The 72089-nt window shown below is 47.9% G+C and overlaps 2 protein-coding genes across 2 annotated transcripts; both read right to left on the bottom strand.

The window, feature by feature from the left end:
* Positions 1–7178: 7178 nt before the first annotated feature.
* On the bottom strand, positions 7179–22886 carry LOC147119817 (putative G protein-coupled receptor 139). Its single transcript, XM_085984152.1, has 2 exons — positions 22745–22886; positions 7179–8080 (listed from the first exon to the last, which is right to left on the bottom strand). Exons 1-2 carry the CDS (start codon positions 22848–22850, stop codon positions 7179–7181), a joined length of 1008 nt encoding a protein of 335 aa, XP_085840278.1. The 5' UTR covers positions 22851–22886.
* Positions 22887–41218: 18332 nt separating this feature from the next.
* Positions 41219–49609, bottom strand: LOC147119818 (putative G protein-coupled receptor 139). Its single transcript, XM_085984153.1, has 3 exons — positions 49540–49609; positions 44071–44955; positions 41219–41511 (listed from the first exon to the last, which is right to left on the bottom strand). Exons 1-3 carry the CDS (start codon positions 49607–49609, stop codon positions 41219–41221), a joined length of 1248 nt encoding a protein of 415 aa, XP_085840279.1.
* Between the last annotated feature and the right edge of the window lie 22480 nt (positions 49610–72089).

Raw genomic sequence — 72089 nt, forward strand, 5'->3', positions numbered from 1 at the left:
ACGCATTGTGAGAGGGGCAGCCCTGGCTAGAAGCAGAGGGGGCTACAGGCGTCGGCCACGTAGGCCTTACCCAGTCAGGCTATACCGCCAGCAGCGCTCCTACCTAAACATGAGTGCCGCGCGATGTGTTAAAAGGCTCCGATTCCGAAAGGGGGTGATTGCAGAGATCTGCCACCTGCTTCGCTGAGATCTGCGGCCAAAGCTCAGGTGCAGGACGTCTCTGTCGGTGGAAGTGAAGGTGACGGTGGCATTGAACTTCTATGCCACCGGCTCCTTCCAATACGCTGCTGGGGACATAGCAAACATCTCCCAGTACGGCGCGCATCGCTGCATCCGCCAGGTGACCGAAGCACTGTTCAGAAGGAGAAGCCAATTCATCTCCTTCCCCATGGCCCTGGAGAGCCAGCATCAGCGCGCATTGGGATTTTCCAGACTCGGGGAATTCCCCTTGGTGCAGGGCGCCATTGACTGTACGCATGTGGCTTTGCGGGCCCCTCTGGAGCATGGCGAGCAGTATCACAACAGGAAGGGCTACCATTCTCTGAATGTGCAGCTGGTCTGTGACCACAAGCAGCGCATCATGGCAGTCAATGCCAGCTTCCCAGGCAGCAGCCACGATGCCTTTATCCTGCGGCAGAGTACTGTGCATGACATGTTCCAGGCACAGCCTCCCCCAAGAGGATGGCTACTCGGGGACAAAGGCTATCCTTTGTGCACCTGGCTCATGACCCCGCTCTGCGCGCCCAGGACCGCTGCTGAAGAGGCCTACAACGAGAGCCATCAAACCACCCGCAACATCATCGAGCTAACTATTGGGGTCCTCAAGCAGCGGTTCCGCTGCCTTGATCGCTCCGGAGGAGCTCTCCAGTATTCGCCGGACCGGGTCCCCAATTTGTGGTGGTTTGCTGCATGCTACACAACCTGGCTATCCGCAGGACTCAGGCACTGCCACCTGACGTTGGACCAGCACCTCAGGAGGAGGAGCAGGAGGAGCATGAGGAGGAGGAGGAGGAGGAGGAGGAGGAGCAGGAGTACGTTCCCAGGAGGGAGCGACCAGGGCCAAGGGCCGCACGACGCCACCTTATTACACGGTACTTCTAAGCCCCCTGTCAGGGAATGGCCAGGGGCCATGAGGGAAGATGAATGCAGCCGCTCCGCAAGCCCTCAGCCGGCGAAGCCAACAAACACTAAGAAGAACAACCATGGAGACTGCATGAATAAAGATAATTTTTTATTAAACAAAAATGAAAAGCCCTTCCCACATGAATCCCCAAAAACAATAAACGGGCCCCACAAAAAGCCCAACAAACGACTCACTCCCACAAACTGGGGAGGAGCCACTCCACCTTTATTGAAACCGGGCCTCAACGTCGGCCTAACGCAAAAAAAAAGCCCTCCAAAAGCACAACCATGGGCAAAATAAAGATGGCCACCGCCATATTAAAGGAAAGCTGGCCACACCCTCTACTGAGTGGCCCGCGAGGGCGAGACCTTGGCCAGCATTTTGCCTCCCCTGCCCTGCCTGCTGCTCCTTCGCAAGCTCTGCCCAGTGGCTGCTGCGAGGCTGGGGGAAGGCGCCTGAGGCTCAGATGCCCTTCCGCCAGATGCCGCTGGGGGGCGGCCTACACGGCGTTTGGGCCTCGAGGGGCCGTCTCCTGAGTGGCGCACCTGAGCCTGGCCACCATCAGCTGCAGCCGCTTGCCCTTGACGGCCCAGAGGGGGAATGGCGGCGACGGATGGCGCAATGTGGGCCAGCTGGCGTCTGGGATGCGCTGGCTGGTGCTGTGGCGCGGTGGCACTCGGCCGGGCCCGCACTGCAGGATCCGCAGCAATCAGCCGACGGCCGGCTTGCTGGGATGGTCCAGCGCGGCGCCTGCCCTGGCGATGCCTGCCTGAGACAGCGCGTGTGGCAGCAGTGAGTGGCCCTGTGGTCCTGGTGTGCGCGCGCATCACATCCGCCAGGGTCTTGACGGCATCAGTTAGCATGCGGCCAGTCGCGGCAGTTGCTGCCCCGAACTCGCGCACACTGGTCGCCAGCGACTCGATGGCCTCAGGCATGCGCCCCACCACGCTCATGAGCTCCGTGTGGCGCCGGTCCGAGTCGTCGGCCATCTGATCGAGCTTCCGCACCTCCTCCGAAGTGAAGGTGTCCGGACTGGAGTCGCGACTCTCCCGCTGGGGAGGAGGGGGCCGAACTAGGGGACCCTTGCCGCGTTGGTGACGGTGAGTGTGCCGAGCAGCAGCACTCCCCTCTGATCCTTCCCCCCTTTGGGGGGAAGGCCGCGGGCCACGCGCACGGCTGCTGGGTGGCTGGACGCCACTGGTCCCAGAAGCTGCATTGCCCTGCGACAGTTCCTCCAGGCACTCGTCCAGTGAGGAGGTGTCGAGCATTTCCTCCTCTCCTGCGGGACGTGACTGTTCCCCCGAAGGTCCGGCTTGCTCCTCCTCCTCCTCCTGGTTGGAGGTGCTGTCACTGGCAGCCTCAGGGTCCTGGTCGTCACCAGCTGAAAGCAGGAATGCACAAGAGTAGCTTCAGAGTGAGGAGACGGCATCAGCGAGGGAGTTAGGACTGGTGGGATTCAGCGCATTGGTGGGACAGTGGCAAAGGAGGTAGCTCGGATGGGCCAGTGCGACGCGAGAGGGCCAAAAGGCGAGGTCCTTACCATTGCCGGGCAGTGGAGGGTCGGATACACCGCACGCTGTGGGGACAATCACACGTGCTCCCATGAGCACACACACGCGCTCCTCCAGCCGAGTGAGCTTCTGCAGCTTGGCGCGGCCACCCCTGGCACGGGCCTGGCGATTAAACGCTACTTTAGCCTGCAAGAGAAAGGACGGGCTGTAAGTGCGCAGTGAAGCCCTGATGTAGTGTGCACTGCCTCCCATGGTGGAATAGCTTGGACAGAGTGAAGCCCTGATGTAGTGTGCACTGCCTCCCATGGTGGAATAGATTGGACAGAGTGAAGCCCTGATGTAGTGTGCACTGCCTCCCATGGTGGAATAGCTTGGACAGAGTGAAGCCCTGATGTAGTGTGCACTGCCTCCCATGGTGGAATAGCTTGGACAGAGTGAAGCCCTGATGTACTGCCCACTGCCTCCCATGGTGGAATAGCTTGGCCAAAGTGTAGAGTGCCGAATGGCCATTTGATGCTCATGACTGTCCCAATGCTGCTGGCTGAGGGCTGGCCAAAAGGACTTTCAGGTCCCTTTGCCCATCATGTCAGGTGTACATGCAAGAATGAGGAGGAGACTGGAAAGGCTACTCACCCTCACAATCCTGGTCAGATCGTTGTATTTCTTACGGCATTGTGTGTGGGTCCTGGGGGCCTCGCAGGTGAACGTCACCCTCTGGGCGATCTGCTTCCAGGCTTTGGTGTAGTCGTGGTGGGTTGGATTCCTCCCACTGTCTGGAAACAAGATCTTGCGTCTCACCTCCAGAGCTGTGACCATGATGTCCAGATCACCCTCTGAGAAGCGCAGGGCACGCTGACGGGCCTTCTCTGGCGTTGCCATGACTCCCTGGGGCTGAGCAGTAGTGTTGAGGCCTCTTTGCAAGGCTGCAGTGTGCAGGGCGTGGCAGCAGACCAATTCGTCCCTTCCCCCTTTAAGAGCTGGTCGGCACCACGGGGTCTGCTGTCAGTGCAAAAATGACCGCACCCGTGCTGCGCCCCGCCTGGGCGCTATCCCTCTGGACCGCCGGCTTAGCGCCTAAAGAGAGTAGTGGAACGCCTCTTTTAGCGCTCCACCAACCTCTTAGGGCGAAGCCACTGAATTCCCGGCAACGGGGCGCTACTTTGGGGCGGGCGCTAACTTCGGGCGGGCGCTAAGGTTAGCACCCCAAAACTGCCTATACTGAAAATCTAGCCCCTAATGCCTGCTTTTACCAGCATAAGAATATTTAAAAATACAAAAATAAAATGTGATCAATCATTTATACATTAAAAACCCTGTGCAATAAGGTAAGTTTATTTTTAGCACCGTTAAAATATATAATATATTTTTCAAAATGTAAAATTTTCGTTTAAAATATTTCATTAAATGGCCTTTGAATTAGTTTTAAATATGTAGGCCTAGAAATTGAGTTTGCGCTGCGCCAGGGCTTTAGCGCCGGAAGTTAGCGCTGGCGCTAAGTCCCTTTGCGCGTGCCAAAAATTCAGTAGCGCCGCGCCCAAACGGCTGCCGGCGCTACTGAAGGGTCTTAGCGCCTGAAAACTGGTGCAACGCGCCGCATTGCGGCGCTATTCCGGCGCTGCGGCGCCCGCTGCGCTGCGGCAGGCTCGGGAAGTGCAGGCCTCCTCCTTCCGTTAAGGAGGAGCTGCCTGCACCCGGCCGCGGCCCGCGCAAATCTCGTCAAAAATGAGCCCGGCACCTCGGACAAGTGCCGGGCTTGCATCTGTTCCGGGGGGGGGAGAAGTCCGGGGAGGGAGCTGCGGGCAGGCGGCCGGCGGGAAAGCGGCCGGCCGCCGCGCCTCCTTAAAGCGCCGGCGCAGACTCCGGCAACACTCGTTTGCCGGAGTCTTAGTTGCGGCTGCCACTGGCGAGGCGGCCGCAACTGAATTTCGGCTTGGGGCCGGGTTTCCATGGCAACCGGGACGCTGCGCACACCGATGACGTCATCGGTGCCGGCGCAGCGCTACCGGTCTACCGCCGTGGAAGGGCCCCAGGCAATTTAGGAACCAGCGCCAATTGCAGCGCTAGGCCCTCTAGCGTCGCAAAATCGGTGCTAAGGGCACTGAATTTCTAGGCCGTAGGCCTAGAAATTGAGTTTTGGCGCAGCCAGGGCTTTAGCGCTGGAAGTTAGTGCCGGAGGTAAGTCGCGCTGGTCGGGCCCAAAATTCACCAATTCTGCGCCCAAACGGCTGCCGGCGCTGCTGAGAGCTGTTTGCGCCTGAAAACAGCCGCTACGCGCTGAATATCGGCGCTATTCCAGCGCTGCGGCGCCCGCTGCGGTGCGGCAGGTTCGGGAAGTGCAGGCCTCCTCCTTCCCTTAAGGAGGAGCTGACTGCACCCGGCCGCGGCCCGCGAAAATCTTTTTAAAAATGAGCCCGGCACCTCGGACAAGTGCCAGGCTTGCTTCTGTTCCGGGGGCGGGGGGGGGGATGTCCGGGGAGGGAGCTGCGGCCAGGCGGCCGGCGGGAAAGCGTCCGGCCGCCGCGGTGCCTTTAATGCGCCGGCGCAAAGTCATGTAAGACTCTATTGCCAGAGTCTTAGTTGCGGCTGCCACGGGCGAGGCGGCCGCAACTGAATTTCGGCGCTGGGGCCCGTCGGCATGGCAACCGGGACGCTGCGCACACCGATGACGTCATCGGTGCCGGCGCAGCGCTACCGGTCTACCGCGGCGGAAGGGCCCCAGGCAATTTCGGCGCCGGCGCCAATTGCAGCGCTCGGCCCTCTCGCGCCGCAAAATCGGCGCTAAGGGCACTGAATTTCTAGGCCGTAATGTTTTAACAGTTTATTGCACCGTTTCGTATATTATTTAATGGATCCGTATTCCCTTCTTTTATTGGTTGAGCCAGCTCATGTGATCCCAGGGGCCGTGTGCTACCCTTCGCCCCTACTCTCTGCTCTCTGTCTTGAAGACAACTAGCTGTCCATTTTGCTACTGGTCCCCTAACTCCACATGCTCTGACATTACGAATCTATTACGAGGCAACTTACCAAAGGACTTTTGTAAATCTAGATAAATTACATCTACTACATTACCCTACTCTACACGCTCTGCTACCACCTCAAAAAAATCAATGAGTTTGATCAATGAAATGTTTTCTTTTGAAATCCATGTTGACGATTCCTTATTATATTTTTGGTTTCGAATTTTTTTTAATTTTATCCTTTAGTAGGGATTCCATTATTGTTCCTACCACCAATGTTAAGCTGACTGTTCTATAGTTGCCTAGTTGAGGCGAATATCACCGACACATTTAAGGGAAAGCTAGATAAGAGCATAGAGGGAAAAGGAAGAGAAGGATAAGTTGATACAGTGAACGCTGCTATTACCTGGTGCACCGAAAGGGGGCACGGTGGAGAAGGTCGCTCTATCAGTTTACAGTCCAGGGCCAGAGAGAGAGCTGAGTCCCAGCATCCCCAGGGAAACCTCGGCGAAACGGTCTCGGACCAACCTGCAGCCGCAGAGCACCGAATGGTCTGTTTCGCTGCTGCAGAATCTCTATAACTCTATGTAAGTTGATGTGCACAGGAGAAGGGCTGTTTGAAAGGCTGATTCTCAGTCAACCACAGACCAGGGCGTGCTCTGCAGGGCAGGTCTGTGATGTCACAATACACAGACACAGCGCCATGGACGTGTCACCACTTTATGACATCACTGATACTGCAATACCTTGCAACCAACCTCGTGACCAGCCTCCCTGGAAACTGCTTATTTTGGGCTGTGTTTAGCTCGGGGATTTTCCAGAAAGTGAAGAGTAGCTGGTTTCAATGTGTGTGGAGGGTGTGCGGGGATGACTTTACCCTGGACATCACTGCATTGTTCAGACAGTATATCATCAAGACATGATAAATGACTATGACAACTTGATTCTCCGCTCCACACACTATATGTTCAGGGTGATCTGGGCATAGGTCATGATTCCTCCTCCACAAACGCAGTATTCAAAGGACATTTTATTTGGAGAATTTCCCGTTTACACAAGAACCGTTAATCCCAACGGCAGATAAACGGATTCAGGGACATTTCCCTGTCACCTAGCCCGGGGGCTGCACAGCTTGGAAGCCCATCGGACAACTACACCGAGTGGTTTATAAAAGGCTGACCTTTGAGACTTCTAAAGCCTTCCTCCCCGGCTGCAGGTTTGTCCCAGGCCAGTTGCCCTGAGTTTCCCTGGGGGTGCTGGGGACTGAGCGGCCCGTCCACCTGTGGACTGTAAACTGACAGAGCGACCTTCCCCGCGCCGCCCCCTTTAGGTAAATACATGAAACTCGAGGCGGGCGGTCCGGAGCTTCATAAACCCGCTCCAGGCCGCTCCAGAGGACTTTGCGTGGCTAAAAACCAGCAGGAATCCAGCGGGACTGATCTCCACGGCCTTCGCCACCTCTACCGTTCCTGTCAGTCGCTGAATCCAAGCGGTGAAAGATGAAAACAGGCCTCACTGTGTGTATCACCAAGATGAGGGGATTGGGCAGAACACTAGACCAACACGTTGTGATGGTGCAAACTCTTCTCAATATTTAATGAATTTAGCAATTACAGTAAAGGGATATTTCACCACATTCTTCAACTCCTCTCTGAATTTAGTCTGGGTCACGGCATAAATAAATGTGTTGGTGCAGGAACCCAGCAGCTGAAGCATAAATCCCAGTTCCTGTACATATTGAGGTAGATGCACAGGCATCAAGTCTAACTTATACAATCGGCTACACACAGAATACAACAGAAACACTGCCCATAACAGAATAAAATTCCCAGATATAACAAACAGTAATATGATGGATTTTCTTCGCTTCACCATCTCTGGGTCACTGGGACTCTGCCCACTGCTGTGGGCCCGGAGTCTCCTGCGGACTCTGCTCGACACTAATACGTGTCTGACGGTTAAAGCATTGACCAGCATAATCAGAACAAATGGAACAAATGGGGTTAAAATATAATGAAGTAATTCAATTACACCCCATACTGGTGAATGAATAACTTCCAATCCTACATCACAAAACCAGGGATTATTATCAAACGTATGTCCACCTCCATACATAAAGTACCAGAAAGTGTTCTTTACACAGAACAGCACACTCACTGTTCCAAGAACCACAGCCGCCGTTTTCTCAGTGCAATATTTTATTTTCATCTTCTGACAACAAATGGCCACAAATCGATCAAAGGTGAAAGTGACTGTGAACCAGACAGAACAGTCTGTGACTGAGTAAAGCAGGATGGCATGGATATTACACACTTTAATCTTCCAAATGAACTGAAACTGAGCCCAATAACGAATAGGAATCTGCCTGAATATGAGATCAGTGATGACGACCAGTAGGTCCGCCGCTGCCATGGACACCAGGTAACAGGTGACACATTTGGAGAGACCGCACCTTCCCCGAGACAGAATCACAATCGTCACTAAGTTCACTGTAAGGAAGAGAAAAACAGGGAAATTATTCTTCAGACTGAGAGCAACAGCAGCAATGATCGAATTCAGGGTGAAATGTGCAGCGTTATTATTGAATCCAGCGACACACTCTAATGACTTTACCAGTGTCAGTACATTCTGCTGGAGAAAGGGTTTATAGTAAAACACCGCCCTGGTGTAGCAGGAAACGAGCTCCAATTCCCCGCCTGGATGGTGCTGGCAGTTGGAATCTACAATGGCCTCAATGACCTTGTGTTAGGAACGACAATAACCCAGGGTTTCTAGTCCTCATTACTCTCCAGTGACCCTGCTGGAAACTGCGCATGTGTGCACCTTGGAGAAGAATGTTTAGGCTGGGCTGTGATTCGCTCCAAAGGGAACTGGTTCACTTTTTTTAAAGTTCACTTCGGTGGAAAATCAGAGGCCAGTTTTCGAAAAAAACAACGAAAGTCTTGTTTCTCAAAGCGTTTTACATCTAATGAATGATTTTTGAAGTGTGGCACTTACTGTATCCTAGTAACAGATGGCATCCCTATTAGATGCTAGGGAAATTCAATAATGAATTTAAAAAACATGTAAACAAACAGTGAATCCGAGCGGGACACGGGGCGATAGCCAGGAGCACTAGAGAGTGCGCAGTGCCCCCAGTGGCAGTCTGGCAAGCAGCGGGACAATGAATCAGTGGATGGGACGTGTGGGTGTTGGGTCAGGACTGAATGATCCAGAGGATGGGACGTGTGGGTGTTGGGTCAGGACTGAATGAACCAGTTGATGGGACGTGTTGGTATTGGGTCAGGACTGAATGAACCAGTTGATGGGACATGTTGGTATTGAGTCAGGACTGAATGAACCAATAGCTGGGACGTGTGTTTGTTGGGTCATGGACTGAATGAACCAGTGGATGGGACTTGTGTGTGTTGGGTCAGGATTGAATGAACCAGTCGATGGGATGTGTGGGTGTTGGATGAAGACTGAGTTAACCACTGGGAGGGATGTGTCGGTGTTAGGTGAAGATTGAATGAACCAGTGGTGGCAATATTTTAAGTAAACCAAGACTGAAAATAATTGTTAACAAAAAATGATTCAGTCCGTAATTAATTTCACAGCAATTTGCAATAGAAAAGTAAAAGCCCTTTGGATCCAATGGAAAATGGCAAGTGGGATACAAAATTGGCTCAGTGGCATGAAGCAAAGGGCAATGGTCGACGGATATTTTTGTGAGTGGAAGGCTGTTTCGAGTGGGTTTCCAGTACTCGGTCCCTTCCTATTTGTGGTAAATATCAATGATTTAGACTTCAATGTGGGGGGCATGATAAAGAAGTTTGCAGACGAGACATAAATTGGCCGTGTGATTGATAGCAAGGAATCTATCTGTTGACTGCAGGAAGGTAGGAATGGAGTGGTCAGGTAGGGAGAAGAGTGACAAATGGAATTCAGTCCAGAGAAGTATCAGGTAATGCATTTGGGGAGGGCTAACAAGGCAAGGGAATTCACAATAAATGGTAGGTTACTGAGAAGTGTAGAGGAACAGCGGGACATTGGAGTGCATGTCCACAGATCGCTGAAGGTAGCAGGACAGTTGGGTAAGGTGGTTAAGAAGGCTTACGGGATACTTTCCTTTATTAGCCGAGGTATTTTAGCCGAGGTATAGAATCTAAGAACAGGGAGGTTGTGCTGGAACTGTATAAAACACTAGTTATGTCACAGCTAGAGTACTGCGTACAGTTCTGGTCACCACATTACAGGAAGGATGTGATAACACCAGAGAAGGTGCAGGGGAGGTTTACGAGGATGTTGCCAGGACTGGAGAATTTTGCCTATGAGGAAAGATTGGATAGGCTGGGGTTGTTTTCTATGGAAGAGAGGAGATTGAGGGGAGACTTCATTGAGGTGTATAATATAATGCACGGCCTAGATTCAGTGGATAGGAAGCACCTATTTACCATAGCAGTGAGGTCAATAAGCATGGAGCAAAGATTTAAAGTAATTTGTAGGAGGATTCGAGGCGAGCTGAGCTGAACTTTTTTCACCCAGAGGGTGGCAGGGGCTTGGAACTCGCTGCATGAAAGGGTGTTAGAGGTAAAAACGCTCATCTCATTTAAAAATTACAACAGCAAAATGCTGCAGACGCTGGAAATCTGAAATAAAAACAGAAATTGCTGGCAATACTCAGCAGGTCAGGCAGCATCTGTTGAGAGAGAAACAGAGTTAACATTTCAGGTCGATGGCCCTTCGTCAGAACTGGTTGGTTCTGACGAAGGGTCATCGACCTGAAAAGTTAACTCTGTTTCTCTCTCAACAGATGCTGCCTCACGTTTAAAATGTACTTGGATATGCACTTGAAGTAACGTAACCTAAATGGATTAAGAGCTGGAAAGTGCAATTCGGCTGGATAGCTCATTTTCGGTTTGCACAATCATGATGGGCCATATGGCCTCCTTCAGTCCCATAATTTCTATGGTTCTATACTTCTATGCTTATAGAGCGGCTTTAATAAGGGGAAAACACATAAACGAGAATTGAATGCTAAGCCGAAGATAGAGAGATTAGGTCGAGTGACCAAAAACCTAGGTTTTATGAAGGGCCTTAACAGAAGAGAGGCAGGAGGAGGGAAAGAAGGATTTAGGCAGCAAATGACTGAACATGAGCTCTGGGCGGCTGAATTCTTGGCCGCTGCTAGTGGAGCGAAGAGAGAGGAGGGTGGGCAAGAGGTCTGGGGTCAGGGGCAGACCATTGGAGTGGGAGGAGAGTTTGAATGGAGTTACAGGAATGCAGAGTTCGTGGTGGGCAGGGCAGCTGTATGGCTGGATGAAGTTACAGAGAGAAGGATCGGCAAGACCATTAAAGCATTTAAACAGAAGGATGAGGAGATTTAATATGAGGATTTGGGGCACCAGGTGCCAATGATCCGCGTTGGCGGTGAGGGGGGTGCGGGACTTGGTGTGGTGATGGGGCAGTTATATACTGCCGGGTGGGAATCCCTTGGGAATCCAAAGCATCGGCTCTGGAGCTCATGACATCTCAAGGTTTCAGGTCAAAGAAACCTGCTACCGATGAACTGATAAAATTCACTTGGAAGACTCTCTCAGGGAAGCAAGTTCCCAGAATGCACCCTGGGTGCGGGTTTCCAAGCCCAACCCTAAGAGTGACCTGGAGTACCACCGCTGGCTGAGCTGGGGGAGTCCTGAAGGTAACAGCTTCCAGACTGGGCCTGTGTTAGTTGGTGAGGGAACCACCACAAGGGAGTAACCTACTTGACCTGATCTTCTACAAACTACAAGTCACAGAATGACTGTCCACGATAAAATTAGTAGAAGAAATGGCTGCACAGTCCTTGTGAAAACAGCATCCCATCTCCATCGTGTGGAGCTCCTCCATCAAGTAGTGAGGTGGAACATCCAATGTCAGAGGGATGGATCAGTTACCCCCACAATGGGCCTGCACCAGGGTCAGTGGGACGGATCAGTGACCCCAGAATGGGTCTCCACTGGGCGCTGTGGATCACAAGCAGCAGATTAGTAAACCACCACAATCTGCAACCTAATGGCCTGACACATCCCTCACTCCATTATGACATTCATGCCATGAAATCAAAAATAAAAACAAAAAATGCTGGAAACGCTCAGCAGGTCAGGCAGCATCTGTGGAGAGAGAATGATAAAGTTAACAATGCAGGTCGATGACCTTTCCTCAGAACTGAGCCATGAGACCAATCGTAATTCAGTGTACAGGGAGGTGCCGGGAGCAGAACCAGGCACACCTTAGATTGAGATACAAAGCTAATGAAGGTATCACACAGTGCTATCTGCAAACTAAAGACCAAAGGGATCAGGCTACCTGCAGAGTTATGTGGTCCCACAAGAGGGGATCAGAGCAAAACTCTACAGTTCAATCATACCCAGTGAAGATTGGCGGTGGACAATTATGTAACTGACAGAAGGAGAAAGCTGCATAAACATCACCACCCTCAAACATAGGGAAAACCTGCACTGATAGCACGAATGGAGTTCGATGTGATTGAATGTCTTTTCTGTCAAATATGCTGAATGGATGGGCCAGGTTACTCCTCCTGAGATCTCCCCATCACAGAGAACAGCACCCAGCTAATGCTTTTCAGTCCACGTGATGTTCAGAAGCAGCTGAATGAACTGGACACAGTGAAGGTTGTTGACCCTGACAACATCCCGGGTGTAGTGCTGAAGACCTGCACAACAGAGTTCGCCGCTCTCTTCGCCAGCTGTTCCGGTGATGTCACTGACAACAACAACAAAAGCAACAAAGCACCTTTAACGTAATTAAACGTCCCAAGGTGCTTCACAGGAGTGTTAACAAATAAAAATTGTCACCGAGCTAAGTAAGGAGGTAATATGACAGATGACCAAAGGCTTGGCCAAAGAGATAGGTTTTTAGGAGCGTCTTAAAGGAGGAGAGACTTTAGATGGGGATTTCTAGAGCTATGGCCTGGGCAGCTGAAGCCACGGCCATCAAGTGTGGAGTGATTAAAATCGGGGACTGCAAGAGGACAGAATTGGAGGAGCGCAGGGATCGTGAAGTCTTGGAGAGCTGGAGCAGGTTACGGAGATAGGGAAGGGCAAGGCCACGGTGGGATTTGAAAACAAGGAAAATAATTTTTCAATGGAGGCATTGCCTGGCCGGGAGCCAATGTAGGTCAGTGAGCACAGGGGTGATGAGTTAACAGAACTTGTTGTGAGTTTGTTTATGGGCAGCAGAGTTTTGGATGAGCTCAAGGATATGTAGGGTGCAAGATGAGGGGCCAGCCAGGAGAGCATTGCAATAGTCAAGTCTAGAGGTACCAAAGGCATTCATGAGAGTTTCAGCAGCAGATGAGCTGAGGCAGTGGCAGTGTCGGGTCGTAGAGGTGGAAGTAAGCTGTCTTAGTGATGGTGCAGATATGTGGTCAGAAGCACAACTCGGGGTTAAATATGAAACCAAGTTTGCGAATAATCTGATTCATTCTCAGACAGTTGCCATGGACAGGGACAGAATTGGTGGCTCGGGAATGGAGTTTTTGGCGGGTACCGAAGACAATGGCTTTGGTCTTCTACGTATTTATTTGGAGGAAGTTTCTGATCATCCAGTACTGAATGTCAGAGAAGCAGTGAGACCAATCAGAGATAAGTCATTGAGGGACTCCAGAGTTAACGGTGAGGGAGCGGGAAGAGAAGCCATTACTGGAGATTCTTTGGCTATGACTGGATAGATAAGAATTGAACCAGGCGAGTGCAGTCCCACCCAGCTGGCCGACGGTAGAGAGGCGTTGGAGGAGGATGGCGGGGTCAACAGTGCCAAAGGCTGCAGACAGGTTGAGAAGGATCAGGAGGGTTGGTTACCACAGCCGCAGTCACATTGGGGTTCCATTTGTGACTTTTATAAGTGCCCCTTCAGTACAGTGACAGGGGTGAAAAACTCATTGGAGGAATTCAAATATGGATTTGCAGGAAAGATGGACATGGATTTGGGAGGCAACAACATGTTCTATGGTTTTGGATTGGAAAATTTGAGATGGGGCAGTAGTTTATAGGGACAGAGGAGATAAGGGTTGGTATTTTGATGCGGGGGTGTGATGACGGCAGATGCGTGGGGTAGGGGACAGTACTCGAGGACTGGAAATGGTTAACAATACTGGATAACATGGGGGCCAGGTAGGGAAGTTGGGCAGTCAGTGGTTAGGTGGAAATAGGATCGAGGGAGCAGGAGGTGGGTCTCACGGACAAGATGAGTTCGGCAGGCGCTGAGGCGAATGAGGGGAGAAACTGGAACAATATGCGTGTTCAGGGCTATGGCGGGTGTACTTTCAGGGAGGTTTGGCCCAGTGGGCTAGGGAAAGGGAGGGAAGTGTCAGAGGCAGCTGAACGGATGGTCTCAATCTTTGTGACAAAGAAGTTCATGAGGTCCTCACACTTGTTGTTGGAGGTGAAGCTGAGGACCCGATAGTGCTTTATGTGATCCAACCAGATCAGGCGATGAATGGTTAAGCTACTTGACTGCCATAGTCATTCATGTATGTGTCGCTTGGGCTTAAGGAAGTGGAGGTGAGGACCATACCAGGGGGAATGATCAGAGAGAGTCAAGGTTTAATGGGGACAGGGACATCAAAGGTGGAGGTGAGTGCGTGATGGAGCAGTTGCTAGCTGCAGAGAAGTCGTGGTAAATGGAGCGCCAAAGACTGTAAAATTGGAATTTGAAATTCAGCGTGAGGCATGTCCCTCACCTAGTTTTCCGGTTATGATACTGATATCTGCCAGACAAAGTGAAAGATTGCCGAGGTGTATCCTATAAACAAAGTTGTGGCAAATATGAAGAGATCAATTACTGCCCTTCATTTTTCTATGAATTATCAGTAAAGTGATTGAGGAGTCATAAGTAGTGCCATGAACTCACATCGACCCAGTAATACCCGGCTCACTGATACTCAGTTTGGGTCCTGACAGAGGCACCCGAATGCAAACCTCATCACAGCCTTTATACAGACATTGTTTCAATGGGGGTCTAAGGGGGGAATTCTCCAATGGCTGAGGTCATATCTGCTGCAAGGAAAGTGGTCGTTGTTGTCATACCTCAGGGAAGTGTCCTCAGAGCAACTACCTCCAGCTCCCTCATCAATGACGTTCTGCCATCATAAGGTCAGGGGTGGGTCCACTCACTGATGATTCTGCCGTTTTTCAGCGCCATTTACAAAAGCTCCAACAGCAGGATCGGCATAACATCCAGGCTTGGGCTGATATGCGGCATGTAACAAGCCAGAGGCATAAGTATTAGTTATATTGATCAACACAAAGATCACCCACCTCCCCTTGAAAGTCACCGAGTCCCAAATCATAAACACTTGGTGATCACTATTGACCAGAAGCTGAACAGGACAAACCATATCAACACTGTGACTGCAAGAGCTGGGCAGGGGCTGGGCAGGGGCTGGCCAGTGGATGGGCAGGGGATGGGCAGGGGATGGGTAGATCATGGGCACTCTGCGACGAAATGCAGGTTAATAGATTGGAGAAATGCTGATTTTGAGGGGCTGAGAATAGAAATTGGGATAAAATGGGCAATAATATTGGCAAATAACGATATAGAAGAGAAATGGGAACCATTTAAAACGGTGTTCAACAGAGTGCAGGAAAAATATATTCCGCTAAAAGGAAAGAACAAACTAAACAATCTTGAGACTCCGTGGATGATTAAAGCGATAAGGGGACAGATGAGGGTAAGGAAGGAGGCACACATTAAGTACATAGACAGCAGGGGAGTGTATGATAAAGGAGAATAGGAAAATATTAGGAGAAAAGTTTAAAAAATCAATTAGGGAGGCAAAGAGGAACCCTGATTTTAAATTATCAAGGAACATATAACAAAATAGTAAAATATTTTACAGGCACATCAATGAAAAGGAAGGTTGGGATGGAAATATGGCCATTAAGGGATAGTCGGGATAATACCACAAGTAGCAATAGAGAGATGGCAGAAATATTAAATAATTATTTTGCTCCTGTATTCACCAGGATGGTAGAACAGGTGGACATGACATTGGATGATGAGATTAGTAATGAGATAAATGCTTTCAAATTAACAAAGGGGGTATTATTTAATAAACTAATCAAACTCAAAGATGGTAAAACCCATGGTCCAGATGGATTGCATCTAGGCATTTTAAAAGAATCTAGGGAAGAGGTAGCAGAGGCATTACTATGCATATTTAATAATTCGTTAGAAAATGGTATAGTGCCAGAGGACTGGCAGGTAGCTAACATAACCCCGACATTTAAGAAGGGGGATAGAACATGTCCAGGGAATTATAGATCAGTCAGCTTAACATCAGTGGCAGGAAAAAAATGGAATCCCAACTAAAGGAGAAAAAAGAAGAATGTCTAAAAACCAAAAATATAATAATGATTAGTCAGCATGGATTTCAAAAGGGTAAGTATTGACCAGCTTTATTGATTTTTCTGAAGGATAACAGAGAGAATAGACAATGGTAATGCAGTAGATGTAATTTAACTGAATTTTCAAAAGACCTGATGAGTAAGGTCAGAGAATACGGTGTCAGGGGACAGGTGGCAGAATGGATTGCTAGCTGGCTTCAAGACAGAAAGCAGAGAGTAGGAGTAAAGGCTAGCTTTTCACAGTGGCAGAAGGTGTGTCGTGGTGTTCCTCAAGGATCAGTACTGAGGCTACTGCTGTTCACAATTTACATTAACGATTTAGACTCTGGAATCAATTGTTAAATTCGAGGATGAAACCACATTGGGGGGGGTAGTCAATGCTGAGGAGGACTGCAGCACATTACAGGAGGGCATTAATAAACTTGCAGAATGTGCATATAATTTGCAAATGAAGTTCAACACGGATAAATATAACATTTTGGTTTGGAAGAATAGGCAGTTCACTTATCAATTGGAGGGTCCGAGTCTCGGTGGGGCAGAGGAACAAAGGGATCTCAGAGTACAAATACACAAATCAATAAATGTTGCGATACAGGTTAGCAAGGCCATTAAAACATAAAACTAAGTACTAGGGTTTATTTCTAGAGGGATAGAATTAAAACAATAGTATTTTATAGTTACTAGGGTCTTTTCTGGTGTAGCAGCGACTGTAGGTAGACTATACAAGCGCCTTAGAGATATCTTAAATTGGTGATAGTGAATTAATTTAAATTAATTAAAGGGTAAGTCATGCCAGGAGAGCCCAGCCCCGTGTTATGCTCCTCTTGCTCTATGTGGGAATTCAGGGACACTGCCGGTGCCCCTGATGACCACGTGTGCCGGAAATGCATCCAGCTGCAGCTACTAGCAGACCACATTGAGGCGCTGGAGCTGCGGGTGGATGGGCTGTGGAGCATTCACAATGCTGAGAGGGACGTGGATAGCATGTTTAGTGAGTTGGTCACACCGCAGGTAAGGGCTGCACAGGAAGAAAGGAAATGGGTGACCACCAGGCGGAGCAATAGAAGCAGGCAGGTAGTGCAGGAGACCCCTGTGACCATTCCCCTCTCAAACAGGTATACCGATTTGGATACTGTTGAGGGGGATGACTCACCAGGGGAAGGCAGCAGCAGCCAACTTCCTGGCACTGGGGGTGCTCCTGCTGCCCAGGAAGGGAGGAAAATGTGTGGGAGAGCAATAGTGGTAGGGGATTCTATAGTAAGGGGAACAGATAGGCGTTTCTGTGGCCGTAGACGTGAATCCAGGATGGTTTGTTGCCTCCCTGGTGCCAGGGTCAAGGATGTCACTGAGCGGCTGCAGGGCATTCTGGAGGGGGAGGGTGAACAGCCAGAGGTCGTGGTCCACATAGGTACCAACGACATAGGTAAAAAGAGGGATGAGGTCCTGCAGCAAGAATTTAGGGAGCTAGGTCGAAGATTAAAGAGCAGGACCTCAAAGGTGACACGTGCTAGTGCGTATAGGAATAGGAAGATAGAACAGATGAATGCGTGGCTAAAGGGATGGTGCAGGAGGGAGGGCTTTAGTTTCCTGGATCACTGGGTCTGCTTCTGGGAAAGGTGGGACTTGTACAAGTCGGACAGTTTACACCTGAACCAGAGGGGGACCAATATCCTTGCGGGGAGGTTTGCTAGCACTGCTGGGGGGGGGTTTAAACTAACTTGGCAGGGGGATGGGATACAGAGTCGAGCTATAGTAGGGGGTGATTTACAGCCAAATACGGAGGAAAAAACAAGTCAGCTGGGAAGGCAGAGCAAATATGTGAAGGCAAAAGGGAATATGGCAAGGCTGGAAGGCATCTACAGGTGGACTACCCTTTATCCGGACTTCCAAAAACCGAAACCCTCTAAAAACCGAAGGTTTTTTCGTTCAGCGTAAGTCATGCGTACGAACGAAAAAACCTTCGGTTTTTAGAGGGTTCCGGTTTCGGAAGTTCGGATAAAGGGTAAGTCGTGCGCACGACCCCCCGCCGACCCCCCCGCGGACCCAGCCGGCCCCGACAACCGCCGACCCCGCCAGCCCCGACAACCGCCGACCCCCCCGCGGACCCCGCCGGCCCCGACAACCGCCGACCCCGCCAGCCCCGACAACCACCGACCCCCCCGCGGGCCCCGACAACCGCCGACCCGGCCAGCCCCGACAACCGCCGACCCCCCCGCGGACCCCGCCGGCCCCGACAACCGCCGACCCCGCCAGCCCCGACAACCGCCGACCCCCCCGCGGACCCCGCCGGCCCCGACCCCCGCCGACCCCGACTGACTTACGCTGAGCGTCAGCGTAAGTCGTGCGCACGACCCCCCGCCGAACCCCCCGCGGACCCCCGCCGACCCCCCCGCGGACCCCCGCCGACCCACCTTCCGAAATCCGAAATTTTCCTTTATCCGAAACTCGGCTGGTCCCGAGGTTTTCGGATAAAGGATAGTCTACCTGTATTTTAATGCAAGGAGTCTTGCAAATAAGGTGGATGAACTGAAGTTGTTGTTGAACACATGGGAGTATGATATTGTTGCTATCACGGAGGCATGGTTGAGGGAGGGTCAGGACTGGCAGCTCAATATTCCGGGGTATAGAATCTTCAGGCGAGACAGAGGGGGGTGTAAAAGGGGAGGGGGTTTGCAATATTAATTAAGGAGTCAATTACTGCTGTAAGAAGGGATGATATATTAGCGTGTTCCTCTAATGAGGCCATATGGGTAGAACTTAAAAACAAAAAGGGGGCAAGCACTTTGCTGGGAGTGTACTATAGGCCCCCAAACAGTCAGGGGGAGATAGAGGAACAGATATGTAGGCAAATCTCAGAGAAGTGCGAAAATAATAGGTTAATTATAGTGGGGGATTTCAACTTCCCCAATAGGAATTGGGATAGTCAGAGTGTGAAAGGCTTAGAGGGTGCAGAATTCTTAAAGTGCAACCAGGAGAGCTTTTTGAGCCAACATGTAGAAAGTCCAACAAGAGAGGGGGCGGTACTGGACCTAATTCTAGGGAATGTAACTGGGCAAGTGGTGGAAGTGTCAGTAGGAGAGCATTTTGGCGACAGTGACCATAATTCGGTGAGATTTAAGGTGGTCATGGATAAAGACAAAGACGGCCCGGAAATAAGGGTTCTAAATTGGGGGAAGGCCGATTTTAATATGATAAGGCAGGATCTGGCCAAAGTGGACTGGGAGCAGCTACTTTTAGGAAAATCCACATCAAAACAGTGGGAGACTTTCAGAAGGGAAATAGAGAGAGTACAACGCCAACATGTTCCTGTAAAGGTCAAGGGTGGGACCAACAAGCAAAGGGAACCTTGGATGACAAGGGATATACAAAAATGCATTAGGAAAAAAAGGGGGGCTTTTGGCAGTTACAAAAGACTAAAGACAGAGGAAGCCCGAGAGGAGTATAAAAAGTGCAGGGTCATAATTAAAAAAGAAATTAGGAGGGCGAGAAGGGGCCATGAAATAACACTGGCGAGCAAAATAAAGGAAAATCCTAAGATGTTTTATAAGTATATTAAGGGCAAGAGGATAACCAGGGAAAGGGTAGGGCCCATTAGGGACCAAAGTGGCAATCTGTGTGTAGAGCCAGATGATGTAGGCGGGGTTTTAAATGAATTTTTTGTATCTGTGTTCACTATGGAGAAAGACGATGTAGACATAGAAATCGGGCAAGGGGACTGTGACATACTTGAACATATTAGCATCGAGAGGGAGGAGGTACTAGCGGTTTTAGCAGGCCAAAAAGTGGATAAATCCCGAGGCCCGAACGAGATGTATCCCAGGCTGCTGTATGAGGCAAAGGAGGAGATTGCAGGGGCTCTGACACAAATTTTCAGAACCTCTCTGGCCACAGGGGATGTACCAGAGGACTGGAGAACAGCTAACGTAGTACCATTATACAAGAAGGGTAGCAGGGATAAACCAGGGAATTACAGGCCAGTGAGCCTAACATCTGTGGTAGGGAAATTATAGGAAAAAATTCTGAGGGACAAAATTAGTCTCCACTTGGAGAGGCAAGGATTAATCGGGGATAGTCAGCATGGCTTTGTCAAGGGTAAATCATGTCTGACAAATCTGATTGAATTTTTCGAGGGGGTGACTAGGTGTGTGGATGAGGGAAATGCTGTGGATGTGGTTTACATGGACTTCAGCAAAGCTTTTGACAAAGTCCCGCATAGGAGACTGGTCAAGAAGGTAAGAGCCCATGGGATCCAGGATGCCTTGGCGCGTTGGATCCTAAACTGGCTGAGTGGCAGGAGGCAGAGGGTGATGGTCGAAGGTTGCTTTTGTGACTGGAAGCCTGTGTCCAGTGGGGTACCTCAGGGATCGGTGCTGGGTCCCTTGCTGTTTGTGATTTACATAAATAATTTGGATGAGAATGTAAAAGGTATGATCAGTAAGTTCGCAGATGACACGAAAATTGGTGGGGTGGTAAATTGCGAGGAGGAAAGCCTCAGGCGACAGGACGATATAAACGGGTTGGTCCGATGGGCGGAAAAGTGGCAAATGGAATTTAACCCTGAAAAGTGCGAGGTGATGCATTTTGGACGGACAAATAAGGCAAGGGAATACACAATGAGTGGTAGGACCCTAGGAAGTACAGAGAGTCAGAGGGACCTTGGTGTACATGTACATAGATCCCTGAAGGCAGCGGAACAGGTAGATAAGGTGGTTAAAAAGGCATATGGGATACTTGCCTTCATTAGCCGAGGCATAGAATATAAGAGCAGGGAGGTTATGATGGAGCTGTACAAAACGCTGGTGAGGCCACAGCTGGAGTACTGTGTGCAGTTCTGGTCGCCTCACGATGTGATTTCTTTGGAGAGGGTGCAGAGAAGATTCACCAGGATGTTACCGGGGATGGAGCGCCTCAGCTATGAAGAAAGACTAAACAGGCTGGGATTGTTTTCCTTGGAACAAAGAAGGCTGATTGAGGTGTACAAAATGATGAGGGGCATAGATAGGGTAGATAAAGCGGAACTTTTCCCCTTAGTAGGGGTGTCAATAACAATGGGGCATAGATTCAGGGTAAGGGGCAGGAGATTTAGAGGGGATTTGAGGAGGAACTTTTTCACCCAGAGGGTGGTTGGAATCTGGAACTCACTGCCTTAAAGGGTGGTAGAGGCAGGAACCCTCACAACATTTAAGAAGCATTTGGATGAGCACTTGAAATGCCATTGCATACAAGGCTATGGGCCAAATGTTGGAAAATGGGATTAGACTGGACAGGGATTGATGGACGGCGCAGGCACGATGGGCCGAAGGGCCTCTTTCTGTGCTATATAACTCTATGACTATATAAGTTATGCTAAACCTGTATCGAACATTGGTTAGTCCACATTTAGAGTACTGTGTACAGTTCTAGTTGCCGTATTACAAAAAAGGATATAGATTCACTGGAGAGGGTGCAGAAAATATTTACCAGAATGATACCAGAAATGCGAGGGTATACCTATCAGGAAAGGATGGACAGGTTAGGTCTGTTTTCTCTTGTCTCTAATAGAGGTCTTTAAAATTATGAAAGGTTTTGACAGAGTCGATACAGAGAGAATGTTTCATCTTATGGTGAAGAGCATAAATAGAGGCCATCAATATAAGGTAGTCAGCAGGAAATTCAATAGGGAATTCAGAAGAAACGTCTTTACCCAAAGAGTGGTGAGAATGTGGAACTCGCTACCACAAGGAGTGGTTGAAGTGAATAGTATTGGTGGATTTAAGGAGAGGTTGGAAAATGATATGAGGGAGAAGGGACTAGAGGATTATGGTGATAGATTTAGATGAGAAAAGACGGGAGGAGTCTCATGTGGAGCATAAATGCATGGAGCATAAATGGCCTGTTTCTCTGCCGTATATCCTATGTAATTCCCTGTAAGGTGTCATGGTGGGGATTCAGAATGTGTCTGGACACAGCTGGAATCGTGTGAATTTGGTGGGTTCTAATTGCTGTAAGAACTGAATTATCACCAGTTGCTAAAGGGATTATCAGACTGGAAATATATAAAGATTTCATGACTCGGTCCATCGTTTTTAATCGGCTGGAATAATTTTCACCAACAGGAGATGTTGGACAGTCTGTGCGGACTTCACCAAGATCTCCTGAACTGTGTCTGAAAAATGTAAATAAATCAGTTCAAACATAACTGAATAAACATTTTACTGGAACATGTATTACAGTTTAATCTTGTCCTGAGCATCTGGAGTCAGTGACCATGAGGGAGAGCGGGAGATGGTGGAAAGGAAGACAGCTGCCTGGAGCTGAATTATTAGTGAATATTATCCCATATTTCAGTGTATTTGTGATCTATCTGGCAGCGCTGGTTTCCACATATCATAGATATTAACTATATCCAGCGAACATTAAAACTCCTATTACCCCTGAACACATATTTCTGATCCGATACCAGGTTTCAGTGCAGAGAGCAGACTGCAGGCGGTTCAATTAAGAGAATCGATCAATAACATTTCTTGTGTAAAAAAAATCAAATAACAGTCAAATCCTGTAAAAGACTTTCGGTGAAAGCAAGTCGAGAAATATACAAACTGATCATTTAACTGGGAGCAGTGAATCGGCAACTGATCAAACATGACGTGGCAGAAACACGGTGCATTACCAGCCACAGAACAACAGAATTAAACTGTATACAATTAATGACCGGGTCTAAAGGGCAAGGGCAGTAAATACAGTAAAACATTGTTTACAGAAATAATTGCTGAAATAATGGCTCACCAGGAACACCAACAGCAGCGAGGAGCGGGTAATAAATCCTTTGAACATCGAAAACTGCCCACAGTACTCGGAGTTCAGGTGGAATCTCCCAGAACATGTAACCCATTGTCTGTGCGATCCAATAGTTGCTGTTTGTATTGGAGACCACACTCAGTCAAACACTGATGGACACACTGAAAACTGTCCCATTTATAGCCTGAGGGAGCTCCCCAGTGATGCAATTAAACTACACACTGACTGTCATTAATTACACTCACTGAACAAACACGATGATAAAATCCTTTCACTCCATCACTTTCTATTGCAAAATATCTTAAAAGCAACGTGGCATTCATACCAAGTGAGTTGATCCAAAACCAAAACATTATTTTAAACACTATTGTCAAAAACAGAAACAGTGAATCCCACAATCTCACAGAATGAATGTGAAGTGAGCAGCTTAATTTACATAATGCATGGTCAGTAAGGGTTCATGGGGGCTGATAATACAACGGTCAGTAAAGATAAATGGGGACTGATAATGGAATGGTCAGTAAGGATACATGGGGACTGAAAATGCAATAGACAGTAAGGATACATGGGGATCGATAATACAATGGTGAGTAGGGATACATGGGGACTGATAATGCAAAGGTCAGCAAGGATACATGGGAACTGATAATGCAATGATCAGTAAGGATACATGGGAACTGCTAACAAAATGATCAGTAAGGATACATCGGGACTGATAATGCAATGGTAAGTAAGGATACATGGGGGCTGATAATGAAATGTTCAGTATAGGATACATCGGGACTGATAACACAATTGTCGGTAAGGATATATGGGAACTGAAAACACAATGGTCAGTAAGGCTACATGGGGACTGATAAGACAATGGTCAGTAAGGAAACATGGGGACTGATAACACAATGGTCAGTAAGTATACATGGGGACTGATAACAAAATGGTCAGTAAGGATACTTAGGGACTGATAATTCAATGGTCAGTAAGGATGCATGGGGACTGATAAGACAAAGGTCAGTAAGGAAACATAGGGACTGATAACATCATGGTCAGTAAGGATACATGGGGACAGATAACAGAATGGTCAGTAAGGATAGATGAGGACTGTAAACAAAATGGTCAGTAAGGATACATGAGGACTGATAATGCAATGGTCAGTAAGAATACATGGGGAGTTTTCTGCCCTCGCAGCGCGTTCCTATGCAGAGCTAGACAGATAGCTAACAACTTGATATCTTCCCATAAAAATCACAAGGCTTGACTTTTCTTGTAAAGCTTTACTGAAAGATTCTTATTGTAAAACTGAAATACAACACAGAAATGGAAGCACACATTAGTATACAAGCGCATAACTGATATGCATACACAAATTTAGGTACGCCTGAGCAACACAGTACATTTGGCATGTAAATTACCAAACACGTGGAAACACAGCTTACTGTGAATATACATTTTGCAAACTGGAAGGCATTCTCTTTAAATTAGCCCTGTACATAGCTGTATTTTGATGCACTACTAGTTAACCAGCTAGACAGAGAGCGAGCACTTCATGGCTAGCTGTGTAAGTTTGCTTACAGAGAAAAGTTACAAACTAAACATTTTCTGCAACATACAGTGTACACTAATCATTTATAACTTTCTCAAGTACTTACAGACAAATAATATCCAGGACTCAGGCATGGGAACAATACAACTTCCCAGAGCATGTGCCGCTGTAGGTCTGTAGTTTACTTTACTGCACTTACTGTGCTTTACAGCACTTTACTGCACTTTTACTGCAGTTGCTAAGTACCAAATAGCCATTGGTGGCAGCACACAATGGGAATCGACCCAACTTACTCAAACCCCTGAATTAACTGGAAAACTAACATATATTGCTACCGAGAGACAGCACACTCCCTGCTTGGTACAATTCCATTGTACCACTACAGATACAAAATAAACCTAAAGAAAACGTCCTTTGGCTGCAAACATACTCAGAATCCGTTCTCTAGGTTTCTTCAGAAAGGAGGACTACGATCTCGGAGGCTGGCCTCAGAAACACCTTGACAGTCCCCTCCTTGACAATCTTCACCTCCACCTTGCGGAAACTCTTTTCCCTGCTCGGCAGAGTTTTGACAACCAGTCCCACTGGCCATTCATTTCTGTGTGCTTGGCTGTCTTTCAGCAAGACAACATCTCTCACTTTGACAATTGGCTTGTCTTCTGTCCACTTCATACGGCTCTGTAGGATGGACAAATACTCTCCTCTCCATCTCTTCCAAAAAATGTCTGCAAGACACTGGACTTGCTTCCACTGCTTCCTGTGCAGCTCAGCCATGTCAAAGTTTCCAGAGGGGGCTGAAATAGCACTCATCGTTTGAGTCAGGAGCATCGTTGGGGTGAGGACTGCAGGCATGTCTGGGTCGGTGGACACCGGCACCAGGTGTCTTGCATTCATGATCGCCATGACTTCAGCCATGAGAGTGCTTAAGACGTCATGTGTGAGACGAGTAGGACCCGTCCGAAGCAGCATAGCATCCAGAATACGCCTGGCAACACCGATGAGCCTCTCCCATGAACCACCCATGTGGGATGAATGCGGGGGGTTAAACACACACGTGCATCCTTTCTTTTGGAGGTAGCTTTCTACCGCTGCATCGTCCGTGTGGATGTCCAACTCCTTACAGGCACCCACGAAGTTAGTCCCTCTGTCAGAGCGGAGAAGTTTGGCTGGACCACGGATTGAGAAAAACCTCCTCAGTGCATTGATAAAGCTGTCTGTTGACATGGATTCGATCAGCTCAATGTGTACAGCTCTGGTAGACATGCACGTAAAGAGCACCACCCAGCACTTGCTGCCTGCACTACCTCCTCTTGTGCAATGCGTCATGATGGTCCATGGCCCAAAGACGTCAAGGCCCACACTGGTGAATGGAGGCTCTGGAGTGAGTCTGTCAGCGGGCAAGTCTGCCATCTTTTGGTCCTCTAACCTCCCTCGTAGCTTGCGGCAGGTAACACACTTGTGGATAACGGAAGAAACCAGACGCTTGCTCCCGATTATCCAGTATCCGACTGCTCGGATAGCTCCTTCTGTTATGTGTCGTCCTTGGTGAGCCACTTGCTCATGATAGTATCTCACGAGTAGTGTGGCAATGTGATGGGTGCGCGGGATGATCAGAGGGTGCTTTTCTTCTCCTGACAAGTCTGCGGATGATATGTGCCCTCCGACCCGGAGCAAACCATCTTCATCTGTAACTGGGTTGAGCTTATTAAGTGGGCTTTGCTTGGGGAATGTCTGTCCCTCTTCAAGGCATTTGAATTCCTCCTTGAAGACATCATGCTGGACAGAGCGAATGATCACCCCTTTGGCTTGTGAAAGCTCTCTTGTGCTGGATACTTCTTTAGAACATTTCCATCCTTTGCGTTCTATGTTGTCCGAATTCCACTTGAAGGATGCTGCTACATGAATGAGTCGGGCTGTGGTTCGGCAGAGTGTTCTCCAGCTTGAGAATCGTTCGAAGCGTTGTGAGCCCAACTGAGATTCTGAGGCTTTGGTGACCAGGATCGTAACTTCAGCTTCAGGCTCCACAAGGGTGAAGGGATTGGACTCAGGAGCCTCCTCTGTGTTGACATTAGACAGGAAAGAGGGGCCCGAGAACCAACTGCTTTGCTGTAGGTGTGCTGCTGGTATAGACATGGTAGCATGGTCTGCAGGGTTCAGGTCTGTGGAGACATAGCACCACTGGTCAGGGTGAGTGGATCATCTGATACGAGTCACCCGGTTGGAAACATACACATAAAACCTTCTTGTGGAGTTGTGGATGTAACCAAGTACAATCTTGCTGTCCGTGAAGAACTTGACGGCGCCCACATCGATGCCAATCTCGTCTCTGATCAACTCGTACAGTTGAACAGCCAACACAGCTGCACAAAGCTCGAGACGTGGAATGGTGTGGGCAGGCCGAGGGGCCAACTTGGACTTCCCCATAACGAATCCCACATGGTATTTCCCATCGGTGTCAGCTGCTCTCAAGTAGGCCACAGCTCCTATTGCTACTGTGGAAGCGTCTGAGAAGATGCACAGCTCTCTTCTCTGTGTTGAAGACAGCGAGCCTGGAATGTAGCACCTCTCTATGTGCAGGTCTTTGAGAGCCTTCAAGGACTCCTTCCATAGGTTCCATTTTGCTTCTTTTTCTGGGAGGAGTGGAGCATCCCACTCACTCTGATCCGATGAGAGTTCCCGTACTAATGCTTTTCCTTGCATTGTTATGGGAGCTACGAACCCCAAAGCGTCGTACAAACTGTTGACTGTGGACAGGACGCCTCTCCGTGTGAATGGCCTTTCTTCACGGGACACCAGGAATGTGAAGCTGTCTGTTTCCAGGTTCCAGGAGAGCCCCAGGCTCCGTTGAAGGGGGAGAGGATCCACTCCAAGGTGCAAATCCTTCAGATCCTTAGCACGGTCCTCTGCAGGGAAGGCTTCCATCACCTGTCCACTGTTCGATGCTACCTTGTGTAGTCTCAGGTTGGACTCTGCCAACATCGCTCTGGTTCTTGTCAGGAGATCTATTGCTTCTTCAGGTGTGGTAACCGAGGTAAGACCATCGTCAACATAGAACTGTCTCTCAACAAAATGCTTCGCATCGGAGCCATATTCTTGCTCACCTTTCTGAGCGGCTCGCCTGATGCAGTAGATAGCCACAGCAGGTGAAGGGCTGTTTCCAAACACATGGACCTTCATCCTGTACTCCACCTCATTCTTGTTGATGTCGTTGTCCTCATGCCACAGGTAGCGGAGATAGTCCCTGTGGTCTTCTCGGACGACGAAGCAATAAAACATTTGCTGCACATCTGCTGTCAGGGCTACAGGTTCTTTCCTGAACCGCAGAAGAACTCCCAACAAGGTGTTGTTCAAGTCTGGGCCGCTGAGGAGTACATCGTTCAGAGACACTCCTTTACATTCAGCACTTGAATCAAACACAATCGTAACTGGTCTGGCTTTTGTGGGTGATACACACCGAATGTTGACAGGTACCAGTGTTCTTTACCTTCTTCCAGAGGTGGAGCAGGCTCGGCTTGGTCGTTGTGCAGCATCTTCTGCATGAACTCTATGTAATGGCCCTTCATTTCTAGCCTTTTTTCCAGTGTTCTCCTGAGTGAGCAGAGGCGCTTCATAGCTTGTTCCCTGTTATTCGGAAGATGGCGTCTGGGAGAGTGAAATGGTAAGGGTGCCAGCCAGCTGTGTCCATCGTCCTGGTAAACCTCCTCATCCATGATGGTTAGGAAAGCTTTGTCGTCCATGGATAGTGCTGGCTTGTCATCATCCTTGGACCTTTCAAACACTGAGCATCCTAGGCTGTCTGTGCTCACAGTGAGGACTGCCTCTTCCTCACAGGCAGAGGAGGTTGACCTATGATGCTGCATCATGCCATCGTAGTCTTCCTTTACCTGGATCCTGTTTGGGCATGGGCTGAGAAAGGATGTGCGACCCTTGTGCAACACATTTGCTTTATAGACGTTGACACCCGCTGGTTTGTGGACTGTTCCCAGGCAAACTCCACCCACGAGGACCCATCCCAGGTCAAGCCGCTGCACATAAGGAGCATTGTGGGGCCCGTTGATTTGCTCACGCACCTTGTGCACCCTTAAGATGTCTCTTCCCAAGAGCAGGAGGATTGGGGCGTCCGGGTCCACAGCTGGAATCTTGTTGGCAACTGGCTGTAGGTGGGGCTGATGGTGTGCGACCTCTGGGGAGGGAATTTCTGTCCTAACGTCTGGCATCATGTCACACTCAATTAAGGTGGGGAGGGGAAGCTGTTGTTTCCCATCCATGGACTCAATCATGAAGTTCCCAACTCTCCTACCCGTAGTCTCTGTTGTCCCTGCACAGGTTTTTAGCGTGTACGGAGCAGCGCTGGCCTTGACTTCAAAGAGATTGAAGAATTCTGTCTTCGCTAGAGACTTGTTACTTTGCTCATCAAGCACTGCGTACATTTTGATTGCCTTCTCCTTTCTCCCTGCAGGATATGCTTTAACCAAGCAGATTTTGGAGCATGAGCGTGGGCTGCTTGCATTTCCACAAACCTCTGTACACTTTGAGGTGACTGAGGAAGCTGTGCTTTTGCTTTGCTCCCCGCTATCCTCTTTGTCAACCACAGCACTCTCAGTGGTTGAAGGAGGAGGACCTGGATGCAGGGCTGCGATGTGTTTTTCACTGTTGCACTCGAAGCACTTGATTGTCACCTTGCAGTCTTTTGCCATGTGCATAGTCGACCCACAACACCTGAAGCAGATGCGATTCTCTTTCAGGTATGATTTGCGCTCATCAATAGGCTTGTCTCTAAAGCTTCGACACTTTTTGAGTGGGTGGGGCTTCTTGTGTATTGGACACTGACGATCTGGGTCATCCACTTTATTCCCAGCAGAACTGGATTGGTTGACTGAGGGTTCGGCTGGAACATCTGTTTTGTGCACGCTCACAGAGGCTTTATTGCTGTACTTTGTGGGTTTCTCTGTTTTCGAAGGAGCGTAACTGCTGGGGGTGGAGAAAGTGAAACTTGGATCATTCCTCACCTTTGCCTGTTGTTGGACGAACCTGGAGAAGAGAGAGAAGGGGGGATATACCGCTCCATTGTCCTCCTTGTACTTGGCTCCCTTAGCTATCCATTTCTCTTGAAGGTTGTAGGGGAGCTTTTCCACTATTGGGTTTACCCCACGAGCTGTATCCAAATACGAGAGGCCGGTCAGGTGACCTTCTCCCTTGGCACACTCCAGTTCGAGGAGAATGTCGCCCAGTTCTCGGAGCTCGACATTATCTTTGCTGGTTAGCTTCGGAAAGTCCTCAATCTTCTTGAGCAGTGCGTGTTCAATGACTTCTGGTGTCCCATAACAGTCTTCGAGACGTTGCCAAACCAGGTTGAGGCCTGCTGTGGGATTGCGGACGTCCGCTGAGCGAATTCTCTTCGCCTGTTCTGACGACTGAGTTCCGAGCCACTTTGTCATCAAGTCTAGTTCTTCTCTGGCTGACAGATTCAAGTCCGTGGTGGTACTCAGGGAGGACGCTTTCCATGACCAATAATTTTCAGGATGGTCATCAAATTCTAGAAGGCCTGAACTTAACAATTCTCGGCGGATAAGGTACCTAGCGAGCTCTTGTGCACCTTGTGGCTCGGGTGAGGACTGCTTGGCTGGATTGGCCGAGTGCTGTGGAGGTCTCTGCAGGTAAGCCTTACTTGTTTCTTCTCCTTTAAGCTCAGTGTCTCCAAAAACAGGCTGTTTGCTACTGTGGTGAGTAGCTGGTTCTGCGTCGAGATAGCTGGATGTTTCCTTGGAGAACAATTTGGAGTGTTGCTGGACATACTCACTTGTACGTTGCACTGGACTGAGGGGCTGTTCTAGAACATATGCTTCATGGCTGGGCTCCCCGCCTTCGTTCTCCTCACCTGCTTCATAAGCTGCGGCTTCAGCTTTAGCGGCAGCAGCAGCTCTCTGGCTTTGGAGAATGTGGAGACTGGCGTCGAGGTCAGCTCTCTGCTTCATCACCCTAGCATCGTTTTCAGCGAAGGACAATTGAGCCTGGGCAGCTTTTGCCTTGGCACATCCTTTGGCGGCTGCAGAAGCTGTCGATGACGACGGTCTGCTGGACTGCCGATATGATCTACAGCATGCTTTAGAGGACTGTGACATGGCATCATTTGCTCGGAGAGGCTCATGCTTCTCGATTGGCTGGTCGACGTCCTCTATGGTATATTGTCTTCCTGAGCGTAGACTCATGGTAGCTGTGTGGTATCTTCTTGTGCTTGAGCCCGCTGTGCTGTTGTCTTTTTACTTTTCTGCCCTCGCAGCGCGTTCCTATGCAGAGCTAGACAGATAGCTAACAACTTGATACCTTCCCAATAAAATCACAAGGCTTGACTTTTCTTGTCAAGCTTTACTGAAGGATTCTTATTGTAAAACTGAAATACAACACAGAAATGGAAGCACACATTAGTATACAAGCGCATAACTGATATGCATACACAAATTTAGGTACGCCTGAGCAACACAGTACATTTGGCATGTAAATTACCAAACACGTGGAAACACAGCTTACTGTGAATATACATTTAGCAAACTGGAAGGCATTCCCTTTAAATTAGCCCTGTACATAGTGCATCAAAATACAGCTACTAGTTAACCAGCTAGACAGAGAGCGAGCACTTCACGGCTATCTGTGTAAGTTTGCTTACAGAGAAAAGTTACAAACTAAACATTTTCTGCAACATACAGTGTACACTAATCATCTATAACATTCTCAAGTACTTACAGACAAATAATATCCAGGACTCAGGCATGGGAACAATACAACTTCCCAGAGCATGTGCCGCTGTAGGTCTGTAGTTTACTTTACTGCACTTACTGTGCTTTACAGCACTTTACTGCACTTTTACTGCAGTTGCTAGGTACCAAATAGCCACTAAGTGGCAGCACACAATGGGAGTCGACCCAACTTACTCAAACCCCTGAATTAACTGGAAAACTAACATAAATTGCTACCGAGAGACAGCACAGGGAGTGATAATTCAAGGTTCAGTAAGGATACATGGGGAGTGATAATGTAATGGTCAGTAAGAATACATGGGGAGTGATAATTCAATGGTCAGTAAGGATATCTGGGGACTGATAAAGCAATGGCCAGTAAGAATACATGGGGAGTGATAATTCAATGGTCAGTAAGGATACATGGGGACTGATAATACAATGCTCAGTAAGGATATAGGGGGACTGATAATATAGAAACATAGAAGATAGGAGCAGGATTTGGCCATTCGGCCCCTCGAGCCTGCTCCGCCTTTCAATGAGATCATGGCTGATCATCCAAACTCAGTACCCTGTCCCTGCCTTCTCCTCATATCCCTTGATCCCTTTAGCCTTAAAAAATATATCTAACTCCTTATTGAATATATTTAATGAATTGGCCTCAACTGCCTTCTGTGCTAGAGAATTCCACAGGTTCACCACACTCTGGGTGAAGAAATTCCCCCTCATCTCTGTCCTAAATGGCTTACCGTTTAACCTTAGACTGTGACCCCTGGTTCTGGACTCCCCCGACATCGGGAATATCCTTCCTGCATCTAGACTGTCTAGTCCTGTTAGAATGTTATAAGTTTCAATGAGATCCCCTCTCATTCTTCTAAACTCCAGCGAGTATAAGCCCAATCGACCCAATCTCTCCTCATACGTCATTCCTGCCATCCCAGGTATCAGTCTGGTCAATCTTCGCTGTACTCCTTCCATGGCAAGAACATCCTTCCTCAGATAAGGCGACCAAAACTGCACACAATACTCAAGGTGTGGTCTCACCAAGGCCCTGTACAATTGCAGCAAGACATCTTTGTTCCTGTACTCGAACCCTCTCGCTACGAAGGCCAACACACAATTTGCCTTCTGAACCGCCTGCTGCACCTGCATGCTTACCTTCAGCGACTGGTGCACAAGGGCACCCAGCTCTCGTTGCACTTCCCCTTCTCCCAATCTATTGCCGTTCAGATAGTGAAATGCCTTCCTGTTTTTGCCACCAAAGTGGATAACCTCGCATTTATCCATATTATACTGCATCTGCCATGCATCTGCCCAATCACCCAACCTGTCCAAATCATACTCGAGTTTCTTGGCATCCTCCTCACAGCACACACGCCCACCCAGCTTTGTGTCATCTCCAAATGGAGTTATTACATCTCGTTCCTTCGTCTAGATCATTAAAATATATTGTGAATAGCTGGGGTCCTAGGACCGATCCCTGCGGTACCCCACTAGTCACTGCCTGCCACTCGGAAAAAGTCCCGTTTGTTCCAACTCTTTGCTTTCTGTCTGCCAACCAATTCTCTATCCAAGTCAATACCTTGCCCCCAATCCCATGTGCCTTAACTTTGCACGCTAATCTCTTATGCGGGACCTTATCAAAAGCCTTCTGAATGTCCAAATACACAACATCCACTGGTTCTTCCTGATCTATTCTACTAGTTACATCCTCAAAAAATTCCAGTAGATTATTCAAGCACAGTTTACCATTTGTAAATACAATGGTCAATGAGGATACATGGGGACTGATAACATAATGTTCAGTAAGGATACATGGGAATTGATAATAAAATGATCAGTAAAGATACATGAGGACTGATAATGCAATGGTCAGTAAGGATAAATGGGGACTGATAATATAATGGGCAGTAAGGATACATGAGGACTGATAATACAGTGGTCAGTAAGGATACATGGGGACTGATAATACAATGGTCAGTAAGGATACATGGGGGCTGATAATACAGTGGTCAGTAAAGATACATGGTGGCTGTTAATACAATGGTCATTATGGATACATGGGCCTCGATTTTCATTTGGCCATGAGGCGGGCTTTTAGGCATGCGGGGGGTTAAAATTGCAAAACCTGGGGTTCGCGACCCCGGCTTGGTTCCTGCCACCACGCCATTTTAACCTCGGTGTGTCTGATTGACCTGAATCAGTCCCGCCTGCAACAGGCGGGAATGGTCTCTAGGGCCCTTAAACAGCACTGATTTGATTTTAATATCCCATTTTAACAGGCCGCTGCCTGTTTAACCCTTTTCCCATGTAAAACGCGCCTCACACACTTCTCCAGTGTGACTTCCTGTGTGACCCCTCTCGCCACCCTAACTCAGCGCTTCCTCAACTGAGGCACCTACCAGAAGCATGGGAGGCCTTTTTTTACTTCCCCTCTTGGCATTAGAGGACTTCCAAACCCATTTGCGAAATGACACATGCCACAACTGCAGAAGTTGCCACCAGAATTTTTATGAAAAGCATACAACTGATGTAATTTTTACAAAATACACAACATTTCACCCAAGTGACTACCCTTGTGACTATTTGTGCTTTATTTTCCTCTTACGAGTGCTCCTATGTAGTGGTTCCGCTGTGGCTTCAGCAGATGTGGATGCCCCTTGCTCACTTTCCTGCTGCTCCTTTCTCAACACCTTTGGCGGGCATCCTCTGGGATGGTGAGCCTGTGAGGGCATGCCAGCAGTCTGCTGCTCCTGCGGCTGTGCAGGGGTTGAGACCTCTATCTCCATTGGGTTTGGACTGCGGCGGTTCTCTGACCGAGGGCTCTGCAGTGGCATGGAAGTGTGAGCGCTTGGAGAGGAGACCCCACTTCCTTGAGTTCTGCCACCAACCTCCCTCTCATGGGTCAGGTCCACCTCAGTGCCTGCAAGTGTCTTGAGAGCAGCTCACTGACAGCTGTTCTCTTCTTTGCGAGAATGCTGGCAACAGTGGTTCGCCATGTGCTGGCCATCCCTTCACTGTTAAATCGTAGACCTGTGAGAGAGTCTGGTCATTTCTCGTCTCCCTTTCAATGGCAGAATTTGTTACTGGTAGACATTCCACTATGGTAGAGTGGAACATCTCTACTGGGTCTACTGTAGGTGCCTCTTCTAACGTTGGCAACGGTAGGCACGATAAACCGTCGGCATTCCCATGCTGTTTTGATCCTTTGTATTCTATGTTGTATTGGTGTGCCCCTAGAAAAAGGGACTACCTCTGTAGCCTTTTGCTGTCATAATGGGAACACCCTTTTTAGGGTTGAATATGGAGATGAGGGGTTTATGGTCAGCCAACAAGGTAATTTTTTGCCCGTGTAGGTAATGGTAGAATTTCTTCACTCCCCATACCAGGCTGAGTGCTTCCCTGTCGATTTGGGCATAGTTACGCTCAGCTGAGTTTAATGAGTGTGACGCAAAAGCTATCAGCTGTTCTGAGCCATCAGGGAATTTATGGGATAATACTGCTCCTATGCCGTAAGGGGATGCATCGCACACCAGTCTGATTGGCAGTGATGGGTTGTAATGAGCCAAAACTTCTTCGGATGTGAATAAGTCTTTGCATTTATGGAAGGCACATTTACATTCTTCGTCCCATTTCCAAATCACTCCTGTTTGTAGCAGTTCATTAAGAGGGTGTAGAAGAGTTGATATGTTCGGTAAAAATTCATGATAGTAATTTATTAATCCCAGGAACGACCTTAATTGTGAAACATTTTCAGCTGCTGGGGCTTATATGACCGCTTCAATTTTTTCAGGTGACTTCTGCAACCCTTCATTATTAATTATGTGGTCACAATATGATATCTGATTTGGAAAAATTCGCACTTGGGGCGATTTGCTCGGAGGCCCCGTTCTTTTAGCCTAGTGAGCACCTGCTCCAAATTGGCAAGGTGCTCGTTGTCATTTTCTCCTGTTACAAGGATGTCGTCTAGGTAGCATTGAGTCCCCGGAACCCCTTGCAGGACTTGCTCCATAGCTCTTTGCCAGATAGCTGGAGCTGATGCTACTCCAAAAACCAGTCGATTGTACTGGTACAGGCCTTTGTGTGTGTTTATCGTGAGATACTTTTTAGAGGCCCCCTCAACCTCCATCTGTAGATATGCCTGTGCCAAGTCAATTTTGGTGAAACGTTTCCCTCCGCATAGTGAGGCGAAAATATCTTCTATCCTCGGAAGAGGATACTGTACTGTGTGAAGGACCGGGTTTACAGTCACCTTGAAGTCTCCACAGATGCGAATTTTTCTCTGTTCTTCAGATTTATCATTATTCAATGCTTTTTTCATGACTGGAACGATGGGTGTTGCCCACTCGCTCCAATCTATTTTGGATAATACGCCTGCATTTTCCAATTTCTCCAGCTCTGCCTCAACTGCTGGACGAATTGCGTATGGCACCGGTCTTGCCTTAAAAAATTGGGGAATTGCTGCATCTTCCACTTTTATTGAGGCGGTAATGCCTTTCAAGATTCCTAGTTTCTCCTGAAACACTTCTTTGGCGTTGGCCAAGATGTCTTTTAATCGTTCAGGTATGATTTCATCATTGGTTTTTTTCTTACTGGTCACCGTCAGTGCCTGAATGGAGTGCCAGTCTAAACGTATCTTTCTGATCCATTCGCATCCCAACAACAGTGGACCACCATCTTGTAGAATGTATAAATACAACTTTTGTATTTCTTTGCCGTTGTATACAACAGGCACCCTTATTTTTCCTTTGGGTTATACTTTCTGCCCCGTATATGTTTTTAAGATAATGGATGTGTCTTTTAGAGGTATATGCAAAAATATCCTCTCGTAATCCCGTCGATTTATTACGGTTAGAGCTAATCCTGTATCTAGCTCCATTTTAACTGGGGACCCCGCTATCATGGGGGTAACCCAAATGGTTTGGTAATCATCTTTGGCAAGTCCATTATGTAATTTGAGACAGCTTAGTCTCTTGCTTTCGGAGTCACTATCGCTCTTCTGCTCTTCGGAGCTACTGTCCATCATCATTTGTAACTTCCTGTACTTTCCTTTATTTATTTTTTTTTTTCTATCCGTGGATTTATTGTATCCAGATCGGCATACCCGTGCAATGTGTCCAATTTTTCCGCATTGCCTGCATGTTTTGTCCTTGAACCAGCAGTCCTTCTGGTTATGGGTGGATCTGCCGCAGTGATAACATCTTTCGAAACCCTGTGTCATTTCATGGGTGCCGAAGTCCTGTGTCTTTTGTTGTATCTCTGCAGCTCCTCTTGCTGCTGCTTCGTATGATACAGCCATACTGAAAACTTTGTCCAATGTTAAATCTTTTTCAGAAAGCAGCCTTTTTTGTGTTCCTTCACTTAAGAGACGGCAAACGAATTTGTCTTGAAGCTAGTCCTGCCCCGAATTGGCAGTACTTTGATAGCTTTCTTAATTCGGTTAGGTAATCAGCGTTACTTTCATTCTTGTGTTGATTTCTGTTGAAGAATTTGAATCGTTCCGCTATCAGCAGCGGTGTTGTGTTTAAGTGCTTCTGCAGGGTATCAACAATTTCTTTAAAATTCTTGTCCTTTGGTTTGGCTGGAGTGATTAAATTTCGTAACAGCCCATATGCCTTTGCGCCCATTAGGTTCAGCAGTACTGAAGCTTTTTTTTCATCTTCTATTCCATTTGCAGTGCAATATACCTCTACTCTTTCCATGTACGTGGTCCAATCCTTTATTTTGCTATCAAAAGCATCAATATTGCCAGACTTAGGCATTTCAGAAAAGATATGGCACTTCCCGTACTTTCCCGCCGCTGCTGCCGATGACAACGCTGTTTCCCGTGGTTCCCGTTCTTTTTTTTTTAATTTATTTACAGTTGGAGTCTCGTTCCTGCGGGGCTTTCTCTCCAGGTCTGAACGCTGACCTGCTTGCCGCACCGGCCGTCTCCCGAGTGCTCCCTCCCAGTCCGTTATTGCTTCCCTCCGATTTCGCTGCCTGTCTCAGCTGCAGAGCCGGCCGCTGGAGCCCCAGCCTGACACCCAGGAAGGGTTAGCGCAGTACCTGACACCAGCTTGGCCCGCTGGTGAAACCACAGCTTCTCTCACTTTCTTAAGTCTTCTGGACGCCCAAGGAATCGATGTCCTTGAGGTGCTGCCAAATTGCAGATAAGTCCGTTTCCACTTCGTCGCCACTGTAGTGTCCGTGTGTTGATAAAGACACTGAAGACAGGAGTTGGTTCATAGGTGTTTACTAAGCAAAGTTTTGGGGGGGTTCTAACGGATATACACAATATACAGGCTTATATAGCCCCAGTGGCCATTACCAGCATTACAGCACACCTGGGGCTCTTAAAGGCACATACACTACAGTTTCTCTGTTCAATAGATTCCCATCGCTCCTCAAGAGATATCATTCTATTCTGAACACTCACCATGTTTTCCATACCCTGGCGACTAACCTCCTCCATGAGCCCTCCTCTCCTCTACCGTACCCAGCCTTACCACACCAGCAATCATTTCCACGTAGGTAGCCATCCTCTCTGTGTTGATGCATTCATGCGCCACTGACTCCACAAAGGCTCTGCTCCTGTTCATTTGGACTCCTCCATTCACTCCACACTCGCAACGACCCCGGAGACAAAACCTGCCAGATACTCCTGCATCTGTGCATGGAGTTCCATCACCTCTGCTCTTACAGATGGATCCAGAGGCAGAGGGTCCACATGCAGCTGAGCCGAGCTGGCAGAGTCCTGCGCCCTCCGACGAGGAGTCTCCACTGCTGTCCCTGTCTCCACAATCTGCTGATGCTCACTTGTGAGCTGTGATACACCAGTTGACAACTCTACTCTATGTCCCGAAGGTCCCACCGAGGTGTGAGTGTCTGCGCTGGTGCTGGGTGCGCTTATTTCTGCTGACGGTGCGCCCTCAGAGGTTGCAGATTCCTCTGAGGAGACTGGCTGCTCAGGCTCTTCCTCCTGCACAGTGGGGACGGGGCTCTCTATGGTCCTGTGGGGGAGTCAAGGAAAAAGTTAGAGATGTGATGCCAAGGTTACATGCACATTGCATTTTGCAAATGATCATAAGTCCATATGATGTAGCTTCAGAATCATTATCAGCGACTCTTGCAATGCCAATGAGAGTGATGGAAAACTATTCTGTCACCAGCTTGCGGGGATGCTCCTGCCTATCCTTCCCCAATGTCCATATCTCGGTCAGCCCCGGCAATCTCCAGAACGCCTTCCTCCCAGGGGGTGAGCTGGGCTAATGAGGGCGGCCCTCCTTCTGTCCTGGCTCGCTCTCTCCTGTTCTGTGCTCTCTTTTCCTGAAATGAGGGAGACAAGTGGAGGTTGAGTGAGAATGAAGGAGTGAGTGCAGTGATTGCATAGCATAGATACTTAGAAGGAGACAAAGATGGAGTGAGGTTGCAATACCAAGGCCCCTCCCTGTATGCTGTCAGTTGTGTTCAAAGCATCAGAGTGAGAGGGAGTGTGAGGGCTGCATGGTGGCATAGTTCTGTGAGTGTGATCATAGAGAGAGAGGGAATGGGTAAGGTTGCATGAATGTGAGTGTCTAGTGGGATGTGCAGGAAGAGATTGCAAAAGCTGAGTGCTGGTGAGGAAAGGTAATGGGGATCAGATTGAGAGTGGTGGAAACATCAGACAGTACTTATATTTCCAGTGCAAAGAAAGTCATGGAATCTTTTCCTGCACTGCAACCACATTCTTTGTGTGAGCCCCAAGCAGTTGATTAGTTTTGCCACCTCTAGCCACACAGCATTGGTCTGGCAGGGAGGCCACTTCCTCCCTGAAGAAGGGAAGAGGACCTCCCTGTGGGTCCGAGCACCATCCAATAATGCCTGTAGTGAAGCCTCATCAAACTTGGGCACAGATCTGGCCCTCCCGCTGGCGGTTCCTCCTGCAGGCTCCTGTGCCATCTTAATGGCAGAACAATTAAATATACATTTTGGTTCTGTCCTCACAAAGGAGGACACAAATAACCTCCCAGAGATGTCGGGGAACATAGGGTCTGATGAAGGGGAGGAACTGAAAGAAATCAGTATTTGTAAGGAAATGGTGTTAAGGAAATTGATGGGACTGAAGGTCGATAAATCCCCAGGGCCTGATAATCTACATCCTAGGGTACTTAAGGAAGTGGCCCTAGAAATAGTAGATGCATTGCTGATCATATTCCAACATTCGATGGAATCTGGAACAGTACCCATGGATTGGAGGGTAGCTAATGTTACCCCACTATTCAAAAAAGGTGGTAGGGAGAAAATGGGGAATAACAGACTGGTAAGCCGGACATCGGTAGTGGGGAAAATGCTATAGAGTCCATTATAAAGGATGGTGTGGAGATGCCGGAGTTGGACTGGGGTGGACGAATGGAAGAAATCACACAACACCAGGTTTTAGTCCAACATCTTTATTTGAAATCACAAGCTTTCGGAGCGCTGCTCCTTCTTCACCTGAAGAAGGAGCAGTGCTCCGAAAGCTTGTGATTTCAAATAAAGCTGTTGGACTATAACCTGGTGTTGTGTGATTTCTTACATTATAAAGGATGTAATAGCTGAGCACTTGGAAAACAGTGACAGGATCGGACAAAGTCAACATGGATTTACAAAAGGTAAATCGTGCTTGACTAATCTACTGGAAATTTTTGAGGATGTAACTGGTAAAATAGATAAGGGAGAACCAGTGGATGTGGTATATTTGGACTTTCAGAAGGCTTTCGATAAGGTCCCGCAAAAGAGGTTAGCGTGTAAAGTTAAGGCACATGGGATTGGGGGCAAGGTATTGACTTGGATAGAGAACTGGTTGGCAGACAGAAAGCAAAGAGTTGGAATAAACGGGACTTTTTCCGAGTGGCAGGCAGTGACTAGTGGGGTACCGCAGGGATCGGACCTTGGACCCAAGCTATTCACAATATATATTAATGATCTGGATGATGGAACTAGATGTAATATCTCCAAATTTGCAGACGACACATAGCTGGGTGGGCGTGTGTGTTGTGAGGAGGATACCGAGAAACTCCAGTATGAATTGGACAGGTTGGGTGATTGGGCAGAAGCATGGCAGATGCAATATAACGTGGATAAATGTGAGGTTATCCACTTTGGTGGCAAAAACAGGAAGATAGATTATTATCTGAATGGGAATAGATTGGGAGAAGGGGAAGTGCAATGAGACCTGGGTATCCTTGTGCACCAGTCGCTGAAGGTAAGCTGCAGGTGCAGCAGGCGGTTAGGAAGGCAAATGTTATTTTGGCCTTCGTAGCGAGAGGCTTTGAGTACAGGAACAAGGATGTCTTGCTGCAGTTGTACAGGGCCTTGGTGAGACCACATCTTGGGTATTGTGTACAGTTTTGGTCACCTTACCTGAGGTAGGATGTTCTTGCCATGGAACAAGTTCAGCGAAGATTCACCAGGCTGATAACTGGGATGGCAGGTATGACGTATGAGGAGAGATTGGGTCGATTGGGCTTGTACTCGCTGTAGTTTAGAAGAATGAGAGGGGATCTCAATTAAACTTATAAAATTCTGACAGGACTGGACAGACTAGATGCAGGAAGGATGCTCCTGATGGTCGGGGAGTCCAGAACCAGGGGTCACAGTCTAAGGGTAAACGGTATGCCATTTAGGACAGAAATGAGGAGGAATTTCTTCACCCAGAGTGTGGTGAACCTGTGGAATTCTCTACCACAGAAGGCAGTAGAGGCCAATTCATTAAATATATTCAAGAAGGAGTTGGATATATTTCTTAAGGCTAAAGGGATCAAGGGGTATGGGGAGAAAGCAGGGACCGGGTACTGAATTTGGATCAGCCATGATCACATTGAATGGCGGAGCAGGCTTGAGGGGCCGAATGGCCTACTCCTGCTCCTAAATTCTATGTTACCTATGTTAATGTTGAAGGTTGGAAGCTTGCAGAAGAAGCAAGGCTTGCTGTGGACCTTAAGAGCAGCAGCAATAATTACGTCAACTTCTGCGACTTTTTGACTGGAAATATTGAATTGCCAAGGCTTCCCACACGCTGGAAATCAATTGGCCAATTGTGGTAAATTTGTATCAATCTCACAGACCCATTTGCAATCGTGATGGAATCACTAAATTAGGGGAAACCACCAATTCCCCGCACCTGAATTAAAATTGACCCTATGGTGTTAAAAGACGATCAGACCATTCAAATGCGGTTCATGCAAGTCACGTATAACGGATATCCTTCTGTCTGTAATACCACGGGACATTATTAATTATGTAGATGCGCTCGTGCAGAAAATACCAGGGAACGCTTTTAGAACATGCCAGTGCACGAATCGTTCCTATAACAACAGCCGCGGTTTCCTCGGTGCAATATTCTGTTTTCAACTTCTGGCAACAAATGGCCACAAATCGATCGAAGGTGAAAGCGACCGTTAACAAGACAGAACTGTCTCTTGATGCATGAATTAAAGTAATGCTGAGACTGCATCCGGGAGTAATGGACAGGAAGCTACCTGGAAAATAAATAATAGGAATCCGGTTTAATATCAAAGCAGTGATAATGACCAGGAGTTCCGTCACCGCCATGGACACCAGGTACCGAGTGATACATCTGGAGAGACCGGACTTACCTCGGGGCAGGATCACAATCGCCACGAAATTAACTGTAAGAAAGAAAGACTTGCACTTAATTAGCGCATCACCGGACGTCCCACAGCGCTTTACAGACAATGAAGTGCTTTTGGAAGTGCAGTTACTGATGTCAGTAAATTGGGATGTTTGTGTCATTGGTTCTGTATGGTTACAAGACACTAAATTGGGATGGTTTTTGTCTCTGGTACAGTCAGATCAGCAGCCCCAATCAACGGTGGGTTTGTTGCCCACGACTACGCCTCTATGCCAGCTTGTGAGTCTCATATTTACACTAATTTATTGCTGGGTAATATTTTATACGTATACATTTTTTGACAAATTTGTACTTGGTGTTAGGGTGAAACTGCCAAATCTGCAATTACTATTCATCCCTATTGGTCATGCCGACACGAAGAGTCATTTGTTTAGTGTAGGACTGGAGTACATGTCGGCCAGACCAGGTCGAGTGGGAGGTTCCCTTCTCTGTCTCACATTACAACAATGTAGCAGGTTTCATGCCTATTCTAATGGGAAATAGAGGAATGGCAGAGTCTCTAAGCAATTATTTTGTATCGGTCTTCACGATAGAAGGCACTAAAAAGTTCCCAATAATAATAGATAATCAAGGTGCTATAGGGAGGGAGGGAGGAACCGAAAACAATGTCTATCACTGGAAAAAAAAGTAATAAGTAATGAGAAAAAGCAAACTAATGGGGCTAAAGCCCGACAAGTCCCCTGGACCAGATGGCCTGCATCCTAGGGACTTAAAATAAGTGGCTGCAGAGATCACTGCAGAGATAGTGGATGCGTTTGTTATAATCTACGAAAATTCCCTGGCTTCTGGAGAGGTCCCAGCAGATTGGAAAACCACAAATGTTACGCCACTATTCAAGAAAGGAGGGATACAGAAGCAGGAAACTATAGGCCAGTTAGCCTACCATCTGTCATTGGGAAAATGCTGGAATCCATTTTTAAGGAGGTAATAGCAGTACATTTAGAAAATCATAAGTCAATCAAGCAGAGGCAACATGGTTTTATGAAAGGGAAATCGTGTCTGACAAATTTTCTAGAGTTCTTTGAGGATGTAACAAACAGGATGGATAAAGGGGAACCAGTTGATGTAGTGTATTTGGATTTCCAGAAGGCATTCGATAAGGTGCCACATAAAAGGTTACTGCACAAGATAAGGTTAATGGTAATATATTGGCATGGATAGGGGATTGGCTAATTAGCAGAAAACAGAGAGTCGGGATAAATGGGTCATCTTCTGGTTGGCAATCAGTAACTAGTGGGGTGCAACAGCGATCAGTGCTGGGGCCTCAACTATTTACAATCTATATTAATGACTTGGATGAAGGGACCGAGGGTACTGTAGCCAAATTTGCTGATGATACAAAGATAGGTGGGTTAGCAAGTTGTGAGGAGGACACAAAAAGTCTGCAAAGGGTTATAGATAGGTTATATGAATGGGCAAACATTTGGCAGATGGAGTATAATGTGGGAAAATGTGAGTTTATCCACTTTGGAAGGAATAATGAAAAAGCAAATTATTATTTAAACGGAGTGAGACTACTAAATGATGCGGTACAAAGGGATCTGGGGGTCCTAGTATATGAAACACAGAAAGTTACCTTGCAGGTACAGCAAGTAATTCGGAAGGCTAATGGAATGTTGGCATTTATTGCAAGGGGTTGGAGTATAAAAGTAGGGAAGTTTTGATGCAACTTTAAAGGGCGCTGGTGAGACCACACCTGGAGTACTGGTCTCCATAATTAAGGAAAGATATACTTGCATTGGAAGAAATGCAGAGAAGGTTCACTAGGTTGATTCCTGGGATGAAGGGGTTGATGTATGACAGAAGATTGTGCAGGTTGGGTCTATACTCATTGGAGGTTAGAAGAATGAGAAGTGATCTTATTGAAACATAAGATTCTGTGGGGCATGGACAGGCTGGACGCTGAGAGGATGTTTCCCCTAGTGGGGGTATCTAGAACGAGGAGGCACAGCATCAGAATAAGGGGTCACCCATTTAGGACGGAGATTAGGAGGAATTTCTTCTCTCAGAGGGTTGTGAATCTTTGGAATTCTCTACCCCAGAGAGCTGTGGAAGCGGAGTCATTGAATATATTCAAGGCGGAGACTGACAGACTTTTGAACTACAAGGAAGTCAAGGGGTATGGGGGGAGAGTAGGAAGATTGGATCAGCCATGTTCTTATTGAATGGCGGAGCAGGCTCCAGGGGCCGATTGGCCTACTTCTGCTCCTGTTTCTTATATTCTTATGGTCTTATTTTATCTGATGCCAGCCCACAAACGTACAGATTTATTGTATTCACCTTATCTCAATAACATTGTTTTCCAAACTCTGAAGCACTCCATGGACAATTCTCACAATGCACAATTAATCCTGTGGTTTATACCTTCATTATTTTATTAATTCACCGAGTACATTCAGTGGATATGTGACCGCGTTCTTTAAATCCATTCTGAATTTACACTGAGTCACTGCATAAATAAAGGTGTTGGTGCAAGAACTCAACAGCTGAAGCATATTTCCGCTTTCTTGTAGAATAAATTTGGGGTCACTGAAGCCTTTGATTATATAATCATTTGTAAATCGCTCATAAAAGAACTGTACAACAAATGTCATCCACAACAGGATGAAAGTGCCCGAGATGGCGAAGAGTAAAACGATGGACTTTCTCCGGCTCTCCATCTCTGGGTCACTCTGATTCTCTCCATTGCTGTGGGCCCGGAGTCTCCTGCGGGCTCCACTGGCCACTAGAATGTATCTGACGGTCAGAGCATTGAGCAGCAAAATCAGAAGGAACGGGGCACATGGGGTCAAAATACGGTCGAACCAGTCAAACGCTCTCCATACGGGTGAGGTATAACGGATTTTCTTCAGTCTGCAATACCACGGGACATTGTTACTTATGTACATGGGCTCGTGTATAAAGTACCATGGGACGCTTTTCAGACATCCCAGCGCACAGATTGTTCCTATAACTACAGCCGCCGTTTTCTCGGTGCAATAATTTGTTTTCAACTCCTGGCAACAAATGGCCACAAATCGATCGAAGGTGAACGCGACCGTTAACCAGACCGAACTGTCTCTGGATGCATGTATTAACGCAATGTTGAGACTGCACACCGGGGTGATGGACAAGAAACTACCAGGAAAATAAATACCCGGAATCCGGTTTAATATCACAGCAGTGAGAATGACCAGGAGATCCGTCACCGCCATGGACACCAGGTACCGAGTGATACATCTGGAGAGACCGCACCTTCCTCGGGACAGGATCACAATCGCCACTAAATTGACTGCAAGGTTAGAGAGAGATGAAGAATTAGAGTAAGCTCCAAAGAAGTGTTAGGTTGACCGGAATTATGCAAAAATAGCAGCTTTGTTAGCTGAAGCGACGAAAACAGTGTAATAATCCAAAGTGGAAGTGGGACAGACCGCCAGTTCGGGTGAATGAAAGTTAATAATTTTCATTTATAATGGGGATCCATAAGGGAACAAATCCAGTCAAACAATTTTATACGTTTCAAATGGATTAAAAGAGTGGACTGTGCAATGATAATTAAAATAACCCGTACCTGCCTGAGGAGGGACAGAGCAGCGTTTTTAGGAAAGATGTCAGGAGCAGCGAGTGTGGAAGTCCAGTGAAGGATCGAACCAATGGTCGGGGTTATAAAATGGAACAGAAGCCCGGGATTAACGTGTTCCCGGAATAAGGTTTATTAATAAACTAGTCACTTATTTGAAGGTTTCGAATTGTTGACCTTTAGCTTACCTTCAATAAGTCGATTCGTTGAAGCCAATCAGCGTAAAGTAAATCATTAAATCATCTCAGCAATTGATTGATATGTTGGATTGATTAATGCTGCATTTGTCAACAAATGGTTCACCTATCATTATTAATCAACAGTGAATGATTCACATATTCATTACATTCATCGGATGAGACGTTTAACCGAGGCCCCGTCTGATCTCTCAGGTGGACTTATAAGATCCCATGGCACTATATCGAAGCAAAGCAGGGGAATTATCCCGGGTATCCTGGCCAATATTTATTCCTCAATCACATAGGATATACGGCACAGAAACAGGCCATTCTGCTCAACCAGTCCAGTCCAACATCACTAAAACAGATTACCTGGTCGTTATCACATTGCTGTTTGTGGGAGCTTGCTGTGTGTAAATTGGCTGCCGCGTTTCCTACATTACAACAGTGACCACACTTCAAAAGTACTTCATTGGCTGTAAAACGCGTTTTGATGTCCCGAGGTCGTGAAAGTGGCTATATAAATGCATGTAGTTCTTGAAAGCAGTCATCAATTATTTGTATATCTATGCGGACCAATTTGAATTGCAGAAAATTAACGCGAGTTAATTAATTTAATTTAGTTGCTGCAGCCATGCCTCTCAATTGATGCCCCTTTGTTTTCTCACAGGGTGTTCAGTTCTGAGACGGTCGGAAGACCACTTTCGCTGTACTCATCATCCGCCCATATGATCTGGGGCTCTTCAGTTCAGTGGTGGGGTTGGCTTTGAACAGATAGGCAGCGTTTCTGCATTTTGTACAATAGTACACCTGTTGGAATTCAATGTTTGTCTCACACCCGATGTACAAATTAAAGACATGACTGCGGATCTTCCACAGCGACTGAAGAATTACACTGTAAATAACTTGAATATATAGAACGCCAAGGCACCTGGGGGCTGAGAGCGCCCTCACAACCGCACCCCAGCATGAGCCAATCCGCAGGAGAAAAGGGAAGATAAATCAGACAGATTCATCAATTACAGTAATGTGATAATACCACTGAAATAAAATATGAATAACGTGATAAAAATGTATGAACACGGTTTCTCAGTGTGCTGTTGGTATCTAGCCTGCTTGTGCACTGCAGTGATATGATGTGCAATAAAAATTGTCATTTAAAGCAATCACGTTTCCCAGTCACACCCAGCTGCAACCGATTGCTCGGAGTCGCGCCAGGGGATGAGAGAAGGTGGGAACAGAGCTTAGATCCCTGGAACTGAGGGAGGTGAAATATTATTCGACTTGATTTCAACGCAATTGTTATAGGTACATGTAATTCAGTTTAAAAACACAAAGATATTTTTGTAGTTAAATTGTCTCCATCTATCCACAATCGTCCAGAAACAGTTAAACGGGAGCAAGGCGGGAGCTGGTGGATAGTTCGCCCGCTCCTCACAGCGTGGTGGTGGGAGAAAATGGAGACACATTTCGAAGTGTTATTTCGAGGTGGGTGTTCGGGTCGGCTTATTTCACTCTGCACCACTACACAGGCCGAGTACAACCATGAAAGTACCCTCTTACCCTCTCTAGATCTTTTCATCGCTAACTGCCATCGTGACATCAGCCACCTCCATTTCTCTGCTCCCCTCACTCACGCCAACCTACCTCCCTCTGAACTTGCAGCACTCCATTCTCTTAGATCCAACCCTGACATTGTCATTAAAACTGCTGACAAGAGTGGTGCTGTTGTTGTTTGGCGAATCGACCTCTACTGTATGGAGACTGATCGCCAACTCTCCAACACCTCCTCCTACCTCTGCCTGGACCATGACCCCACTAGCAAACATCAAGCCACCGTTTCCAAGGCAGTCACTGACCTCATCTCCTCTGGAGATCTTCCCCCCGTGGCCACCAGCCTCATAGTTCCCCAACCCTGCACAGCCCGCTTCTACCTCCTTCCCAAGATCCACAAACAGGACTGCCCTGGTAGACCCATCGTTTCAGCCTGTTCTTGCCCCACCGAACTTATCTCTTCCTATCTTGACTCTATCTATTCTCCCCTTGTCCAGTCTCTTCCCACCTACATCCGCATCTCTTCGGACGCACTTTGCCACTTTAACAGTTTCCAGTTTCCTGGCCCCAACCGGCTCCTTTTCACCATGGACATACAATCCCTCTACACCTCCATCCACCACCAGTATAGCCTGAGGGCGCTCCGCTTCTCCCTTGAATAGAGGCTTGAACAGTCCCCATCCACCACTACCCTCCTCCGCCTGGCTGAACTTGTTCTCACATTGAACAACTTCTCCTTTGAATCAACTCATTTCACCAAATCAAAGGTGTGCTATGGGTACCCGAATGGGTCCCAGCTATGCCTGCCTTTTCGTGGGATATGTGGAACACTCTTTGTTCCAGTCCTACACGGGTCCCCTCCCGCACCTCTTTTTCCGGCACATTGATGACTGTATCAGTGCCATTTCCTGCTCTCGCCCTGAACTAGACAATTTCATTCACTTTGCCTCCAATTTCCAGCCTTCCCTCACCTTCACATGGTCCATCTACGACTCTTCCCTTCCCTCCCTCGACTTCTCCATCTCCATCTCTGGGGATAGCTTATTGACCAACATTCGCTACAAGCCCACTGACTCCCACAGCTACCTGGACTACACTTCCTCCCACCCCGCCTCCTGTAAGGACTCAATTGCATTCTCCCAGTTTCTCCATCTCAGCCGCATCTGCTCCAACGATGCCACCTTCCACACCAGTGCTTCCGACATATCTTCCTTTTTTCTCAACCAAGGATTCCCCTCTACCGTGGTTGACACGGCCCTCGACCGTGTCCATTCTATCTCCCGCACATCTGCCCTCACCCCTGCCCCTTCCTCCTGGAACCATGACAGAGTTCCCCTTGTCCTCACCTTTCACACCACCAGCCTCCACATTCAACGGATCATCCTACGCCATTTCCGCCACCTCCAATGTGATCCCATCACCAAATGCATCTTCCCCTCCCCTCCCCTTTCAGCATTCCATAGGGACCGCTCCCTCCGAGACACCCTAGTCCACTCCTCTATCACCCCCAGCACCCCTTACCCTTCACTCAGCATCTTCCCGTGCAAGCGCAGGAGATGCAACACCTGCCCTTATACCTCACCCCTTCCCACTGTCCAGGGCCCCAAACACCCCTTCCAGGTGAAACAGCGATTTACTTGTACTTCTTGCATTCTAGTATGCTGTGTTCGCTGCTCACGATGTGGTCTCCTCTACATTGGGGAGACCAAACGCAGATTGGGTGACTGCTTTGCGGGACACCTCTGTTCAGTCTGTAAGGGTGACCCCGAGCTTCCGGTCACCTGTCATTTTAATTCACTGCCTCATTCCCACTCAGACCTCACTGTACTTGGGCTCTTGCATTGTTCCACGGAAGCACAGTGTAAACTCGAGGAACAGCACCTCATCTTCCGATAAGGCACTTTTCAGCCTTCCGGACTCAATATAGAGTTCAACAATTTCAGATCATAACCTCGGCCCCCATTACATTTTTACTTATTTTTTATCCCCACCTTTGTTATGGCCCTTTCCCACCCTTTTTTTTCTCTCTCCCACATGGCAGCTGTCTCTCATTCTGCCAGGTCATTTCACACCTAATCTAGAGCCGTCTTTTGTCTCCACTAGTCCTATCACCATCTCGTCTCGTTTTGAATACCTCTTAACGTCTCTTCACTTCTCTTTTGTTCTCTCCCAGCCTGGCCTTTCAATCGATTTCATTTCCTGTGCCTTTCCAGTCTTGACAACGAGTTTGACCCGAAACGTTGACTCTATTTTGTCTCCACGGATGTTGCCTGGCCTGCTGAGTTTTTCCAGCATTTTCTGTTGTTATTTCGGGTTTCCAGCATCCGCAGTATTTTGCTATCATACATGAAAGTAAACAACCGGCATAAACACTTGAAGGTAATTGCAATCAACTGTCGCACTGAACTACAGTCCTTCTGTGTGTAACATCGGTCGAACCAATCCCGCTGTACAGAAGACTCCGGGGGGAACACATTGCACAAAGTGTGGCCAATAACAAGTTACTGAGACGATCCAGATAACTAACGCTTTTTACAATCAATATCTTACTGCAATACTTTACCTGGCACAGCGATAGCTGCAAGGACAGTGTAGTAAATGGCATATACTAGGCCTCTGGGTGGGGCGTGCATTTTCTGTGAGAAGCAGCAATGTCTATTCCGGATCCCACACACGCTCTGTTCGACATTTAAAGGATCCCTTATTATACCTGATGTGAACACTCCGAGACACAATTAGATGACATCACCATAAGTGTTAGTTACAATCATTGCACAAACAAGTTAGGTGACATCACCATTGGTGTTAGTTATAGTCATTGGACAAACAGATGAATGCACCGGATTTGACTCTGATTTCTGTTGCAGTAGAATGGACAAAACTGGACGCCACCGAGTTCTAAATGAAAACGCCGAATAGCTACAATGTGAGCTGAACACTGGAGTCACATTGCAATTTTCTGGTGTTTTTCGTTTAAACGTCTGCGGAAAGGAAATGTAGAATACTTGATATCAGCATGTAGCAACTGTTCAAAGAGAAAATGGAAGCCCCTTTAGACTGTCTGTTCAATGGTTCGAAGGTGGCTCCATATTGTTAACAGTTATGGTTTTCCCACATTTCAACAGTGACTACACTTCAAAAAAGTACTTCATTGGCCGTAAAGCGCTTTGGGACGTCCCATAGTCGTGCAAGGCACTATATAAATGCAAGTCTTTCTTTCCTTCTTTATTTAAGCATAAGTGAAACTTAATACACCCAGTATTGGAGCAGCAGTTTACAAAGTACGATACAGAATTATATTGCTCGTCATTGTCCTTTGGGTAGTAGGCGTGGCCCAATCCTGGTTCCTTCTACTCACAGGAGCATCTGCACCTGTCTGGATCAGTGCCCTTCCTGGCCTGTCTAGTCTGAGAATGACACAAACCCACTAGGATATACCCCCAGAACCTGAACTACAGAAAGATCCATCAAATCATGTATTTTCCTTAACCCTGCATTCTACCCAATGAAGAACCCGGGAAGCTCTGCCTCCCACCACAGGCTTTGGGCCCCCGTAATCTCCTTAGCACAAGATCTTTCTGTTCTTGGTTTCCATGTTGATGACGCAACCTTGATGACAAGGGCTTCCAATTAGAGTCTCATTTTTCACATGATTTCTGCTAATCCTCACAGAAGAGAAAGAAGGCTACATTAATAAAACTATACTATCTTAATAAAAACTATAAACTGGCACTCTTAATATTAAACTACGGTCTAGCAAAGCTTAATCCTGAAAATTAGTAACAAGGGATTTAGAGTTGATTATGATTCCATGGCTCACTAATTTTCACATTCCCACAGATGTGGAACCAATGAGATAAAACTCAGAAAGCTCTGAGCCTACCCTGTCCTTTTCCCTTGCCTTTATAGAAAAATCCTGGAACTCCCACCCTAACAGCACTGTAGGAGTACCTTCACCACACGGACTGCAGCAGTTCAAGTAGGCAGCTCGCCACCACCTTCTCAACGGCAACTAGGGATGGACAATAAATGCCGGCCTTGCCAGCGACGCCCATATCCCCAAAGTGAATTTAAAACAAATAACAGTTGTATTTAGATAATAAAAGAGGGAACTTGTGACGCACCCAGAACCTTCAGTCAGCAGGAATCAAAGGCAGTATGATTTCTGCAGAAAGAAGCTTGTCAGAGAAAAGCCTAGGGACATTTAACTCTTGCCATGCCTAATCCCTCAAAATACCTTCAAAAGCTCATATTCTTACACTGTGCCTCACAAACTGGCCCAGTTACACACAATCCCCCATTTGTGGGAGAAAGGTTACTTCTGCAATGGAACACTTCTGGGCATTAATCATTTTTGTACTTGTTACGAATCATAGAATCGTAGATTGATACAGCACAGCAGCTGGCTATTCGGCCCATCGTGCCGATGAAAGTGCTATCCAATCGGTCCCAACCGCCTGCTCTTTCCATGTAGCTCTCCGAATGTTCTCCTTTCAAGTATTTATCCAAATTCTATTTGAAAGTTTCTATTGAATCTACTTCCACTACCATTTCAGGCAATGCATTCCAGATCATACTTACTCGCTAAACAATTATTGTTCCTCCTGCCATCTCTGGTTCCATTGCCAATTACATTAAATCTGTGTCCTCTGGTTAGCGACCCTTCAGTCACTGGAAACAGTTTCTCCTTTTTTAGTCTGTCAAAGTCATTCATAATTTTGAACACCTGTATCAAAACTCCTCCTGGTCTTCTCTACTCCAAGGAGACCAATCCCAGTTACTCTAGTCTCTTCACGTAACTTATTTATTTCATCCATGGAACCATTCTAGTAAATATTTTAGAAAAATAGGAGCACAATTAGACCATTCGGCCCTTCCAGCCTGCTACGGCATTCAACACGGTCATGCCTGATCCTCTATCTCAATACCATATTCCCGCTCTCTCCCCATGCCGCTGATGCCTTTTGTGTCCAGAAATGCATCTATCTCCTTCTTAAATATATTCAGTGACTTGGCCTCCACAGCCTTTTGTGCTAGAGAATTCCACAGGTTCACCACCCTCTGACTAAAGAACTCTCTCCTCATCTCAGTCCTGTATGTCCTACCCCGTATCCTGAGACGAGGACCCGTCGTTCTAAATGACACAGCCAGGGGAAACATCCTCCCTCCATCCAGTCTGTCTAGCCCTGTCAGAATTTTGTATGTTTCAATGAAATATTCTCTCATTCTTCTAAACTCTAGTGAATAGAGGCCTAGTTGACACAATCTCTCCTCATATTACATTTGGTTCCCTCATCCAAATCATTGATATATATTGTGAATAGCTGGGGCCAACGCATTGATCCCTGCGGTACCCCACTAATCACCGCCTGCCACCCTGAAAAGACGCATTTATTCCTACACTCTGTTTCCTGTCTGTTAACCAATTTTGAATCCATGCTAGTATATTACCCCCAATCCCATGTGCTTTAATTTTGCACACTAACCTCTTATGTGGGAATTTGTCAAAGGCCTTCTGAAAATCCAAATACACCACATCCACTTGCTCTCCCTTATCTATTCTACCAGTTACATCCTCAAAAACTCCAGTAGTTTTGCCAAACACGATTTCCCTTTCATAAATCCATGTTGACTTTGTCTAGTCCCGCTGATATTTTCTAAGCGTCCTGTTAGCACATCCTTCATAATAGACTCTAGCATTTTCCATACTACTGATGTTAGGCTAACCGGTCTGTAGTTCCCTGTTTTCTCACCCTCCTTTTCTCAATAGTGGGGTTACATTTGCCACCCTCCAATCTGCAGGAGCTGTTCCATAATCTATAGAATTTTGGAAGATGACAACCAATGTATCCATTATTTCCATGGTTACTTCTTTTAGTACGCTGGGATGCAGATTATCATGCCCTGGGGACTAATCGGCTCTCAGTCCCATAATTTCTCCAGTGTGGCGGAGCCACTAAAGGACTCAGATCGTTTGTATATAATTCCCTTTAACAACATGTTAGCTACAGCCTGAGTCTGTATCTTTGTTTATACTGTTTACTTGTACAGAGCGTGATTACTTTAACAGCGCGGGTAAACGCGGTGACGTCACACCATACATCACGTGATCCCCCACCAGCCAGCAGTCCTCATGGAGCCTCCGAACTGAATACACTACACTCGATGTTCTCCTGCAGTTACTTGTTTAAACCTGTTAGTTTCCATTAAACTTCATTTTGCTTGAGCGCCTGAGTGCACCTCAGTCTTTGGATAGGAACTAGACATTACTACATTGGTGACCCCGACTTTTGCGAATGGTTTTCGCAGGAGATAATCAACATGGAAACGAACGCCATTACCTTGAAGCTACCGCAGTTCTGGGAGCAACAACCAGCTGCGTGGTTCATCCAGGCTGAAGCCCAGTTCACCATCAGGGACATCGTTGCGGATCAGACCCGTTATTATTATGTGGTCTCTGCCCTCGACAGCACCACAGCCTTGCGGGTCGTCAGCCTACTCGGTAGTCTGTCTACTGATCGCAAGTATGACACCTTAAAGGCGCGGTTGCTGCAGGTCTTCCGGCTCACGAAGTCGGAGCGCACCCGCTGGCTGCTCGCTATGTCCAGCCTCAGGGACTCCAAGCCGTCCGAGCTTATGAGCCAGATGCTCATGCTCCTCCGGTCCGAGCCAGAATGCTTCCTCTTCAGGGAGCTATTCCTCTGCCTACTCCCTGCAATATGTGGGAGCTGGTGAACACCATTGATGCCCACGGTGATCACATTTGCAGTAAGTGTTGGCTGCTCGAGGAACTCCAGCTCCGTGTTGAAGAGCTGGAGACCGAGCTTCAAACACTGAGACACATCAGGGAGGGGGAGAGTTACCTGGACTCTGTGTATCATGAGGTAGTCACACCAATTAGATTGATTAATTCAGATGTAGTCCGTGGCCAGGGTCAGGATGGTGTGACTAGAAGTGAGGCAGGTACGGGGATCCAGGAGGTAGTGTTGGAGGAGCCGCAGCCCTTGCACTTGTCCAACAGATTTGAGGCTCTTACTCCCTGTGGGGACAGGAGCAGGGACTGCAGGGAGGATGAGCAACCTGGCCACAGCACCGTGGAGCAGGGGGCCATTCAAGTGGGGGGAGTTAAAAGAAATGTTGTAGTGGTAGGGGATAGTATCGTTAGGGGGATAGATAGAGTTCTTTGCAGCCGAGAGCGAGAGTCCCAAGGCTGTGTTGCCTGCCCGGTGCCAGGGTTAAGGACATCTCCTCTGGACTGGAGAGAAACTTGGAGTGGGAGGGGGAGGATCCAGTTGTCGTGGTCCATGTTGGTACCAACGACATAGATAGGACAAGGAAGGAGGTTCTGCTGAGGGAGTTTGAGCAGCTAGGGGCCAAATTAAAAAGCAGAACCACAAGGGTAATATCTGGATTATTACCTGAGCCACGAGCGAATTTGGTTAGGACAAATAAGAATTAGAGAGTTAAATGCGTGGCTCAAAGACTGGTGTGGGAGAAATAGGTTTTGTTTCCTGGGACACTGGCACCAGTACTGGGGCAGGAGGGAGCTGTTCCATTGGGATGGGCTTCACTTGGCCAGTGCTGGGACTAGAGTGCTGGTGGATCATATAACTAGGGCTGTAGAGAGGGCTTTAAACTAACTAGTGGGGGGAGGTTCCTAGAGAGCAAATAATAAAAATGACAACAGAGAAGGTAATAGACTTAGGTAGCAGTGGGGAAATTAAAAACCAGAGCGTGTCAGGAAGGGGCAGAAGGTATGGAGTTAAAGGTAAAGTAATAAAAAGGGCAATAGCAGGAACTAAGTGTCACAAAACATCTTTGAAAGTTCTCTATCTGAATGCACGTAGCATTCGTAACAAAATAGACGAATTAATGGCACAAATAATTACATATGGGTATGATCTTGTGGCCATTACAGAAACATGGCTGCAGGGTGACAATGCCTGGGAATTAAACATACCAGGTTATTTAACGATCAGGAAGGACAGGCAGGAAGGAAGGGGAGGTGGGGTGGCTATGTTAATAAAGGAAGGAATCACTGTAATACAGAGAAATGATATCGGGTCAAAAGTTTGGGTGGAGGTAAGGAATAATAAGGGGAAAAAAACACTAGTGGGCATAATCTATAGGCCTCCGAACAGTGGCAACTCTGTTGGACGGAGCATCAATCAGGAAATAGTTGAGGCTTGTAATAAGGGAACATCTATAATTATGGGGGATTTCAACTATCATATTAATTGGACAAATCAAATTGGGCAGAGCAGCCTTGAGGATGAGTTCATTGAGTGTATTAGGGATGGGTTTCTTGAGCAGTATGTAACTGAACCGACCAGGGGGCAAGCAACCTTAGATCTGGTCCTGTGTAATGAGACGGGATTAATTAAAAAGGTCCTAGTAAAGGATCCCCTTGGAATGAGTGACCATAACATGGTTGAATTCCATATTCAATTAGAGGGTGAGAAGGTTGGATCTCAAACAAGCATGCTAAGCTTGAATAAAGGAGACTATGAAGGTATGAGAGCGGAATTGAGTAGAGTGGATTGGGAAAATAGGTTAAAGGGTAAGACGATACATGATCAGTGGTGTACATTTAAGGAGTTATTTTACAACTTCCAAAAAATATATATTCCACTGAGAAGAAAAGGGTGTAAAAGAAAAGATAGCAATCCGTGGCTAAGTAAAGAAATTAAGGATAGTATTCGAATAAAAACAAGTGCATATAAGGTAGCCAAATCTAGTGGGAGGATAGAGGATTGGGAAAACTTTAAAAGACAGCAAAAAATAACAAAAAGATTGATTAAGAAAGGGAAGATAGGTTTTGAAAGTAAATTAGCAAAAAATATAAAAACAGACAGTAAGAGTTTTTATAGTTATATAAAAAGAAAAAGGGTGGCTAAAGTAAATGTTGGTCCCTTAGCGGATGAGACTGGGAAATTAATGGTGGGAAATATGGAGATGGCAAAAACACTGAATGAATATTTTACATCAGTCTTTACAGTGGAAGACACTAAGAATATCCCAACACTGGACAAACAGGGGGCTAAAGGGGGGGAGGAGCTAAACACGATCAAAATCACTAAGGAAGTGGTACTCGGTATAATAATGGGACTCAAGGCGGATAAATCACCTGGACCTGATGGCTTACATCCTAGGGTCTTGAGCGAAGTGGCGGTAGGGATTGTGGATGCATTGGTAATAATTTTCCAAAACTCCCTGGACTCGGCAAAGGTCCCGGCAGACTGGAAAACTGCTAATGTAACACCCTTATTTAAAAAGGGCAGTAGACAGAAGGCTGGAAACTATAGACCGGTTAGCCTAACATCTGTGGTAGGTATAATTTTGGAGTCCATTATTAAGGAGACAGTAACAGGACATTTGGATAATCATAATTTAATAGGACAAATTCAGCATGGTTTTATGAAGGGGAAGTCATGTTTGACAAATTTGCTGGAGTTCTTTGAGGAAGTAACGTATAGGGTGGATCAAGTGGAACCAGTGGACGTAGTGTATTTAGACTTCCAAAAGGCATTTGACAAGGTGCCACACAAAAGATTATTGCTTAAGATAAAAAATCACGGGATTGGGGGTAATATTCTGGCATGGATAGAGGATTGGCTATCTAACAGAAGGCAGAGAGTTGGGATAAATGGTTCATTCTCAGACTGGCAATCAGTAACTAGTGGTGTTCCGCAGGGGTCAGTGCTGGGTCACCAACTCTTTACAATCTATATTAACGATTTGGAGGAGGGGACCGAGTGTAACATATCAAAGTTTGCAGATGATACAAAGATGGGAGGGAAAGTAGTGAGTGAGGAGGACATAAATATCCTGCAAGGGGACATCGACAGGCTAAGTAAGTGGGCAGAGATTTGGCAGATGGAATACAATACTGGAAAGTGTGAGGTTATGCACTTTGGCAGGAAAAATCGTAGAGCAAATTATTATCTTAATGGCAAGAAACTGGAAAGTACTGAAGTACAAAGGGATCTGGGGGTCCTGGTGCACGAAACTCAAAAGGTTAGTATGCAGGTGCAGCAAGTGATTAAGAAGGCCAATGGAATGTTGACTTTCATTGCTAGGGGGATAGAATATAAAAATAGGGAGGTATTGCTTCAGTTGTACAAGGTATTGGTGAGGCCGCACCTGGAATACTGCGTACAGTTTTGGTGTCCATATTAAGAAAGGACATACTTGCTCTCGAGTCAGTACAAAGAAGGTTCACTCGGTTAATCCCGGGGATGAGGGGATGGACATATGATGAGAGGTTGAGTAGATTGGGACTCTACTCATTGGAGTTCAGAAGAATGAGAGGCGATCTTATTGAAACATATAAGATTGTGAAGGGGTCGGATCGGGTGGATGCCGGGAAGATGTTCCCGATGATGGGTGAAACTAGAACTAGGGGGCATAGTCTAAGAATAAGGGGCTGCTCTTTCATAACTGAGATGAGGAGGAACTACTTCACTCAGAGGGTGGTAGGTCCATGGAATATGCTGCCCCAAGAAGCTGTAGAAGTTACATCATTACATAAATTTAAAACAGAAATAGACAGTTTCCTAGAAGTAAAGGGAATTAAGGGTTACGGGGAGCGGGCAGGAATTTGGACATGAGTCTCGGTTCAGATCGGTCATGGCCCTGTGGGCAGCGGAGCGGGCCCAGGGGCCGTGTAGCCTGATCCTGCTCCTATTTCATGTGTCTAATTCGGTTAGATTCAGGAGATGGTTCTGTGATAGTGGATTGGCGGTTAGGATCAGATCAGCCATGATTTTATTGAATGGCGGAGCAGGCTCGAGGGGCCGATTGGCCTACTCCTGCTCCTATTTCTTATGTTCTTATGTTCTTATGTTCCCAGAGCAAGTTCAGGCTGCCCTAGCCAGGTCCAAAGTCACAGACTGCGTGGAGCTTGCTGGCGAAGTGGACAAGATCTTCACGGTGACACAACAGCACTGCGCGGCCATGAGGCACCCATCCCCCACAGATGCTGCTCCAGCTCTTCAATCAGCGGGATCCTGCTTTTACCACGCCCGTTTTGGCGCGAAAGCAAGATGCTGCCGCCCTCCCTGCAGTTTTTCGCACAAAAAAAACATCTACAGACACCCTGGCGAAAGAGGACCGGGTCTAACGAGCGTCCCGCAGCTGCGATGGCCTTTGGAGAGTCAGGGAAGCTTCTCTTCATCACCGACTCCCTATCTGGTCGACGTTTCCTTTGCGACACCGGGGCACAGTATAGCATCCTACCTGCGTCAAATCTCGATATACTACCTGGGGACCACGGCCACGCCCTCCTGGCGGTTAATGGCGTGGCCATTCAGACCTTCAGAAGGCGGCGGGTCCAGGTGTGTTTCAGCGGCCAGCGTTTCCACTGGGAATTCATCACAGCCAAAGTCACGCAGGCCATCCTTGGGGCGGATTTTTTGTGCGCCAACGGCCCCCTGGTCGATGTCAGGCACCGCTGGTTGTTCAAAACGGCCACGTTCCACACCATCCCATGCCACTGTGTTAACGCCATGCTGCGCACAGCCTTCTGTGCGTTCCCACCTCCAGACGACTTCACTTGGCTCCTTGGAGAGTTCCCAGATCTGACCAGGCCCACTTTCTCCTCCTCGGCTACTAACCATAGTGTAGAACATCACATCACCACCACCGGCCCCCCAGTTTACGCACGGGCCCGACGACATGAATCCGGCAATCTCGCAGCTGCAAAAGCGGAGTTTGACACGATGGAGCGGCTGGGGATTATTCGCTGGTCGAATAGTCCCTGGTCTTTGCCGCTCCACACTTTTCCAAAACCCGGCGGCGGATGGCGGCCATGCGGCGACTACCGACGCCTGAATGACGCCACTACTCCTGATTGGTACCTGATCCCGCATATCCAAGATTTCTCGGCCCATTTGGCGGGAAATACCTTTTTTTCGAAAGTCAACCTCGCCCGCGGTTACCAGCAGGTCCCCATGCACCCGCAAGAAATCCCAAAAACTGCAGTCATCACCCCATTCGGCCTGTTCGAATTTCTGCGGAGGCCATTTGGTTTGAAGAACACTGCACAGGCTTTCCAGTGCTTGATGGACTCCATGCTTCGGGACCTAAAATTCCTCTTCGTCTACATTGACGACATCCTCATCACCAGCTCTAGCAAAGAGTAGCACTTCTGCCATTTGCGCAACCTCTTCACACGTCTCATTCAACATGGTTTGATTATCAACCTGGCCAAGTGCTAGTTCGGCCCGCAGCAGATTGATTTCTTGGGCCACCGCATCACATCAGATGGCGCAATTCCCTTACAGATGAAGGTTGAGGCGGTTTCATGTTTCCCACGCCCGCAGACCATCAGGGCCCTACAGGAGTTCCTCGGGATGGTCAATTTTTATCACCGGTTCGTCCCTAAGGTGGCTCTGCTTATGCAGCCCTTGTACGAGGCCCTCAAGGCCAAGTCCGGTAAGGGTCCAATCAGCGGATGGCCGAAATGGACCGAGCATTGTTCGACAACAAAGGTGCCTTGGCCAATGCAACCATGCTGGTGCACCTGCTTCCAGGTGCCACCATTGCCCTAACCACCGACGCGTCAGACTACGTAATCGGCGCAGTGCAGGAACAGTGGGTGAATGGGACGTGGCAACTGCTGGCATTTTTCAGCTGTTAACTATAGTGAAACGAAAGAAAGTACAGCACTTTCGACCGGGAGTTGCTGGCCCTTTTTCTAGCCATCCGCCATTTCCGTTTCTTACTAGAGCGACGTCCGTTCACTGCTTATGTGGACCACAAGCCATTAACGTAGACTATGGCCAAGACCGCTGAACCGTGGTCAGCTCGGCAACAACGTCACCTGACGTTCATTTCAGAATTCACCACGGATATTCAGCATTTGTCCAGCAAAGACAACCTGGTGGCAGATTGCCTCTCCCGTGCGCCTGTGCATGCAGTCCAACTCGGAATCGACTATGCCCTCATGGCTGTGGATCAAGCCTTGGGCCCAGACGTCCAAGCATACAGGACCAGACCCTCTAGCTTCCAAGCAGCTGATGTCAAATTCCATGCCACAGGCAACATGCTACTTTGCAACATCTCCATGGGAGCTCCCCGCCCTATAGTTCCAAGTCGCCTGGTGCCGAAAAGTATTCGACACCATGCACGGGTTGTCACACCCTGGCATGAAGGCCTCACAAAGGCTAATGTCATCAAAATTCTTCTGGAGGGGTATGCACCTGGATGTCCACGACTGGGCCAACACCTGCATGGTCTGCCAAAAGGCTAAGGTACAGCGTCATGTTAAAGCTCCATTGGCCACTTTCGCTGTCCGGGAGCGTCGATTCGACCATGTGAATGTGGACCTCGTGCTGCCGCTTCCACCTTCTCAAAGTTTTACACACATCCTCACAATGGTAGACCGCACCACTAGATGGCCAGAGGCAGTTTCTTTGGTTTCCACCTCTTTGGCAGACGTGGCCAGAGCTTTCATCTCCTCTTGGGTTGCTCATTTCAGGGTACCGGCGGACATCTCTTCCGATCGTGGACCGCAGTTTTCCTCTGAGCTCTGGAATGCTGTGGCTCAGGGGCTCAGCACCAAACTACATCGCAGCACCGCCTGTCATCCACAGGTGAACGGCCTGTGCGAGCGATTCCACAGGTAACTCAAAGCCGCTCTGCGGGCCAGTCTTTAAGGCACGGGATGGGTGGACAGACTTCCCTGGGTCCTTTTGGGTCTTCGTACAGTGCCAAAAGAATATTTACAATCGTCCTCGGTGGAACTTGTATATGGCCAACAACTACGAGTACCAGGGGATTTCCTCCCATCTCCAACAGAGCCATGGTCCACATCCCATCAATTCGTCAGCCACCAAGAAGCGGCCAGATGTTTCGCTCCAGTGCCTACGTCGCAGCACGGCTTATAGAGCTCCCACGTCCCAACTGAGCTGAAAAGCGCTGAGTACGTGTTTATCCGCCACGACGCTCACCGGGACCCACTCAAGCCTCCTTACACTGGTCCCTTCTGCATCATAGAGCCGGGAGACAAAACCTTTTTGGTCGATATCGGAGGTAAACCGGACCACATATCGGTTGACCAGCTGAAGCCGGCACACTTAGACCTGGACCGCCCAGTCGAAATCGCTCAACCACCAAAACGGGGCCGACTGCCCACAGTCACCATGCCAGATCCACCATAAGCACCCGACAGCTCAATCACCTGCCATCAGCTTCCACTCCATGGTTACAGAAGTCGCTCGGACAGGCTTGTCAGTCCTCCTCGCTGTCTCACTTTTGCTGTTAAAGACAACTCTGGGGAGGCGCATGTGGCAGAGCCACAAAAGGACTCAGATCATTTGTATCTTAACAACATTTATCAACCCTTTAACAACATGTTATCTACAGCCTGAGTTTGTATCTTTGTTTATACAGTTTACTTGTACAGAGCGTGATTACTTTAACAGCACGGGTAAACACGATGACATCACGCTGTACATCACAAAATCCCTCACTGGCGGGAAGAACGTGATGACGTCATGACGTCAACCACGTGACCAGCCAGCAGTCCTCATGGAGCCTCCGAACTGAATAGACCTACACTCGATGTTCTCCTGCAGTTACTTGTTTAAACATGTTAGTTTCCATTAAACTTCGTTTAGTTTGAGCACCTGAGTGGACCTCAGTCTTTGGATAGGAACTAGACATTCCTACACCAGCACTATTTTTTTTACTAATACTAATTTCCTTTAAACCCTCCTTCTCACTCGGTTCCCTAGCACTTCTGGGAAGTTATTTGTATCCTCTTCCATGAAGTATTTGTTTAATTGCTCCACCATTGCCTTGTTCCCCATTATAAATCTCCTGTTTTTGACTGTAAGGGACCTACATTTGTTTAAACTAAACCTTTTCTTTTTACATACTTGTAGAAGCTTTTACAGTGCGCTTTTATGTTCCTTGAAAGTTTACTCTCATACTCTATTTTTTCCCTCTTAATCAATCTCTGGTCCTTTTTTGCTGAAGTCTAAACTGCTCCCAATCCTCATGCTTGCTACTTTTTCTGGCAACTTTATATGACGCCTCTGTGGATCTAATACTATCCTTAATTTCTTTTGTTAGCCATGTTTGGGCCGCTTTTCCTTTTGTGTTTTGTGCCTGAAAGGAATGCATAACTGTTGCAATTCATGCATTCATTCATTAAATGTTAGCCATTGCCTATCCACCATCAAGCTTTTTAATGAAGCTCCCCAATCTATCACAGCCAACTCACTCCTCATACCTTCGTAGTTTCCTTTGTTTGGCTTTAGGATCCTAGTTTCGGATTTTCTGCACCCTCTCTAAGGCGTTGAGATCCTTTGTAAAGTCCGGTGCCCAGAATTCGCTACAATACTCCAGCTGGGCTTAAAACCAGTGTTTTATAAAAGATTAGCAGAACTCCCTTGCCTTGGTACCCTATGCCTCTACTGATAAAGCCAAGGATCCCGTATGCATTTTTAGTCGCCTCTTCAACATATTCTGCTAGCTAAAAGATCATTTCTCCAATCTGTCTCTGTCCTCCTGAAGTCTGTTACTATCCTGATACAGAAATATAGACACATTTATATTTAACGGTTTCACTTGGTGGATTAGCAATACTACGGAACAAGAATAAAGCTACCAATAACAACAATGTAAGGCAGTTGCAGGTGTTAGCTCCTGGTCAGGTATCCTGTCTCGCCTAGATTTGGACATTTAACAAAGAGGGCGGTGCTATGCAAAGCTTTATCATCTCCTTGGGAACAAAAGGAGCTGAGCCATGGAAACAGTCATCAAGCTAAGGAGAGCAGCTTCTAAATAACTAACATATCACAACAAATGGTAGAATTGAAAGAATGCTAAGGCAATCAGAACTATGGAGGCCCACAAGGCCATAAGGAGACCTGTACATGCACGTTGTCCTACGCACACCTGAGAGGAAGAAATTGCTATACAACCAAGATAAAGGATGATGGAGCAACAGGATGTGGCACCTCTGAAGCCGGTTATCACAGAGTCAGCATGAGGGTGGTATTCGTGACTAGGAGATAAGAATAAATTCGCATACATGCAGCCCTAGGTAGCCGAATAGTGTGAAGGTAGAACCTGTTTCCTTCAAAAGTTACAGCACTCGGAGCACTCGTGATACTGTAGAATGGTTGTATAAAAACAATACTGTTATTATTCAATTTATATTAAAGCTTGATGTTTAAAAGGCAAATGGCATTTTGGTCTTTATTGCAAGGGGGTTGGAGTATAAGAGTAAGGAAGTCTTGCTACAATTTTACAGGGCCTTGATGAGACCACACCTGGTGTACTGTGCACAGTTTTGGTCTCCTTATCTAAGGAAGGATATACTTGCCTTGGAGGCAGTACAACGAAGGTTCACTAGATTGATTCCTGAGATGAGAGGGCTGTTCTATGATGAGAGATTGTGTAGAATGGGCCTATACTCTCTGGAGTTTAGAAGAATGAGAGGTGATCTCATTGAAACATATAAGGTTCTGAAGGGGATTGACAGGGTAGATGCTGAGAGGTTGTTTCCCATGGCTGGAGTGTCTGGAACTCAGGGGCATAGTCTCAGGGTAAGGGGTTTGCCATTTAACACCGAGATGAGGAGGAATTTCTTCACTCAGAGGGTTGTAAATCTTTGGAATTCTCTGCCCCAGAGAGCTGTGGATGCTGAGTCTTTCAGCATATTCAAGGCTCAGATAGATAGATATTTGAACTCTAGGGGTATCAAGGGATATGCAGATCAGGCTGGAAAGTGGTGTTGAGCTCGATAAACAGCGATGATTTATTGAATGGCAGAGCAGGCTCAAGGGGTCGAATGGCCTACATCTGCTCCTATTTCTTATATTCTTTATGTTCATAAAACCGCTCGGGCCAGGATCACATGGAAGTTATTGTTGCTGGACTCACAATCCTTTGCTGCTTGTAATGAGGATTTGAATTCGTAATAACCGAAGATACTGAGCTCACATGTGGAACAGGTTCGACTTCACAAGCAACAATTATCAGATGTGGCTGTAAGTCTTGTCTTTTAAGTCAATTTTTAAACATTATTGCATGCACTGTATGCTTAATGAACATAATACACATAGGCCCAGAAATTCGGGTCTCCACGGGTGAGTACGCACGGGGTACTCACCCATAGGCCCGATGGAAGTGCCGGTGTCCTGCATGTGCTGCACATGCATGGGAAACCGGCACTTCCGTTCCTCTGAAAGCAGGGGTTCAGAGGTCGAACGCGTGCACAGGAGATGCTGCGCGTGCGCATCAAACTTAGTTTTTTTTTACAGGTTTGTCCATGAGGGTAAGTCTCCAGAATTTAGAAATGTAAAAAGCAGGCGTAAGTCCTGCTTTTTACAAGGTAGGTGGTGAATTAATTAAAATTAAAACACTTTTTCCACAGGTTTATTATTTTTAAATACTTTAAAGCAAGGTAAGTTTATTTTTAGCCCTGCTGGAATATAAAATTATTTTTTTCAAAAATGTGTTATTCTTTAAAATAATTATTTTATGTAATTTATAGTTTATTTAAAAAATGTGACTAAAAAAAAAAATTATTTCAAGGTTTAGTGCTATTTTGGGGCCGTAGTATTTATAAGTCTTGACAGCACTTCCTGTCGAGACTTATGAATGGAGCATTCCCTGCTCCGATTGGCTCCCCATGGCCCATGTGATCCCAGGGGATGCATCGAACTGACTGCGCCCCTGGGATATGCAAGCACTGTGTGCCAGCAGCTGGACCAGGCCCCGGATCGGAATTCCATAGGAGCCCAGACCTCAACGGCTGGTGCACAAGGTAAGTGCAGATCGGGGGCCCACGAATGGCCCAGAAATTCGGGTCGAGGGCTTCCCGCGGGTGAAAACCCCCGACCTACACTTACCTATCACACTGACATTTGAGGACTGGGCCTGCGTGGGTATCTGCTCTGTGACCCGGTCCAGCTCCCGGCGCGCTGTGCTAGCGTGATCCAGTGGCATAGTTAGTTCGATGAGCCGGCTGGGATCACGTGAGCACTGGGCAACCAATCGGAGGCTGCAAAAGTTCATTCATGAGTTTGATAGTAAGAACTGACAAGCTCATGAAAACTCAGGGCGCCCAAAACAGTACTTAAACTTCAAATAAAAGTTAAAAAAAATCCCACTAAATAAATGAACTATTAATAACTGTAAAAAACTATTTTAAACAATTAATCAAATTTTTGAAAAAAATAATTTTTTTAAAAATCGGGTCTAAAACTACACTGACCTTACTGTAAATTCTTTAAAAATAATAAACCTGTGGAAAAAATTATTCTAAATTTTATTAATAGACCACTTACCTTTTAAAACTAAGGCCTAGAAATTCAGTTGCGTTCGCCAGCCGTTAACGCCATAAGAGGGGTAGATTTCCAGCGCTAGGCACTTAGCGCCCGGGCGCAGGCCGATCTGCGCCTACGCCCAACTTCAGTTGACATTTAGCGCCGGCGCAAAGTGTTTGTGCCTGCTCAGCTGCGCGCGCAGCTTATGACATCATTTTGTCGTGCAACGCGGTTTGTGCGCCCCAAACCGGAAATTCAGTGGCGCCCGCCCAATGTGGGCATGGCGCTGTTAAGAACTGTGAACTGGAACGCAGCAGAGGCCCTGCGGGCCTCGGGGAGCGCTAATTAAAGGGCACTTAGACTGAACTATAAAGGCCAGCCATTTTGCTGCAATGACTTTAGTGCTTTGGATTTCTGGACAGAGACCAAGGAACAGACCTTACTGATTTGGGACAACATAGGAGAGGTATTTTTGGCTTCTGGCCAGAGCTTTGAAATTAGACTCATTGTGATTTCACTGTTTGCAAGTTTATTATTGGGGCTGCATGGGGTTCCAACCCTCAGTTCCAGCATTATGTGCGAAGGGATCGCAGACGCTGTGTGAGAGGGCCAGCCATGCCTAGACGCAGAGGGGCCATCAGGCGTCAGCAACGTAGGCCTTACCCACTCAGGGAATACCGGCAGCAGGTGTCCTATCTCACCATGACTGCCGCGCATTGTGTTAAGAGGCTGCGCTTCAGAAGGGAGGTGGTTGCAGAGATCTGCCAGCTGCTTCACAGAGATCTGCGTCCACAGCTGATGGGCAGGACGTCTCTGTCGGTGGAAGTGAAGGTCACGGTGGCTCTGAACTTTTATGCAACCGGCTCCTTCCAAGCCGCTGCTGGGGACATAGCGAACATCTCCCAGTTCGCCGTGCATCGCTGCATCCGGCAGGTCACCGATGCCCTTTTCGCAAGGAGACACCAATTCATCTCCTTCCCCATGACCCTAGAGAGGCAGGAGCAGCGTGCAGTCGGATTTGCCAGGATCGCCGACTTCCCCATGGTGCAGGGCGCCACTGACTGCACGCATGTGGCTATGCGGGCACCTATCGACAATGCCGAGGATTACCGCAACCGGAAGGGCTACCATTCCCTCAATGTACAGCTGGTGTGTGACCACAGGCAGCGCATCCTAGCTGTCAATGCCCACTTTCCAGGAAGCAGCCACGATGCATTTATCCTGCGCCAGACTACTGTGGCTGACATGTCCGAGGCACAGCCTCCACCAAGGGGATGGCTTATTGGGGACAAGGGCTACCCTTTGTGTACATGTCTCATGACCCCGCTCCGCGCGCCCAGGACCCCTGCGGAGGAGGCATAAAACGAAAGCCATCAAGCCACAAGGAACATCATAGAGCAAACGATTGATGTCCTCAAGCAACAGTTCCACTGCCTGGATCGTTCCGGCGGATCTCTACAGTATTCGCCGGATAGAGTCTCCCAGTTCGTCATTGTTTGCTGCATGCTGCACAACCTGGCTATCCGCAGGACTCAGGCACTGCCACCTCGCGTTGGACCACCACCTCAGGAGGACGAGCAGGAGGACCATGAGGAGGAGGAGGAGGAGGAGGAGTACCAGCCCAGGAGGGAGCCACAAGGTCCAAGGGCCGTCCGCCGGCGGCTTCTTGAACGACACTTCTAGGCCCCCTGTCAGGGAATGGCTTGTGGCAATGAACGCACCTGAATGCAGCTGCTCTGCAAGCCCTCAGCCGGTTAATGCAACAACCACTTCAAACATGACACCTGGACAAGCTGAATAAATAAAAAGCTTTATTTAACAAACTCAGGGCCCTTCCCACATGGAACAGAAAAACAGACAAGACCCCCAAAGAACAGTCAAAAACATATCTCACTCCCGCAAACTTGGGAGGAATAACAAAAATTGTCCTTCCAATTGGCCTTCATCCTCGGCCTTACCAAAATAAGCCCCCCCCGTCAAGAACACAAACACCCCCATATAAAAAAACATTTGCCTTCATCTTCGGCCTTACCAAAATAAGCACCACCCCCCCAGAACACAAACACCCCCATATAAAAAAAACAGTTGGCAACACACTCTACTTGGTGTGCCGAGAGGGCGAGTCCTTGTGCAGGCTTCTCCGGCCCCTGCCCGACCTGTTGCTACGCCTCAACCTGGGCCCTGTGGATGTTGCAAGGCTGGGGGAAGGCTCCTGAGGGGCACAATGCGTGACAGCAGATGCCCTTGGGGGTCGGCCTAGGCGAGGTCCGGCCCTGGAGGGGCCGGCTGCTGACTGCTGCAGCTGTGGCTGGCCAGCATCAGTCTCTCCAGCAGCTCGTCGCACCTTGGCTGGGGGAGTGGCAGTGGTGGCTGCAGCAATGGGGGCAAGCTGGCTGATGCCAGGCGCTCGCCGATCGCCAGAGACACTGGCACTCGGCCGGGCTGGCACTGCAGCAAGCGCAGCAATCTGGTGAAGGCCAGACCGCTGTCCTGCAGCAGAGCGGCGGGTGCCCTGGCGATGCTTCCGTGACACAGCGAGTGTGGCAGAAGTGAGTGCGCAAACTGCCCTGGTCTGTGCCCGCATCAGATCAGCCAGTGTCTGGACGGCACCACACTTGAGCTCGCGACTTGCGTCCTGTGCTGCCGCGAGTTGGTCGACACCCCTGGCCTGTGCTGCCGCGAGTTGCTCGACACCCCTGGCCTGTGAGTCCCCGAAATTGGCCACACTATGAGCCAGGGACTCAATGGCCTGAGGCAACTGTCCCACAACCCCCATGAACTCATTGTGGTGCCGCTCCAAGGCCGCGGACATTTCATCAAGGAGGCGCACCTCCTGGGTGAGGACCGTCTCCGGACTGGAGGGCGGACTCTCCCTCTGGGGAGAAGGCCGCCGAGCTGCCCGACCCTTCCCACGTGCCTGGACGCCACTGGGCCCAGCAACTGCCCTCCCCTGCAACACTTCCCCCCTCTGGGGAGAAGGCAGCCGTGCTGCCCGACCCTTCCCGCGTGCCTGGATGCCACTGGGCCCAGGAGCTACACCCCCCTGCAACACTTCCCCCTGGCTCTCCTCCAGGCAAGACGTGTCCCCTCCATTGCCATCCCCTGGCGCAGATGAGGGTTCCCCCGATGTGCTGCCTTCCTCTTTGTCCTCATCGTCCTCCTCTTCCGAGGGACTGGCACTCTCAGCTTCAGGGACCTCCTCCTCACCAGCTGAAAGCAGGAAGGCACAAGAGTAGCTTCAGAGTGAGGACAGGGCGTCAGCGAGGGAGGCATGAGTGGTGCTATTATGCGCATTGGTGGGACAGTGGCAAAGGATGTAGATCTGAAGCGCAAGGGGAACCAGAGAGGTCCAAACGGTCATGTCCTTACCATTGGGTCCCAGCACAGGGTCGGCATCTCCAATAGCAATGGGGCCAGTCACCCGGCCATGCATGAGTCGAGCCATGCTCTCCTCCAGCTGACTGAGCTCCTGGAACTGGGCACGGCCTCCCCCGGTGACAGTCTGGCTCTTCAAATTCCGCGCCAGCTTGGCCTGCAAGAGAAAGGACGGCCTCTAAGTACAGTGTGGTGCCCTGTTGTTGTGTGCACTGCCTCCCATGGTGGAATAGCTTGGCCAGTGTGGTGCCCTGTTTTTGTGTGCACTGCCTCCCATGGTGGAATAGCTTGGCCAGTGTGGTGCCCTGTTGTTGTGTGCACTGCCTCCCATGGTCGAATAGCTTGGCCAGTGTGGTGCCCTGTTGTTGTGTGCACTGCCTCCCATGGTCGAATAGCTTGGCCAGTGTGTTAAGCACAGAGAGTGCTATTGATGATCATGCCAGTGCCATAGCTGCGGGAGGAGGGCTGGCCATTAGGCCTTTGAGGTCCCTTTGCCCATAATGTGAGGTGCACATGCAAGGATGAGGAGGACACTGGAAAGGGTACTCACCCTGACCAACCGACTGAGGTCGTTGTACTTCTTGCGGCATTGGTCACCAGTCCTGGGGACATCGCTGTTGGCTGACACCCTCTGGTCGATTTCCCTCCAGGCTCTCCTGTACTGCTTCCTGGGAGCCTTCTCGCCACTGTCCGGGCACAAGATCTCTCTGTTCTTTTCCAAACCCTTAAGCAGCACCCTCAAAGCATGCTCTGAGAAGCGCTGCACTCGTTCACGGGCCTTCTGCATGGCTTCAGGCGCTATTTGGGTCCACCAGCAGTGTTCAGGCCTAGCTGCAGGGCTCCACTATCCAGGGCGTGGCTGCAGACAAAGTCGGACCTTCGCCCTTCAAGAGCTGGCCGGCGTCAGGGTGTCTGCTGTCAATCAAAACATGACCGCACCTGCGCTGCGCCCGGCCTCGGCGTTATCAGTCCGCACTGCCGGCTTAGCGCCTAAAGATAGGAGTGCAACGCCAGTTTCAGCGCTCTCCCAAACTCCTTGGCCAAAGCTACTGAATTTCGGCGAAGTGGCCTCCACTTTCCGGCGGGCGCTAACTTTAGCGCCCGCCTGACTTTACCGCCCCAAAAGTGGCTATACTGAATTTCTAGGCCTAAGTACTTACGTCTGCTTTTTTCACGCGTACAAACCGGAGGCCTTTACGCACGGGCAACTCTTTAAAAAAAACTGAATTTCAAAGGAGACAATGAAGGATTCATTCAGTTTCAACCTTGCCTCAGTGGCACCTCTAAGTCGGAAGGTTGCGGGTTGATTTCCCACTCTAGAGATTTGCGCACATGATTGAGGCGGACACTCCAGCGCAGTACTGAGGATGTGCTGCACTGTCGGAGGTGACATCTTCCAGAAGAAACTTAAATTAAGACCCCATCTCCTCTCTCGAGTGGATGTAAAAGATCCTATGGCACTATTCGAGAAATAGAGGGGCAGTTCTCCTGGTTTTCTGGTGTTTTATCTATTAAAAAGCATCAGCAAAGACATCTCTTTTCAACCTTCTGGATTCAACATCGAGTTCAACAATTTCAGGTTAAAACCACTGCTTTCGTTTTATCGGAAAGCAGGAACTGGTAATGGAGTATAATTATGAAGTTTGCAGATGATACAAAATTGGCCATTGTGGGTGATAATGAATAAGAAGGCTGCAGACTGCAAGAAGATATCAATGGACTCGTCAGGTGGGCAGAACAGTAGCAAATGCAATTCAATCTGGAAAAGTGTGAGGTACTGTATTTGGAGAGGGCTATTAAGGCAAGGAAATACACTATACATGCTAGGACACTGAGAAGTGCAGAGGATCAGAGAGACCTTGGAGTGCATGTCCACAGATCCCTGAAGGTAGCAGGACAGGTAGATTAGGTGGTTAAGAAGGCATACAGGATACTTGCCTTTATTAGCATAGATTATAAGAGCAGGGAGATTATGCTTGAACTGTATAAAACACTAGGTAGGCCGCAGCTAGAATACTGCGTGCAGTTCTGCCACCACATTACAGGAAGGATGTGATTGCCCTAAAGGGGGTGCAAAGGAAATTTTCAAGGATGTTGCTTGAGCTGGAGAATTTTAGCTATGAGGAACGATGGATTAGGCTGGGTTGTTTTCTTTGGAACAGAGGATGCTGAGGGGAGACCTAATTTAGGTGTATAAAATTATGAGGGGCCTAGATAGAGTGGATAGGAAGGACCTATTTCTCTTTGCAGAGAGGTCAATAACCAGGGGGCATATATTTTAAGTAATTGGTGGAAGGTTTAGAGGGGAGTTGAGGAGAATTCTTTTCACTCACAGGGTGCTAGGTTTCTGGAACTCACTGTTTGAAAGGGTGGTAGAGGCAGCTTTGTTAAAAACAACAGAAACCCTCATTACATTTAAAAAGTTACTTGGACATGCAATTGAAGAGCCGTCTCCTACACGGCTACAGACCAAGAGCTGGAAAGTGGAGTTAGGCTGGATAGCTCTTTGTCGGCCGGCACGGACATGATGGGTCGAATGGCCTCCTTCAGTGCTGTAAATTTCTATGATTTTATGCTTAGCCGGAAGCCGACAGCCCGAGGCCTTCGGTCAGAAATCAGCAGCAAGAACAATTCGTGCGTTTCTTGTTCCGAGACCGGAGCCTTTGGGGCCGATTGTTTTCCGAAGCGCTGGATGAAACTATCATTGTGGAATTTGGGTGTTTTCTTTTAAATTAAGAAACACCCATCCATTGTTATTAAAACTATGAAGTGAAACTGAGTGACGTGATCTGTTTGTTCAAATAACTGCAATTAACATAAATGGTGATTCGGACTATTTGTGTCACTGGAGGATTCCAACAAGTATAAATGAAGGACCGTCGAATATTTCACACAGCAGATTCAGATTCTCGTCTACACTCGAAGCGAGCTGATAGAGGATCTGGAGAAATGCTCGGACAAGTGACGGGGCCAGTCTACGCCATTTACTATCCTGTTCTCGCAGCTTTTGGTGTCCCGGGTATGTCACTGCGATCACTGATTCATTTTACCGATCATTTTGAGCTGTCTCGCTGCTGTCGCCATGTAACTGGTGATGTAACGTGTGTCCTTGGTATAGAGTCCACCCATCTCTGCTATCGACTGCCCATTGCTTGTCTAAGGCGCTGTTTTTGATTTTTTTTTAAACTTTACATTCAAATATGATTAATATTATTTTAGGATTATTATTTTTCCCGTGTGTTTTAGGCCGAGTGCTGCCGGGAGATTCTAAATATGTCTTCCTGGTTTACAGTCTATTGGACAGGGAGTGGGGAAGGTCACCCGGCGGAACACGCTGCTCGCCATCCATGTCCAACACCAACATTTTGAACTGTGTCTCACTTCACTCCGATAATTTTAATTGGACTGCGAGTGGGACAGGTCGCAGGGCGGAACACATCGCTCGCCATCCATG

This window comes from Somniosus microcephalus, chromosome 4 (assembly GCF_052327205.1).
Source record: "Somniosus microcephalus isolate GS21.2 chromosome 4, FLI_Smic_1.0, whole genome shotgun sequence".
In the NCBI taxonomy this organism is placed as follows: domain Eukaryota; kingdom Metazoa; phylum Chordata; class Chondrichthyes; order Squaliformes; family Somniosidae; genus Somniosus; species Somniosus microcephalus.

What these genes read in the sequence shown, in the direction of transcription:
- LOC147119817 (XM_085984152.1), bottom strand. Translation starts at nt 22,850, where the DNA reads ATGGGTTACATGTTCTGGGAGATTCCACCTGAACTCCGAGTACTGTGG. An exon ending in CGCTGCTGTTGGTGTTCCTG is followed by an intron (nt 8,081 to 22,744) that starts GTGAGCCATTAT and finishes TCTTCCTTACAG; the next exon opens with TGAACTTAGTGACGATTGTG.
- LOC147119818 (XM_085984153.1), bottom strand. Translation starts at nt 49,609, where the DNA reads ATGCACGCCCCACCCAGAGGCCTAGTATATGCCATTTACTACACTGTC. An exon ending in TGCAGCTATCGCTGTGCCAG is followed by an intron (nt 44,956 to 49,539) that starts GTAAAGTATTGC and finishes CTAACCTTGCAG; the next exon opens with TCAATTTAGTGGCGATTGTG. An exon ending in ATATCCACTGAATGTACTCG is followed by an intron (nt 41,512 to 44,070) that starts GTGAATTAATAA and finishes TTTATTTTCCAG; the next exon opens with GTAGCTTCCTGTCCATTACT.